This window comes from Phalacrocorax carbo, chromosome 11 (genome assembly GCF_963921805.1).
Source record: "Phalacrocorax carbo chromosome 11, bPhaCar2.1, whole genome shotgun sequence".
Lineage (NCBI taxonomy): Eukaryota > Metazoa > Chordata > Aves > Suliformes > Phalacrocoracidae > Phalacrocorax > Phalacrocorax carbo.
This window is the reverse complement of record NC_087523.1, coordinates 23,505,626-23,559,567: the sequence shown is the minus strand read 5'-3', so window position 1 is coordinate 23,559,567 and position 53,942 is coordinate 23,505,626. Positions and strand designations below refer to the sequence as shown.

Genomic DNA, 53,942 nt, shown 5'->3' with positions numbered 1-53,942 from the left:
TTCCATTTCGTTTCCCACATCACAACCTCCTCGGCTTGCAGAGGGCAAAGCTTTATCACTGGAGCAGCAGTCCAGTGAGAAAACCACCGTGGCTATGGGGTGCAGCATAGAACCAGCCCACCTTGGGCTGGAAAGGAGGCAGGAGAAGCCCTGAAGGTTGACAAGGGAGAGGAGCAGGAGGACACTTCTGCCACGTGCGGTCAGAGCTGCACTCACTAAATCATCCCTTAGCAGGGCACGAGGAGTTTGCTGCAGACGCTGCACTGCACGGTGGATGCAGAGGGTCTCTCCTGCTCACCCCTGGGCTTTCCCGCACCCCAGATCGTTTGCTGCGTGAGGCAAGGGCCCCCTTTCCTTCCTGCCCCCATCCAAAAGGGCTTCGAGCTGGTCCACCTCTGCCTGCGCCCATCTCCGAGTTGCTGAACTTTCCCTGGGCTCAGCCGTGCCGCTGCCAGAGATCCTCCCTCTCGTCAGCGCTCGCCGCTTCATTTATCTGCAGGATCAGTTGTAGCCGTATTGATTTTTCCTCTCTCCCTCTCCTCTCTGTGTTTGCTTTTTGAATTATGCAGCGGTGCAGTTTTTCCTCCTTGCGAGGAGCGAGTGAATTGCGGAGGATCAATTGAGCCCTGCCATAGTTTAGTCAGGAATCCCCAGTAGGGGCCAGAAGAGAGAAAGGAGAAGGGAAGATAATGAAGACAGGGTCGATCAATCCAATCGCGGTGCAAAGGAAAGAAAGGGAAAGAAGAGAGAAAGGGGTTTGAATAATCAGTCAGTTTTCCTCATGCAACCCTCAGATCCCCCAGTCTCAATCAATAATCAACTTTGACACTCATTGCTTCAGAAACAAACACAAAAAATCCCTCTAAACTCAAATAATGTTGTGCTTTATAGCATGAGAATAGCCAATGATGCCCTGGTAAAGATGAGGATAGGGATAAGATTTCTTCCCCTTCTTCCTCTCCCCTTTTAAAAGTAGATATTATGAAGGCTGGCTAGATCTTGGCTGAGCCGAGATGAAAGGAGTGCAAACAGGGCTTTTAGTAGTTTTGTTGTTGCAATTATTTTGCCAATAGTAATGATTTCAAGACAGGACAGAGGATCTTTGATGCTGTGCTGGTGACGTGGAGGGGTGGACAGAGAGTTGGCTGGGTTTGTTCCAGCAACCGCATGCAAATCTAGAAGGCGACGAAAGCTGGCGGATGTAGCCAGACATCAGCTTTGCTTGGCTTAGAGTATGCAAACGAAACACAAGAAAGCCCCTGACCGAGGCACCGGGACCGTCAGCAGGCTGGGACAGCGCACAGCAAGGGACGTCCTTAACCATCTCTCTCAACGCCGGAAAGCTTCACCAGACTTCCCTGCCCACCAGGGGTTTCTGTGCTAAGCCTCCACAAGCAGGAAAAGAATTTCACAAGGTCTTTGGAGATTCTGCTCCATCCCTGTCATCCCTTATTCCAAGACTCTGCCCCGCAGCCGGCAGTTACCCCCGCCGTGGGCAGCCAGCCCTGGGGCCAGGCTGTGCCCTCCACACTTCCCTGGGGCTTGGGGGACCAAACCTCTGAGTTCTCCAGGCTGTGGAAATCAAACCTCCCCCAAGCCCTGCTAGGTGACCTGTGGGAGAGCTTACCTGCCTCGGGGCTCTCTTCTTTCCAGGCTGGTTCTGGTACTTCATTTCAAACAGCGCAGGTCAGGTCAAGTTCAGTTCCTAAAGAAAGCGTTATTTAGATCTGGAAACTCAAGACCTGGAGCTTCCAGCCCATCATCTGTTGTAAAACTGTGGGAAAACTTTGGAGGGCCACCAACATGCAGGTGTGGGACAGAAATCTCTGCAGCTCCACTCCTGAGTTTTCAGTCCCATTGAGAGCAGCTCCCAGTTTGAATCCATATGTGCAGTTACCTTAAGCTCACAGTGGCACCAAAAAACCAGGTAAGCATGGCAGGCATGGATGGGGAGCCTGAATTATTGACCATGGATGCTCGGTGTCTATATCAGGGACTCATGTCAGAAGACAACTGAATTTCCCACGCTCCAGTGCTTGAAATCAGGACAAGCTTTTCTTTCCCCAAAATAATTTTAGCCAAACAGAATCTCTCTTTTTTCTTTTTCTTTTCCTTTTTTTATTTTTAAAAAAAAAAAATGCTGGGAGAAGACCTTTTGCAATTTTTAGAAGAAACTTTGATAGGGATAATTATTTCTTCCCTTTTCATCCATACCGGGCTTGACAACCAAGTTATATTACCCATCCCATTCAGGGTTACCCATGATGCCAAAGCTCATTTAGTCCCTCTCTTCTATTTTCACCTATAGCCTGTAGGAACATTATAATCCTTGAGACTCCTAACCCCAACAGCCTGACTTCAGCCAACAGGTCCTGAAGTTACTAATGAGAAAGGCAGAGCCTGGCAGACACAAGGTCAAAAGCTATTGATGGGAGGCCAGGAGTGGAAAGAGAGTGGAGCTAGCAGAAAAATAGTTCAAATTCAGTGGCTTCTGTGATTAGACTCAGTTTAATCTCAAAAATAAAAAGTAATTCCTAAGGTCTTTGCTTCCACCACCGTTTGCCCCATAATTTTACCGAAGGATCAGCACAAGGATCAGTCAGCTGTAACAAATTAACCCTTAAGTTAATAGGAACGGGGGTTCAGCTCAGCCTGGTAGGGATGGAGAGCAGCTCAATGCTCCCTGGCCCCCTCACGACGCAGGGGAGGGCTGAGCCTGTCTGCAGCCCCTGCAAGAGGACACTGACCACAAGGACAGGACCAGGAATGCCCGTGGAGCACGTACCCGCCGCAGCATCCCCAACAACCCTGCTCCGTGTCCTGCAACCCAAGCAAAGTGACTGCTCACCCTGGTGTCTATAAGGTCGTACCGTGTATCGTGTATCGTATGGCTCCGCTGGTCCGTGCCACCCTGGCCACAGCTGACCAGATGGATATCACACATAAACTAAAGACGGGAAGGACATACTTTATGCTGCCTCCAAATACAAGTGGGTAATGAGGCCGTTGAATCAATCACCAGCGGTTTGCACAGGCGTGTCCGCGTGGGGAGGCTGCGCCCATGAAATCATGTGCCTTTGCCCCTGCTGCCCACCGCATCCTTGCTCTCCCGTAGTGCCAGAGCTGAGGTGCAGGCAGGGAAGACCGAACCCTTCCCTTTCACCAGGTTAGGCACAGGGACCTTTCCTCGGACATCTCCTGTCACGTTTGGCTGGTGCTTTCCCTGCTGGTCACGGTCTTTGGAATTTAAGATGGTTCAGTCTAAGTTGCTACATAGCTGCAGCAGGACTTTCCAAGTCAACCTTCCTTCTTAGCTAATTGTCCGGTCCCTCCACTAAGGGAAGGTCACCTCCAACCCATCCTGGGAGTGTTAATCCCTGGATTACGGATGCCTGCGGAAGGCAGGAGGCCAGGCTGGTCCTTGCGCAATGTTACGGAAGTAGCTCCTTCCTCGCCTCCTCCCAGAAGTTGTTCCACATTTTCTGCTAATAAGGGCATGGGGAGAGAGAGAGACAGAGAGAGAAGAGGAGAAAAACTGCTCTAAATTATTCATCGACAATATCATTATGTGTCATAACAGTGTGTCTGTGATGGGAAAGAATGAGTGTGGCAGGGGCTGGGGTAGCACAGTCCAGGCTGCACAATAGCGAGATCTGATTAAATATTGATGTGCACTAATTGGCTACAGGGTTTCAGGACAGCTTGGGCTTTGTTGGGATCATTTGTATTCTTGCTTTGGAAATGGACCCCCCCCACACACATAAACTCAACATTTTCGTGTGCAAGTCTTCTCCCTCCTCCTCCTCCTCCTCCTCCTCCTCTTTTCATCCACCCTCCCTGTCTCCCTCCCCTGCTTCCAGTCCTCCCGATCCCCCTGTGTGTGTACAAATTAACATGATCTTAACCTCTCCTGATTTTCTACAGCACTGACATGCTGCCAACACCTCTGTGCAATTAGGCTAAGCTTGCAGAACTGCTTTTTGGTGCAGAAAACAGGCCTTGTCCTCATGGACTCCCCTCTCTTTGCACTTGTGACTGGCCTCTTCTCTGAGCCCTTTTCCTGCTTTTGCCCCAGAGCAGGTGGAAAGTCCTTCCCAGGCACTTTTTCCTTCTGTAAATGCTCCAGTCCTGGATGTAGAGCCTCCCAGGGCTTACGCTCATAATCTGAGTGCAAGCCTGGCAGATGCGAGCAGCGTGAGGGGAGGCAGCTCGAAGCTTATAGGCCAGGTCATTTCATGGTTTAACTTACACATCACAAAGTCTCCAGTGTTTGGGCTGCTCTGCCCACAGCTCCAGCTGTTCCCAGTGTCTCCAGGTGATCCAGCAGCCGGTGGTACAACACTAGGCTCCCTCTGCCTCTCCTCGTGCATCTAACAAGTTGCCACCACCTCACTCCTCTGCCCACGGGCTGTTCCACGCCAAAAGCTCCTCCCAAAACATCACCTTTTCAGCCACAAGGACCACCCCTTCAGGATGCCCCACAGAGCCTCGTGACTAACCCGAGGTCCTTTCACCCTCTGATACCGCGATAAGCGGCAGGTTGAGTTGTCTGGAGACAGTAGCTGCTCCCAGCAGAACAGACTCAGAGCAAGGGATGCTTCCTGCGATGCTTCATGCTCTGCTAAATACCTTTATCCAGTCTTTTTGGCATTTTAACAATGCTGTTTGCAAAGAACATCCAAGTGAACATCCCGAGTATCGGAGCAGATGAGCCAGAGACCTGGCTAAGGAATTAACTGGAGCTGATGACTTTATTTTTTTAGTTCTCTAAGCTCCTGTTTTTTGATAGTTATGATTAAAATTTTAAAGAAATAATGACACGCATGATCTACACTATCTTTCAGCTGAATGGCTGAGAGGTATAGTTTGGGGAAAGGTATTTGTTGAAGATATTTCCCAAGCTGCTTTTAAATAAATCCGGTGGCTCAGAGTGAGGTGAGGACTGGACAAAGCACGCTGTGGGCTTTGGGGTGTGCTTTGCTGAACGCGTCCGGGAGCACCCTGCTGAGATCTCACTCCAGCGGATGGACACGGGACTTTCCAGAGGGGTCTGGTTAACCCAGCACAGCAAGAACAAGACATATGTTAACAGGAGGATGGCGTATCAGTCTAAATCAATTTGTAGGACCAGATCTTGGAGTCCACGGTCATTTTCACTGAGGGCTTGCTTCCACCAAGGAGAAGGAGCTGGCTCACTTTGATAAAGCACACTGAAATAGGATTCAGGCCATGTGGGCTCAGCTCTTAGCTTTGTCACTGATTTGCTGGGTGACCTGGACATATGCCTGAATTCCGTAGTTTCCCTAGGATTTATCTACCTTGCAGAACCTGGAATACCTACAGGCCAAAGCTATCCTGTACCTGATGGCCTGAGGAGTAATAGTCTGAACCAGCCAGACGCAGTAATCTACTAGGGGGAATTTCCCCACACATGTTATTACCCGTTTCTCATGCTTCCCAAGGAGAGCAGCGCTACGGAAATGTCTCTATATTCCACAGAAACCTTCACACAAAAATCATATTAATATTGATACCACTTACCCCTGGACCTGTGCGGTTTCCTGTGCGGGAGACATACCAAAAGCTGAGATGCGCACCCCAAAACAGCCGCTCGCTCTGCCTGTTTCAGCCCCTGCCCGGAAAGCAGCGGGCTGCAGTTTCAAATCCTGCTTGCTGGAATATGCAAGAGACCCATACATCGCCCAGACGAACCACAAAGGGAAGGAGTTGCTAATTCGTTAACACCCTCTCAGTGCCTTGGCGACTGCCAGGCACTAAATGAAGGACTTTAATGTTGCCTGCAAATCTGAACAAGGACCCAGAAATTATCTCCTCTCCAGTAAGAGCTAATTAAGGATTCTCTGAGAGATGTATTTTGCACAGGCAGCCTGAGATTATCTTGAGGAAATGAGTAGTGAGTACGTGGGTCTGAAAAACGCCTGTTGTGCTTTGCAAACCTCATCCTTTCCATCAAAAGCGCATATTGTTGATTTTAAGGCCACCCTCTGCAAAGCGTTTGACCCTTCCAAGGCCACGCATGGTTCTGAAGGAGAGCGATGCAGTTTTTCAGACCAACACAGACAAAATAAAAAAGCCTCCTGAGCGATAACTCTGGTAAAGTTTTCCCCTCTGGTTTTCCTATAGAAAACAGAAGATTGGAGAAAAGGGAAGTCTCATTGGAATAAAGAGAAAACACAAAAAGAAAGACCTAATGAAATAAAAAAAAGAACACTAGCCTAAAACACTGAAAAACAATGAAAAATTCTGAACAATTTTACTGGGAATCTGGAGAAGAGGAAGCCAGTCAAAGTACTTGCGTCGTAAGGCATTTTTTCTACTACTTAAAGAAATGAGATAAACTGCTAAAAAGCCACGATAACGCTGGCTGATTTTTTCAGTCCTGATTCCCACCGTTGTACCCTCACCCAGTACATCCAACGAGAGGACACGAGTTTAAGCAGGTCTCTGTGGAAGGAGAGGTTAGTGCAAGCTGGCCTGGTGGAGAAGTTGGTGTTTCCACCCTTCCCTCACGCCGCAGGCAGAACAAAGCCCTGGTCTTTCTGGTCAGAAGCCACTTTTTATTCTGCCCTAACCCAAGAAGTCTCATTCATTAAGAAGCGTCTTACCAGGAGATAAAGTCACTTACCGCTGTCTTGAGCGGCTCGTTCACCCCAGAGCCTGAAGTGACTCCAGCTCCAAAGAGGCGAGTTTCAAAGGTATCGAAACAGTCGTGGGAAGCGGTAGATTCTCCATCGCCCGAGGTCTCCAAATCTGCCATAGTGCTCTGAGGAAAGATATGTCAGATCCCGGTCAATGGTCAGGCCTTAAAGGGCAGCTCCTTTGGTCCTGCCAGACCCAGGACTGGAGCCGGGACCTGGGGAGGTACCAGGGGAGGCGGGCAGAGATGCCTCCCCACGGCACTATCCCTGCCTGCAGCAGCGTTTGGCTTGGGCGCCTTCTCAGGAAGAAGTGTTGTCTTTATATTTAATTCTCCCCGGTGGATCTCTATTGACTGATTTGGCTGATCACCTTCCGAACCCGTGCAAACCTTTACCATGAGCGCTGCGGCTTCGCTCTGCCACGTGAGTTACCATGTCCTCTTGTCTTCAACCTGCCACCTGCATGTGAAGGGTCACAGATTTCTCTTAGGAGGGGTGGTGAGCAGCCATTCCCACGTCCAGCCGGTCACTCTGACGGTTCACATGGAAAAGGAGAGGTCAGGTGCTGTGTCCGCGGGGGACTTGGCCAGCCACCGGCTCACCTGGGCGGTTCCTGAAGCGCCTCTGCTTTCAGGATGAAGCTTGGACTGTTTGTTCTCTTTGCTATAATGATCCTTCCCCCTCTTCTTTGAAACCCTTTGCATTATTCCTTACAGGAATAAAACAAAAAAAGAGTTTAGTAAGGGTTTTTGTTTATTTATTTAGGACTAACCCTTCCCTTCCTTCCCACGTTGAGTAGCGCCCGCTTCAAAAGGGGCCACGAGCAAGAGTCTCTGGTGGATCCCACAATGTGGGAGAGATGGAGAAAATGCCTCATTGATCATCAGAAAGGAGCTAAGTGAGATGAAAACTAGAGTGATGGGATTCATTTTAAAGGGGAACAGGCCTATCTCAGAGACTAAAATGTCATCAATTTTTTATTAAACAGAATCTTTTCAATAGACAAAATGAGCTCTTCTATCCTTACTCATTCACTTGTGTTTTCTCTTTCTTTCCCCCATTTCTGCTTGCCAGTGGTGCCTCCCACACGGGGAGGTTCTGCTTTTCCTCTTTCTTTCATGCTGTGGAGCTTGGTAAGAGGTGCGGGGTTAAACTCCAGATGTCTAAACATGTGTTTAAGGCTATTAGTGGTCCACCAAGCTTTGAAATGTGCCTAAAGCTACGGTGATGGCTTCTCATCAAAAGCCCTCTACTCTTTTCCTCTGGAAATGCTTTCCCGGATTGACACAAAGAGCCACTGGCAAGGCTAGGGCTGGGGAAGGCAAGGTGTGCACTCCACATCTTCTGAAGAGCTCCTGGGTGACCATTAGCCACTCTTTCCTGCTCCTGCTGGTGGCGAATGAGATTTTCTGTCTCTCATCTCCTACATCTCTTGCCCACTAATTTAACAAGACCAAGGCCGCTAAGAGAAATTTGGGATTTAAAAAACTTTTGAGACGTAATTGTTTCTTCCTCTGTGTATCTTGCTACCTCGCACAGTAGAGCTCTGGGGCACTGAAGGCTCCTTTATTATAAATACCTGGATGTGAGGTTATCCCATTCCCTTGCTCTGGAGCAAGCTCGTCACCTGGAGGATGGCAGGGAGGATGTGCCGCTTGATGCTGCTTCTGAGAAGGCGGGGGATACTGGGCTGGCACTGGTACTGCTGTGGCTGACGGGGGAGTGTAGGAGCAGCAGGAGCTGCTGCTGCACTGGAAAGCACTCGAGAAAAGCCACAGGAATGATCAGAAAACATAAGGACTGGATGCCCGGTGTTCAGTGTGGATTATCAAAGAGACATTGCAGAGATGAGCTGATCAGGTACCATGAGTGCCCACAGCAGAAAATAAATGCCTTGGTGGAGAGGTGTAAGTTACAGCTGAGAGCAGGGAGGGAAACGAAGGCTGATGCAGAGATTAGTCAAAATATCCTGTCACCAGCGTGAGCGACAGCTGGCATCCTAGCACACATCACCAGGTCGTATTGTGTGCCCCAGCGTTGGTATAAATGTCAGAGGAGTAAGAACAAATGCAAAGTCCTGCCCCAGTAAGGACGAAACCCCTGCGGCAACACAGGCTGGGAGGGACTGGCTCTGCTGGAAATGTCCTGGGGTGCTGGTGGATGGCAAGGCGGGCGGGCGCCATCAGGGCGGGCAGCAGATCCAGGGAAGCGCTTCTCCCTCGCTGCGCAGCACTCATTAGACCCTCCAGGGCAGGAAAGACAACAAGCTGGGCCGAGTACAGTGAAGGACCACCGAGATGTTCGGGAGCTGGAGCACTTGCTCTCCGAGGCGACGCTAAGTGAGCTGGTCGTGTTGAGGCTGGAGAAGAGGCGGCTTCGGCCGTCTCAGCAGCTGCCCTCCTGCTGATGGCAGCTTCCTCTTACCTACAGGGAGGTCACCACAAAGGTGGAGCCACGGTGGTGCATGGTGGGAGGACGGGAGGCTGCGGTGTAAGATGAAACAAGAGAAGTTCAGACTGGATATAAGTTAAAAAAAAACCCCAAAATATCACCGTAAGGTTCCGCAGCGAAGTTGGGCCAACACTCAACACCTGAGTGGATCAAGCCCTGAGGGTCATAGCTGACCCTAATTCAAGTAAGAGTTTGGACTAGAGACTTCGTGAGGTTCCTTCCAGTGTGAATTATTCTGTGACCCTGTGAAGGAAAGCTACCAAGCGCCTGCGGCTGCCGCAGGGACGGAGGTCGTGCTTCGCCAGGCCAGCTGTCGGTCAGCGTGGCGGTGATCAGAGCTCCCGGGGGAGGATCTGCCCTGAGGAAAAGGAGGGGAAGGAAGAGGCTGGTGTTTGGTCTGGGGTGTAGTTAGGTAGGGGAGACATGAGTTGTGGCGTTAGCGTGGAGGGGGAAGGAGTGGTGGGGCAAGCTTTCAAGACGGGGGAGGATCAGGGGACCTTTCCTCCGTTGAGAATAATTTGGAGGCTTGCAGCTAAATCTTGCTGAAGGGTTCCTTGTGCCTCAAGGCAGCCGTTCCTGGGAAGCCGGGAGCTGCAGGGCCATGGCCAGAGCAGTACGGCTGGCTGCGGCTTCCCGAGCCACAGGGAGGCAGCGAGCGCGGTGTGCTTGTGTCGGGGGTGCAGAGAAAGCGCAGCGGCCGGGCACAAGATCCAGCAGGTGGGAGCAGCAGGAGAGATGACCCTGCAAAGCAAAGCCGAAGGCTGGAAGGAAAGAGGCAGCAAACAGAGGTGGCAGAGGCATGGGGGGCAAAGAGAGGTGGGGATGGAGAAATCTGGGCGAGGCAGGCAGAATAAACCAGTTTACTTCTAAACAACCCAAGAGAAGACTGAGATTCAGAGCAGCTTTGGGCTCAGCTGTCATCGCATCACTGGAGATGCTTTAAAAGTCACTTTCCGTGTAGTGTAAAATATACATATAGTGCAGCTCCCCCACCTTCCTTGGCACCACGTTACAACCCGTGCAACAGCTCCTGCCTCTCTCCTAACCTCTGCCTCACTCCCCAGCGGGATTTCTTTATCTGCAGGTTTGGAAGCAGGTCCCATCACCTGGGCAGCCCGAGCCTCGCCCAGCGCCTGTGCTAAAAGGTTAGCAGAGTGCCAACAACCTCCACCACCGGTACAGGCTAAGAGGGGCTTTTATAATCCCCCCCACCGAGGCATGTCAGAAGAGCTCGACACTTCTCCGTTCGTCTGCAGAGACAGCTGTCCGTCTGCAGCAGGCTGGCATCTCAACGCACGGCTGCGTCCCGGCTGGCGCCCCTCGGTCTGTCCTACGCGGGTGGGCAGAAGACGACTGATTCAGTAAAAAGGCCTGTGTGCGTGACCACGATTTATTCTAACCCTTGCTTAAGTTTATAAACCACCCCACTGGTTTTTCTGACGCCCGTGGGTGACAAGGAGCCACCCAGCCTCTGAGTCGGGTCTGCCTCTGCAGCCACCAGTGCAGCCTTTGCTGCGGGTTGCATGGATCGACGCTGCATTTATATGCTTGGTTCGTTACTAATTGCTACTTCGCAAGGAATTTAATGAGCGAGTGTCGTCCATTTGTGTTAGAATCACCAAAGCAGGAGGAAAGCGGCTTGGTGGCAGGTGTACGTATATGCATACGTGCTGAGCTGGAGTGTTTGCACTTGCGGCTGAGGAAAGCCTCTGTGCACGTGCGTGAATACAGGTTTGTGGCCCTTTAGCCACGTGTGCTGGCGCGTTGAGGGGATGTGTTTGTGTGAAGGTGCTCGTGTGCACGTGGTTGTGCCTTTGAGCGCTGCTTCTCAAGCCGCGGGGAGACGGGGACGCGGCCGATTTCAGCTGCGCGCTATGTATTACGTGTGTGTGCAAGTGCTCCGTGTGTGTGTTGTGGGTATTTGTGCACGTGCAAGAGACGTGATGTATAAGGAGGCTGGTGTTTCTCACAGGGGCTGCCTCTCGTTTGCTACAGTACAGTTTTATCCGTGAGCTCCTGGCGTGGAAACCTTGCTACGACTCCAGAATGTACCAGGGGAAAAAAAAAATACCCCACCGACAACAATGCGTGTTTAGGATCCATTTACCAGGGGGATTTTTCCCCCCCCCACCCCCTTCTCTTAATCCCTCTTGAGCTGAGCGAACGTGAGCAAAAGAATAAAAAAACACACACAAAAAAGAAAGGGCGAGAGTGAGGGAGAAAGAGGATTTCCTTCAAATCTGCTCTTTCTGCCCATGATGGAGTCTCATTCCCATAATCATTTTGACAGGTGTGCAATGGTTGAAAAGTTAGGGGGTACGAGGGCGAGGCGGGGAGGGGGAGCACCAGAAACCCGCTTTCTTGGCGCGGGCGGCCCAGTGCGCCCAGCGCGCTGATTAGACATGACAAGCACACCTGCCGTCTCCGCGGCCCTGCAATTAAAGCCTCTTTGAGGTCCCAGGAAGTGACCGCATTAGAAAAGCCCCTCGCAGCCAGCTCCTTAGCATATTTCCAGTGTCATTAGCAAAGCGGCAAAGGCAAGGCACATCGGCGGAGGGCTCTGACATGACCCATGCTCCCTTCCCGCTCGGGGAGGGGATGCAAAGTGACTTTTAAAGAGGAGCCTTTTTTTTTTCTTCTTCTTTTCCTTTTTTTTTTTCTTTAAATTTTATTTCCAAGCCCCTCTCGCTGCTCCCTCCCTCCTGCTCTTGGAAATGTTCCATCTTCTTCGGGGTCGGCAGGGGGAAGGGAGCCAGAATTCATTAAAGACAGAAAAGGACTTTGCTAAAACTGGGCAGCTTCTGGGAGGAAAAACCAATTCTGGATTCCAGTGTGCATTCTCACTCTGCTCCCTGCTTTCTCTTCTTCCTCCTCTTTTCTGCAGCCTCTCCCTCTCCTCCGTCGCCGCCCTGTCCCCATCTCCTCTCCCACAGCCTGCTCTCGGCGTTCCGCCCCCGGGTGCCCCTTGCCTGGCTGCTTGCGGCCACCGTGAGCGGTGGGGAGCAGGTGGCGAGTGCCCGGCGCACAGCGCGGAGACCCCGGCGGGACCCCCGGCAGGACTTTTCCTGAATGTCAGAGAGTCACAGAGTCACAGACTGGCAGGGGCTGGAAGGGACCTCTGGAGATCATATCCAACCCCCTGCTTGAGCAGGGACACCCAGAGCAGGGGCACAGGACCGTGTCCAGGCATGGGTTCACATGTCCCATGGGTTCACATCACTGTGCAGATCTGAAGGAGGTCTGGGAGCTTGTTGTGGCCCCAAGCCCTATTCCCACATGAGCTGGGAGGTCCCCAGAAGGAGTTTGCCCTTGGTCCTCAATGTTCGTAGGACCTCCTGGGGAGGGAGGCTGTACCCCTCAAAATTCCTCAGTCTTCATCACAAGTCAAGTCCTAAACCCATCTCCTTTCTTACTCAATTCACCCTCTCTCCTTGCACCTCCTAAGCTCATTCTAAAGACAGGAATTCCTCCCTGGCCTTCAGACGCAGCACTTCTGCCATGCTGTGGAAGATGCTTAGAAGAAGATGCTTTCTCTTCCCTCCGCAAGCCCTCCTCACTGTCCCCCTTCAGCGTCTGGCCTCGCTGAGCACGTTCCTTCACTCCCCTCCTAAAGGAGCTCTAACTGTATCCCCCCTCGCTTGTGTAGGCACCCGGACCTTCTCGTTGGCCAAGACCTCGGTCCCCCACGACCTTGCCAGGCTCATACTAACCCCTCCACCACTGCAGGACGGGGCCGTGCCCCAGCAGCACGGGAGCTGCGAAGGCACCGTATCACCCTGCGGCGCGCAGCGGGCAGGTGAGTGTGACTATTAAGTGTAACAACCCTGACAATAATAAATAATGCACACAGAGCTTTCCTGCGAACGCGTTCAGGGTTGTTAGACTCGGCTAAGAAGCCCAGGCCTTGACAGCAGAACAAAAGGGTCCCTCAGGGACCGTTGCTGATTCCTTCGTGAACAGTGGGGATTAGCAAAGCCGCTTTAGCAAGGTACCGATAGGTCCTTCAGCTCCAGAGTATGCGGAGGCTTGAATGGATTCAGGCACGCAGCTCTGCAGAGGTGGGGCAGGGGCTGCCTCCGTTTTGCGCAGGCCAAGAGGAAGCACGTGGCAGGTTAAATAACTTCAAGAGCAGAGCCCCAGGGCCGTATCCTGGCGTGACTCAGGGCCAAAGCAGCAGCTGGTACCACTCTACCCAAGGATGCTTCTTCAGGGGGTGGTGCTCACGGTGGAGGAGCATCCAAGCCAGCTCCACCTCGGAGATACCGGTCCTCTGATGATTCACACCAACCCAGATATTCCTCCTGGCGATCTTGGTGGCACCTGAGCAGTAAGACAGGGCTGCCCAGCGCTGTGGCGTGTCCCCAGCGCCACCAATTCCTCAGCCGGAATTAAGCACAAGGGTGTCTGGGGGGAATTATTTTGGTAAATGATGTGCCTGGCTCTGCCTAACAGCCGCTTCGGGGCACTGCGCTGCTTCCAGTGACACCGGCTGTCCTTCTGAGCCCTTCTCCTCCAAGAGTGAAGGTAGGCTCGGAGCAAACTGGCCCATTGGTGGGGTGGGAATGAGGGGCAAGGAGACTCCCTGGGCTCTTGTCTGATCTGGGGATCATAACAGGAAAAAAGAAACAGAAATATTGATTAGTTGAAAATCTTCAAGTTCAAATATTCTTCCTTATTTTTCTTTTTCCCCTCAATTCCTTCCAAGTATCTTTGCAGAAATCTCAAAAATAAAATACTTCAAGCACCTCCCTTGAGGCTTTCCCTTTGTGCCACCATGGCATTGAGGACAGCAAGCTCTGGCTCCAAGACTAACAGACCCAAACCGTGCTGAGCTAAAGGAGAGGAGGGAGAGCAATAGCTGTGGAAAGGAACATGGCCATGGACCTAAAATAATGGCACCAGACGGCTGGTCTTCAGCAGTTTTGGCTGTCCGACAGGCCTGTGCATCAAACCCTCTGTATCCACTTTGGGTGCAGAGGTCTGGATTACGTCCTTTATAATGCTCATGACAACCCCACCAGCCAGCTAGTACGCCTCCTACTCCTCCACCTCTGGCCTACAGGCTGCCTGGAGGGGTGTTTTACAGGTACAAGGATAGCAGAAGAGAGGAAGGTCCCCCTGCAAATGGATATAACTCTGCAAACACCCCATGCGATGACACTCAAGTCCTGAGAGCTTCTCCCGACCCATGGTGTGTGGATTCCAGCCTTATAATGGTATCTGATTCCCAGCCCAGGCTCCTCCGAGAGCAGGCCAGTGCCCGGGTGCTCCATATGCCACTGCCTGCAAGTGTGAGTGGAAGCCAGCACAGCAGGTCCCCCAGAGCAGCTTCAGCTTAGCTGCTTCCAGTGGTTAATAGTCTAAATCTAAGTTGGCCATAAGTTGGTTAATAATCTAAATCTAAGTCTCCCTTCTTATCCAGGGAGAAACAGCTGCAGGGACTTCCCTGGGGAACCCCCTTAGGACGTCCCTGCAGTGACTGCTCTCTCCTTAGGTGATGCAAAAAAACCCAAAAAAAGCAGGTTTAGCTGCTCACACACACGCCTTTGGAGGCAAATCCCACCCTGCAGGTCCACGGCCACCTCTTGTCACCACCACCGCTGTGCGCTGAAAGCTTCGGCGAGGAAGCTCCCTTAGGAGCACCCCTCGCGCCGGTGCAGAAGGGCTGCAGGGATGCTCGGCGAGCGGTGCCCGCCAGCGTGCCGCCGGTCGCAAGCGGCGTTACTCCACGCTGCTGCCCTGCCTGCGGAGCACGAGGCCGGGGCGGCAGACGTGCCTGTCCTTCGCCGGCTGCCCAGAGCACGGGGCAGCAGCGACGGGGGCGGAAAGCTGCACGGGAGCGGGAGGGGGAGCATGAGACGAGCGGAGAGTAAAGAGGAGGATGAGGAAAGAAAGAGGTGAAGGGAGAACGAGGAGCTAGAGGAGGGGCAAATACTGCAGGAGGAGTGAAGCAGAGCCTGAGGATGAGCTCTGAGCCCACTTCGTCACTCCAGGCTCCCCCAGGGGACAGGTATCCAGTCTGCGGAGCAGGCGAGCGCTGTTCCAAAGTAATGGTTAAATCAATGTGTTTACGGATGATGACACTAGAGTGACACACAGTGGAGAAGCCTCATGAAAAAATAAACAGGTAATAATCACACTGCGATGTGCACACTCCACTTCTCATTATTACAGAAAAAAAAGCCCACCAGGGTTCAATGCTTGAGGAGATTAACCATTCCCTCCCTGGATGGGACCCTGCCCAGGGGGTGCTTGCTCTCGGGGGGTTCCCCAGCTCCTGCCTCCCCCATCACAGAGCAAAGGGGTGCAGCAGTACTTGCAGGCGGGGAGATCTCTCTTAGCACAAGTTGAGGCATGTGTCTTATGGGGAAGTGTGGGGAAGAGGCGCTCACAGCCTGGGTAAGCAGGAGAAAGGCTCCAGCTCTAGGAGAAGGTGGCAGCTCCAGTAAGAGCTTGCTGGCCTCACACAAGAGAAGCTTCCACTGCTATTTCTGCACAAACCGGCTGCTGCTGTGGGCATTGATGACCTCCACATCTCCCCCAAAGCCCGTTTCTGTACCCAAGGCTTCCCACGCACACACGGGCAGGCCCTGGGGACCTGCTCGCAGGCGGCTCAGTGCAAGTACAGACCCTCTGAGCCAAGTTGTCTCCTCAGATCCTGCCCTCTGCCTTCCTGCCACAGCTGCCCCCGAGGTCACAGGGGAGCTCTGGGCAAGTAAAACCGAAGGGGATCAACTTTTCAGATGTGTTATTTAATATGCTCATTTGCAGACAACTTCAGGAGAAACATTTCATGAGCAAATGGTGAATAACGCCACTTGGCTGGGTCAGCACAAGCAGTGACTCATCTGCGAGACCCTGGGGAGAGCTGGTGGGTCACGCAGGGCTCTGCAGGACCTCCAACACCAGTGACAGGCTCTCGCCATAAAGCAGTGGTCAATCCAGGCCACCTCCTCACCCAGACCTGCCAGACCACGGCTGTCTGTGGCCATGGAGAGAAGCAGGAGTGTCGGCTTGAGGTTGCGATCACCCATAGAAAAGGGCTTGACCTGTTGGACTGTGCTGCCTTTCATTGACACTAATGGGGACCCAGAGCCTCTGGGTGTCTGGGTGACTTGCTGCACCAGCCACAGCCCTCACTGTCACGACCCCAGTGGGGAATTTACAGCAACAAATATGTCCTACGCTCTCCTAAAATGGATTCACAGCCAAGTGGTTGCTGCCGCTGCCCTGGGCTGCTCATTCATTCAAACTTTGACTGATCTATAGAGAAAAGGTGGGAAGGGAGCACCTGTACCTGTGTGTGCCTCAGTGTCCTTCACATGCCCCTTCGCTGGGGCACGATGGCAGGAGAAGAGACTTGCTTTGATTCCCTCACTCTTCAAATCTCCACAAGAGACAGGAAAACCCCTACAAGTGTGTGTTTCATGAGTTCTGGGGAAGACTCCACCCTTCCTAAATCTGTTCCAAGAGCAACCAAACTCTTCTTTGCTGTGCACTTTCATTGCCTACCCTTTCTGTGTTTGACTACCTGATCTATGCCCCCTGTACAGGAGTACCTCCCAGTAGTGTCAGTAGTGGATAGGTAAAGTAACGGAAAATCCCTAGAGGGATCTAGGAAGTGGATTCAATACTGGGAAAATATTCCTGGGAAGACTGAACTGATCTCTTCCCTCTCTTGCAATAGGAAAGTTTGAAAAGAACCTTGCCTCCTCATAGGAGCAAGAGATTGTCTTCATCCCTTCCTGCTGCACGTCTCCTAATCTGTTTTCTAGCACCTCCTTACCTCCTCTGCCAGATGTATTCAGGAGGGGAAAAGTGCACAGAGGTGATGGAAGCTGGTGTTGCATCAAGCGGGCAGAACCACCCCTAACTTGAGCTGGAGAAGAAACCAGCACCCAGTAGCTGGGAGAGCGATTTGCTGTGGCTGTGCTCCACCCTTGCCCACCACCGTTCAGAGGTGAGGTCTCTGAAAACAGCTCAACACCCTGCCGGGGTGGGAATTGCAGCCCAGAAGTTATCAGGGAGGAGAGGACAGAATACTTGTCCTCGTCACTGTGCCTGTCAAAGAGCTGGCTGCAGATGTGAGGGCTATAAATCCATTCCTGGTGTGGCTGGAAGGAGCAGGAAATCGCCATCTCCTACTTTACAGGATGCAAACAATGGACACTTGATAAAGTTATTATCAGATAGTTTAAGAAAAACAGTTGTTTTCATGCAAGAGGGGAACTCACTGCTGCAGGATCCCGGCGAGGCTAGACGCATAAATGACTTCGAAGATGTTGTTGGTGTGTTGGAGAGAACCGGTGCCACAGGGTAGAGTTTGTCCATCCACCTAGGGCGACAGCCAGCTTGGGGTTGCGGTTCACCATTTGCACGCTGAGAAAGTGGGGTATGGAAGCAAGGCTGGGAAGGGACACCCAGCTTGGTTCAGCCTTGCTTAGCTGCACGCAGTCATGTAACCGGTCCTGCAACCATCAGAAAAGAGCACATCTCCTCATCCACAACAAAACCCACCTGTTCCGCAGGCTTCCCGGCGCTGTCCCGCCCTCCAACAAGCTTAAAACTTGCATAAAATAGTTCAAGTCCCCGAATCTTTGTGTTCCAGGAGGAGAGCAACGGAAACTGAGAGCATCACAGTTACCCTGGGGCGAGACAAACGCTGACGCTTCTTACACCGCCCCTCCACCTCTCTGCCTGCTGTGATTTCAGGGTACGAGATCTTTACTGTGCCAGGTACCTTTAGATCTTAAATGTTTAGAGGAAAACATGGAATAGCCACCCAGAAGCCAAGCTACATGGTGAGAAAGGGAAAAATCCCTCCTGCCCTCAGAAAAGATGAAGAGGAACACTGAAACACGGCATTAATGCAGCAGAAACGGGATGTGAAGAGGCGGCAGTCTCCCCTTCATTTCGCCATAGTGCCTTTGCCGCCGTTACAAGCTTTCCCGCAAGGGGCTGAGGTTTGGACAGCAGAAGAGGGAGCTCCCGTCCCTCCCTCCTCCATCTCCTGCCTTGGCAGGGCAGGAGCTCGGTGGGGTGGCTGGGGCAGAGGGGCGGGGGGCAGAGGGTGACAGCAGCACGGTGACAGTGCAAGCAGACACAGGACGGAGGGAGGGAAGGGGCTCTCTCTGAGGCACTTGGTCTGCCCAGGCATTTGCCCTTCAGCCTTTCGAGAAAGAGCAGTGAGGACTCCAAGGTGGTGGGTGCTGCTTCTCAACCGCTGTCTCCAGAGGGCCTTCAAGCACCAGATGTGTCCCCTGCCCACACGGCAGCTTTTCAGACAGGCGTGTTGAGTTAGGGGAGGGCATCACCCCAGCCTCAGGAAAGCCTGTCTCCTGTACAACCCATAGGCAAGGTCCGGACGGCGTGGGACGGGGGCAGGAACCACCACCTCCATTACCTGCAGTTCCCTCTTTGCCTCCAGCCAGAGAAAGCCCTGCTGTGGACACAAGCAAGGGCACAAAGCCATCTCGTCCCCTGCCCGCAGCCGGCAAGCTGTGTGCCCGTCTCCTTCCACTAGTCTCGTTTCTTGAATCTGTTGACTCTGGAACAGCTTCAAAGTGTCAATGCTGGCCATCTCCCAGGGAGAAGGAGCGCTTTGTAAAATGTTAGCCGTGTCCCTATTCATTACGAAGACGTGAAAGGCCGGCAGCACAGACCAGTCGCTTCGCTGCTGCGCGATGGGAACAGCTTCTCGGCTTGGGCAGCCGAGACGGGCAGCTTGGCCTGATCCAAGGGGCATGCAGCCCCTTCCCTCCAGCATGCACAGCACCCTGGGCATTGCCCCCAGCCCCTCGGCACCCCTGGGGTGGCCCTCAGCGTGGAAGGATGGATGGAGAAAGCAGCTGAGCCACCGCTCCTCCACCCGGCAGCGTGTGGGTGGTGAGGGAAAGGAGGGGGAACCAAGGAGGAGGATAAACTACAGCTCCTTGTTAGTTTATCCAAGATAACCAATATTAGACACAATATTAGTTCACTGTGCAAACTGGCAGCCCTGAACTAAGACGTCCAAACGCCATCATGGTGTGCGAGGGCTTGGGCTGCATCCGTAAGTCCATGCACAGGCTACACTTAAACTTCTACCTGCCACCAAACATGTATATGTGGAAGCATGCCCTCTGCTTGCTCGGCTCCGAGCTCTGCTCACACCCCCAACAGGCACACAAACAGGTTGGCTTCGTGCGAATTCTCAAGACAGGCACGTTTTGCCCCAAATCATTGTTAGTTTCCACTTCCAGGCAGCAGAGCTGGCTCAGTTTTGGCCGCAACAGAAAAGCATTTTGCATGAGGAACTTGGATCTTGCCCTAAATCTGCTCAGGAGGCGGCTCAGATCCAAGCACAGGGTTGCGCTCCCGTATGGGTGCAGCCTAGGCTGCGTGATGCCCTGGAGGATGCAGACTATTGCCCTCTCCTGATCTTCCTGAAGGGTTGATCTCGTTGCCTGAGGTCCCCTCTGCTCACTGCATGGGATCCTTTGACTCCAGCCCCACGCTTAGATACGGTGGGGGAACCCAGAAGCCAACGGAGGGGTCTATGAGCCACTGAAAAGCAACTGAATTCCAACCCCACCCTGCCCTGAAGCATCTATGTAAGCTCCTTTTGGGAAGGATTTTGTTAATGCAGGGGGGATTACATCAACAGCTCCCTTCCGTGGCACTACTTTGTTTGGGATGTTGGACAAGCAAATCAATCAGCCTCAATCCAACCCTGAGGAGCGGATAAATGTTTCTCGCCTTTACTGTGAAGGCTGGGAAACTGAGGCACATAGGGATTTAAGTGGCTTTAAACAAAAGAAAGGAAAAAAAGAGAAGATAATCACAGAGCAAGTCAGCCACAGAGAGGGGGATTGAACGCAAACCTCCCGGGTGCCAGCCATCAGCTCAAACATCTTCCGTCTGACGGACGAGGCTCCCCGTTCCTGCCACAGCTGCAGAGCGCTGCTCGAACCGGGGCCGCGCACGGGGTCCGGCCTCTGCACCTCCTTGAGAGATGGGCTGGGTCACGGGCAGGCGGGCAGAGGGCTCCTGGACAAGGACACAGGGACGGGCAACACAGACGGACAGGAGAGCGAAACTCCAGCTCTGCCCAGGCGGGAAGGGGAGGTGGGGGGAAGAAGACAAGCTTTTGTTAAGAAAGTGGCTGGACCCTCAGGACCGAGAGCTCATCCATATTTCAAATACCAGTTAGACAAACAAAACAAGAACCAGAGAGGCAAGCAAGGAGCCCGTTTGTCATATCAAAAGGGGTTTCAGTGGTACCTTCCTTGCCCTCCTGTCCCCTTGAAGTTTGTAGCTGGGGGGGAGAAGGGACAGCTCCCTCTCCAGCTGAATGGCTCCCTGCCACAGCTGGAGACGGCCTGTGTGTAATTAACCTCCAAGCCAATCCCCCAGCGGTGGCTGCCAGGCAGATCAAAGGACTCACACATCTTTGTCTGAAACCGGCAGCCAAGGGGAGCTGGGAGGAAAGCAGAGTAGGGGTGGGAGAGAGAGCGAGAGCGCGCGTGTGTGCTCCTAATTGATAAAAAGGGAAGAGCGTCTTCCTCCGAGAGATCTCAAGCCCCATCAAAATGCAGGAGAAGAAGAAGAAGGGGAAAGAAAAAAAGATTTCCTTTCCCTTACAGGAACATGCCAAAATCCAGCTGCTTTCAACAGAAGAGGTGGTCACTGCTATGGGGGGGCCAGGCCAGCCCCCAGCCAGGGCTGGAAGGAGAGGGCATCGCTGGCTGTGGCATTGCTCGGTGGGCGTGTGAGCCAGGGTGCTGGCTTCCACCTTCGCCCAGGGTGGGGAGGATGGAGGGGCTATTCGAGGTTTGCTGTGGGGCTCCTTTGCACGGCGAGGATCTGCAGCAGCACTCAAAAGGATGAGGTCAGCCGCCTGCCTCATCTCCTGCACCACCAGTAAAAAGAAGGATGGAAACCAGCATGGTTTACACGTAACCTTGCATCTTCTGGCATGGGGCTTGGCCAATTTGTTCACCACCTAACTGCTTCTTTTGGAGAGTGGCCCAGGCAAATGACTAGGCCAATGACGAGCTCCGGGCTGGAGCTCAAACTAGTGGTCTTGACGAAGGAACCACCAGATGTGACAGATGCCAGTGTCAGAAGAGGACAGAATAAAAACATCGTTGTGAAGGATAGATGGATTTTGCAGGTGGTTAAAGGGGATTGACTTGAGAAAGGGTTGGACATAACAGATAACTGGAGGGACTATTGAGGGACCTCTGGGTCTGACTTAGGACAACAACCCAAACCTCTTGCTCTGGCCACAGCACAGGTGTCTAATCATAGAGTCATCAAGGTTGGAAAAGACCTCTGGGATCATCAAGTCCAACCCCCAACCCAACACCCCCAGGCCTCCTAAACCATGGCCCCAAGGGCCACGTCTACATGTCTTTTGAACCTCCCTAGGGATGGTGACTCCCCCACCTCTCTGGGCAGCCTGTGCCAGGGCCTGACCCCTCTGGCAGGGAAGGCATTTTCCCTCACACCCAACCCAAACCTCCCCTGACGCAGCCTGAGGCCGTTCCCTCTCATCCCATCACTGGTGCCTTGGGAGCAGAGACCAGCCCCCCCCTCACTCCAGCCCCTCTCAGGCAGCTGCAGAGAGCGAGAAGGGCTCCCCTCAGCCCCCTCTTCTCCAGGCTAAACCCCCCCAGCCCCCTCAGCCGCCCCCCAGCACACTTGTGCTCCAGACCCTGCCCCAGCCCCGCTGCCCTTCTCTGGACACGCTCCAGCCCCTCCAGGCCCTTCTTGTCCCGAGGGGCCCGATCCTGAGCCCAGCACTCGAGGAGGGGCCTCCCCAGTGCCGAGCACAGGGGCCCCATCCCTGCCCGGCTCCTGCTGGCCACCCCAGTGCTGACACAAGGTGCTCCTCGGTCAGGATGACCAGGAGGGAGCAGGTTGCCTTCCCTGCTGCTGGTAGCACACCTGATGGGACAGACTAAGCATCCTGGTGTCACCAGGCATCTTCCTGATCAGTTCTAACCCTGAGGCTGCAGGACAGAGGTCTTTCCTAGAGCCTCACGGAGGAAATACACCTCACACAGCTTCACCCATCCCAAAATGAGGCATCTGAGTCTAAGCATCCCTTTGCAACTAGTGGAGAGGGACGGCAGCGCTGCCCAAAGCTGATCCACTCATCCTGAATTTGAAGTGTGAGGTGGAGGGAAAAACCCACCTGCCAAAGGGACTGGCTGTTTCCCATCAACTGCAACAAAAACCTGGGCTCTGAGCAACTGGAAGGTACATCAGACTTTTCTGCACCACAGTCCAAGGGGCTTCATCGGGTTGCTCCTGAACTGTGTCCAGCAGTTTGTGTTTGGCTGAAGCACAGTTTTAATAAATAGCATATTTCTTGATCCACAGGCTTCAGTGAGGTTGGCCTTTTCTTGACCAAATGCCAAAGGCTACGTCCACACCGGAGCGTAGAGATGAACATACAGACATCTCCGTACGGCACGTCCTCAAGGGCAGGGCAGTTCTGTAGCCAGGGGCATCCTTGAATAGTGCATATATTTACCCCAATAACTGCTCACACTGTTGTTTACACTGCGTTGTTTTGCTGTATGCAAAGTCTCACTTGGGAATAAAGCAACCTGATTCGGTTAATTTTTAAGTCGTATTTTTAAAAATGCACTAAATAAAAGGGTTGGAGGAAAAATTTCAATTATTTACTGTAATGCAAATCGGGGTGAGCACCATCACAGCATCAACCCGTTTCAGGCAAGTGAAAGTCAGTTCATGAAGAAGGCGAGGCCAGATTTATCGTTTTGGCTGGCTACGGTTTCCAGTCTCATTGCGGAAGCCTCCCGTCTTGCTTTGTTTTGCTTTTAACTCAGGAAGAGAGAAGTCAAAAGAGAAACTTGCTGGTGATCAGGCGATGTAGTATTTAGACTGTCAACATGGGCATAAGTGACTGAGAAGGGAGGAAGCGGGAGTTGTTTGTTGATATTTTGCTCTGGAAATATGCAAAGAACCTTCAAAGGGACTGCAGGACCTGATAAAAGAGTCTATTAAAACTGGGCAATATGTCAGGTTATGTGCACAACGTGTTCATCAGAAGCCTTCCACGCCTGGACCGGTGCAGCCAATATGGAAGAAGGGGATGCCAACACTCTTTAAAACAAAAGCAGTGGTCTGAAGGCAACGCAGCCCTTACCACTTGGATCTGAAAAGAAACAGAGCCTGAAACGAAAAGATGCTGCTTACAGAAATGCACGGCTGAGTCCTCAGCACGCCCCTGTGGGTGCACAGGGTTATGGGGCACAGCTCACGTACGGGGTCCCTTCCTCCAGTGCTTCGCTTTTCAGCTGGAGACACCCACAGGTCCATTCTGCGCCTTGTGGAGAGCAAACATGCCATCGATGAAACCCCAACGTGCAGGGCAGATGCGGGGTTGATGGCACACTTCAGCTGTTGATATCTGATGAGATCCAAACTCCCAACTTGATCTGGAAGAAAAGGCATTTCCCAGCTCGGTGCTCTCCAAGGTGCGGCAGCTGGGCTTGGGTGTAGTGCAGCTAATCCAGTGTGATAGCCACGTCCCAGCCCAGGGAAAAGCAGGAAACTATATCCACTTCTTGGTAAAAAGAAGAGTTTTATTGCTCATAGTTTTAGGACAGAAATAATTGGGGTAATAAAAGCAGAAAGAGGTTGGTTGGGGTTTTTTTTATTCCCCAAGCGAAACTGCCGTAAGAGATCCCCATCGGGGGCTGGCTCAGTCCTGGAACACCCAGACTACAAGGAGGAAAAGGCAGCCCAAGTCCTGAGGGCTCCAAAATATTGCATCTGTGCCCGGGAACGTAGCAACTCCCCAAACTTACCATGTCTCAGGAGGGAAGCTGAGGTTGCTCTGTGCTGATCGGGGGAGAAGAGCCGCCCTCAGAGCTTTGGGCAGCACGGGATGCTTGGCTTCGCCCCTGCAGAGCTGTCCTCATTGTGCCCGGCGCCTGGGGGCTACGGGATGCACCCGGGAACCGCCTTGCTCAGACCATGGACCAAGGTGAAGCTCACGGGTGGGACAAGGCATTCGGGACCCGGAGCCTGGTGTTCATTTCCAGCACCTGCAGGACCCACCAAGGGAAAGGAGCTGGATAACAGACATAATCAGTGGGAACTGCTTTTAGCCGTAAGATTTCCACAGACTGTGCTTTTGCTGTCAAAAAATCTTTCTTGACCTACTCAGGTTTGAGTTAAGCTAATACTCTTGTTCCTTCAAGTCCAGAGCAGCTAATGAGGCCGTGTTCTTGCTGCTGTTTTTTCCTCCAGTGCTCATCCTGCCAGTATCTCAGCCCCTGTTCAGTTATATTGCAATAATATATACCGTAAGGCTTTCCTAACCCTGAGATTCCCCCAGGCAGATTTTGTAGAGTATCCATTTAAAATGGTATTAATGAAACAACTTTTACTTAATTAAAGCCAATTATTGACCAACCCATACGCCCAGCGATGCTCACTTGCTGACCAGTATGAAATGATTGGATTTCCCATCTCACCGCCTGACTCTGAGCAAGGATTTTAGATATTAGCCGGCTTTCTGAAAATCAGTGTGCTGTTAAATGGCAAGCAGCCAGGCTTGTGGCAGGCCAGTAGCTCATGGCTGTTTTTACTGGGTGAGTTTTTACTGGGCACTTCAATGGAGGTACCGGGGTCAGGTAAGGGCAGGTTTTTGCAGAGCCGAGAATTTAGGGCTGCAGTTTTTCTACTTTATGGTAAATTTGCAGTAACGTCGTTACGAAGCTTCGTCATGAACTTCAGTAAAGCTTATTTTTGGTCTGAAGACATGTCTGTGGAGGACAAGAAGACCTGGAGGCAAGCAGTCTGCAGGTTATTGTAGCAGATAAGATTTTGGGTTTTGGAGTGGGCTTTCTTGTTCCGTTGTGATTTCCGGAACTAATTTTTATGCCCTAAACCAGCAAATTCCAGGGGTTCCTTCCCATTCGCACCATGGAGTTATTTGGCTATTCATTTAATCACATTTCTTCCCCTGAACGGGACTCATACTACCGCAACGTCTCACTTCAGCGTTTCTGTTAAAAAAAAAGAGGGTTCCTATTTCTGGGGCACCCCGTCCAAGCAGCCTGAGCATCACCTCCCTCGCCCAGCCTGAGGGCTCAGCACCCATCCGCGCAGCCGCGTCCCAGACGTCGCCCCTGCTGGTTTCCAGTGGGGCTGTCAGATGAAAGAGGACCCTTGTTCCCACCATTTTGTAGCAGCACCCTAAACCCTGTCATGAATCCAGCCCTTTGTTTCCGCAGCTCGTGCCTGCAAAGAGATGAAAGGTGCTCCAAGAAAACAAGTTACTCCGCAAGCAGAAGAACTAATGAAGCCCAATTCCCCGCAGGTTTGCCTCTTGTAGTTGGATTCTCTGATGTCTGGAGCGGTGTGAACTCAGACTAGAAGATGCCCCCCACCCAGGGCCTTCCAAGCGTCTTTCTTCTCCCAGGTGGATTCTCCAGTGTCTCATTAAGGTTGAACACATGCTGCAGGCTTGCCCTCTCTCAGGCTGTTAGTAGGGTTTTGGTGTTACATCCAATTGCTTTATTTCATCGTATCTTTTCAGACCGAATTTATCAACCAGAGCTAAATGTGGTTAAAGCTGGCCAATGAGTTCAGGTGTCACCGGGTGGAAAGACAGGTAGTAGATGCACAGACAAAACTGTGTGATTGCATACAGCTTTCTTCTTTGGAAAAGAGATTAGAAGTAGGTGTTCTACTTCTAGGTGCCTCAAACTTGCAAACGATCCCTGTTTCAGGATGGCCCAAAACCAAATGGACACAAATTTTCAGCTCAGTCCATGAATATAAGACTTCCTTATCATGAACAAGCTCAAAGCATGCTCCACTCCCTCCCTTCAGCCCCACGGGGGATTGCAGCTCAAGCGGGACATGAAGGTAACGGTCCAGAGCCCCGTCTCAGCACCGGCAAGGCACAGACATGGGCTCAGGAGAGCAGAGTAGATGAAGATCAGTGAAGGAAAGACGTGTATGTGTGAGGGTGCTTGCATGACCCAGCTTGCACGCACGCAGTATATCAGAGCCGATATTCACCCATACCCCTTGTGTCGCGGACGATGCAAAGTCAGCAATGGTCTAGACTGGTTGACCGTGCTCAAGAGACGTGACCTGTCTCGTGAGAAACCAGTGCTGAATTGCAAAGCTGGCTGAATCTTCTGGTGAGAAAACAGAAGCGCACGCAGCTTTCAGTGGCAGCCTCAGCTGTAGTGGTGGGCTGCCTCTCTTGCTGGGGCAGAGCAACCTGGCTGATGCATACGGTGCGTGCAGATCAGGAGAGAGCTCGCTGTCACAGGCAGCGATGGTGGGGTGTAGCCCTTCCACTGGGGAGGAAGGAATCAGTATCAAAATCAATAGCTCTTCTTCTCAGGCAGGAGAATTATCTAAGCAGGGAGAAGTGGTTCCCTTGCAGCTGGTTGATTTTGGTAATCCATTATTAATGCTTGAGTTACAGGCCTGGCACTCTCAAAGGTCATGTTGGTATAAGAGCACATCAATTGTTTCCAAACATTTCACCCTGCAGCACCTTTGCCGTGGCCAGGGGAGCTAACGTGGCAATTCTTGTTAGCCTTTGCCTGTGGTTTCTCTCTATCGAGGTCTCCAGAAAGCCTCCTTCAATATAGCACGATAAAATCTTGATACAAGGGCAAATACCAGGACACACCTCATCCCTTTGGGGCTGCTTTTCATCCCTGTCAGAGAGGGGAACTGCTGAGCAGGCTATTGCCTTCCTTGCCACTCTGGGGTGCTGGTTACTGAACAGTCTCAGAGGGGATCAATGGCATTATAGACAGGAGACCTGAATGAAAAACCGAAGGATGCCATCAGAAAGAAGGATGTTGACTTTGGGTGAGGTCGTGGTTTAGTTCAGGAGTTGTGATACTGTTTAGATCCAGGCTCAACAGTCTTGACATCTAGTGTTCGTGTGGCTTTGAAGCAGATGGGTGAAGCTACCTTACATAATTTCCTCCCATAAGATTTCCACCACTTTGACAGTTTATCTCCCAAGAACATCTCGAATTTTCTGAGAACAGCTGTATCACAGCATGGAATAGCCTTGAGCCAAAATCCCAAAGCCAGATCCAACTTCAGACACGAGCCTGCAGCTGAAACCTATTTTCACTATTGGCCAGCCCCAAAGAGCCTGAGCTCTAAGAAAGGTTATCTGATGTTTAGTTTAGAAAGAGATTATAGGCCCTCAAAGAAGCTCTTGACTAATAAATAAATAAATGAAATCAGTCAATTGTCTAAGGAACTCTTTAGAATTACGCCTGAAGCCACAATGGGATACTAGAGAAGTTCCTTCACTACGTTTTACAGTAGTAAAAATTTGCCCTAAGCTGTAAGACTCAAGATAGGACAGAAAACATTTGGTTTTGTACCCACCATCACAACCAAATGTTCTCCTCCAGTCAGGCACCTTCTCCGTGGCGAGCACAGGGCAAGGCTCACTTTAGTGCTCAAGCTTCACGCAGGGCAAGAGCTTCACCCAGGAAGGACACTAAAGAGAGGGCGGTGACGTCTTCAGAGTGAGCAAACGCTCCTCTGAGCCACCAGATAAATGAAGACTGCTCTCCGATGGATGCGCCCTGTGTGACTGGAGGCTCCAGTATCTAATTAACTAGAAGGAAAGCATTTTGGGTGTTCAGCGTCGCTGCTGGGCAGACAGTCAGGTGTCTCACGAGGGCTGAACTCAGTAGGTTAGTTCGTGAGACCTTTTTCTCCGCACGGCTGCGAGTTTCCTTGAAAGCTGCAGGAACACAGCCTTGTGAGATCCCCATGCGTCTGCCAAACCTGTGAATTTGGCATGTAATAGCTGCTATTCTGGCGGGGCAGACAGCCGTGCTTGCACAGGCACAGAGATGGCGTCGTGACGCAGGCAGCGCTCTCACAAAACCAGGATTAACAACTAGCACACTTCTTGCAGGAGGGTTTGCGAGAACGCAAACGGCGCGCTCCGAAGCACGCTTACAAAGCACGTATTCCTGTGGCGAGCCTTCAACGCAGCCGGGGCGCACGCGTATTTCTCTGCAGGAGGACCTTCTCAGGGCGTGGGCTTGTGCCCCTCACCCTGTTCCAGCTGAAAAGGGCAGTGTGAAGGCCATGTCCCGGTGAAGGATTCATTTCAGACCAAGTCGGGTTTAGCCATTGTATTTCAGAAGGGCACAGGCTGGCATCTGAGAGCCCCCTTGCACACACCTGAAGATGCTGGAAGGCAGGTCTAGAGAGCAGGGATGCAATAAAGGCTTGCAGCACTGCAGAGCTTCCAGGACTTAGTCCACCTATAGGTCAGACTGAAACTCTCTCCTGGCTTAAACTGCACCTCCCCACACCTCCTGCACAACTGTTTCCGCTATGCTAGAAGCCCCCTCCCTCCCTCCTTAGCCCAGGAAGGCGAAGTCTGTTTAGTACAGCGTTTTATGTACAGCGTTTTATGTTGGTATCATCAAGCTGGCCATTAAGCAAAGGGCAAATCAGCCAGCACCGAACTAGGCTGGGCACAGATGGTGGGCAAGGTCACCTGTGGGAGATGCTGAAGAACAGGCAAGACAGACATTTAGCTGGGTATGATTTAGGCTTGATCCACCTTCATAACAAAGGACTAACTTTCTGAGGTCTCCACCCAGCATCATTTACCAGAATTTTCTTGAGTTACTAAGTTCTCCCCCTACAAAAGCTGTGGACAAATTCCATCTCCATCACTGTTCCATGCTTTACGCTGAAACCCTTTATTTCACAAGTCCATTTGCTTCAGGAGAAGCTGCGTGGACTCTGCCTATGGAATCCATCTGGGATGGGGAGACAATCTGAAGACACAGCAACAAACCCCCCCTTTTTCCATGGAGAAATAGAGAACGTAGCTGAGAGTAAATCCCAGCAAACTATACGAGCAAGGGGGCCCGTCTCCATTTTACCAGAGGAGCTGGTCACTTCACCAATAGCTACGCTCAGAAATACGCTTTTATCAATAGCTGAATACACTCAAGCCAGCATTTAAATGACTCGCATTAGTGTCTCTATTGCCCCTGTACCATGTCATGAGGTCACCTATTGCACATGTTAATGACCCCTAGGGTGAGAGAGTGGTTTCTGGTGTCTAGCCCACACTCCTCTTTATTCAGTCCCTGTGCATGCCCTAGGTTTTCGCCCTTGTCACTTATTTTATTCTGAATCCAAACACTGCCACACAATGCACTTGACCTTTGCCCTGGAGGGAACACACTTGGGATGAAGGAAGAATTCACTCTTTATTCCTTTCTAATTCTAGTTGTTACTATACCATCACGGACAAATCCCCACTTACACAATAGAAATCAAGTCGTCTGTTCTCGCTAGTTCTGGGACTTTGGACAGGGGTTCCTCCTCCTGCCACAGACGGTCCAGCTTCTGCCCGCATCCGGTTTTCACATTCTACATCTGTCCCGATTAACCCTTGTCACGATGTGGCAGCAGCTGCAGCAGGGGTGAGCGGGATGGGTTTCCTGCCCCTGCCACCCTGGTTGCATGTGACACGAATCTGGCAGAGGCAGGTAGCTGCCTCGCACTGCGTGTGTGGCACATTTCACAGCCCAGCACACGTTTCCTTGCTTTTTTGGGGGTTTCCTGGGACTATTCATCTGTTGTGGATGTGTGGCCAGTGTAGGGTGAGCTCTGGGCTGCCAACGTGGGGTGAGGGACATCCAGCTTTCAAAACAGGCACCCAACTGCACAAGGCATCCATCTAGCCAAACCGTGTGGGACCTAAGGAGAAATGGCAGGTCCAGAGGTCCAGACTGCCAGCAAATGGCCATCTCAGCCTATTTCCTCAACAGTCCTGACTCCTCCTGCTTTAAATTATACACTTCCCAGAGCAGCCACTCTGCCTGAGGCTTGCTTTCTGGTTGGAAGTCGATTCTGTCCCTCTAAGATACGAACCACCCTCGGAAAGTGCTCCCATTTTCCGGATCTGGCAGGATCTCCAGGGCATCCTTTGTGCTCTTCTTTGGGCCACATGCTGAAAAGCAGACTGGAAGAAGTCGGCCATTTCGCTGAAGCCAGCAGAGCTCCTCCAGGGTGATGCTGCTCTGAAACAGAGTAAAGGCAATGGGCTGGATGCTGCTGATTATTTGAGTTAAACACCTGAAAACTGGCCAGGAACTGCAGCCAAGCACAATGTTTCAAGCTGGTTTTTCAATGAAAATGAGTTCCCAACATTTGAAATATAGAGTGAGATGTGGGGGGGGGGGGGGGGGGGGAAGAAAAGAGATTTTCCTCACACCCTCATTTAGTTTTAATCAGCTTTTAAAAGTGCACTGAAACCTCCAGGTTTCCTTATTAGCGGGACCCTCCCTCCCTGATTTCATGGTCAGAGCTGGGTTAGACCAGCTTTCCCGCAACACACCTTGCTCTCAAACCAGCAGTAATTTGTATGGAGTCCACACGCTGATCCCATGACAGACTCGTATTTACTCACTGTGGCTGGGACACGGATCTGCTCTCAGAAATCTCAGCCGTACAGATGCAGAAGGCTGAGGTCAGGCTTGGCTCATCCTTCCTAGTCTCCGGTGTACCTTCAGACGTTCGACTGCTCCGGGTCATTTTTGTATCGGCGATTCCAATGGGTAACTGGGCCCCACATCTTCTTGTTATCTATTTGTGTCGATTTACTGCCTTGAAGTTGCATAAGTGGACAAAAACCTACCCAGAGCATCTCAAATCCTGAGTGCAGCGATGACTCCTAGACCAAAGAGCATCTACCCAAATGCATAACAAAAGGCAGCAGATGCAAGGAGACTGGTTTGTAGAAAGCTCAACCCATGGAGACTGTAGTCAGTCTGGTGAGCACAGTAACAGCACAACCACTGTCACAGCTCCTGGGAAGATGCCCAAGCTCAGGGTCTGCAAGAGGAGGGAGCCTTGGGGGTGTTTACGGAGAGCTCCTCCAGGCTGCTGGGACTCTTCTATCTCCACATTGAATGGAGCGGGGTGGGAATGTCCCAGATATCAGCCCACAGCCTGGGCCATTCCACCTGCAGCAAGGCAGCTGACGAAGAGCCTCATGCACTCCTTGACTTCTTAGCTGTCCATCATCTACATGGGACACCCCAAGGGAGACTCAGCTGGAGCCAAAACACTTAACCCCCTGAAAGACCAGTCCCTGTTTTCCCAGAGAACCAGAGAACAGCCTTCTTCGGCTACGAGCATTTATTCATCCTTTATTTTTCTTCTTTTTTTTTTTTCTTCCTGTTGTGTTAACAGAGCATCTAATGTGACTAAATAGGACAACCTGCTCTCCCATCCCCATGAAAAATAAATGATGTGCTTTCTCTTGACTACCTTCCCCCCCCCCCCGCCCCCGGCACTTTTCCCACCAGGCAACTCTTGGGCCTGTCCTCCCTTGGGCAGAGCTCACGGAGGGGCCTGGGAACCAACCCAACCACACGACCGCAGTGGGAGCCATTGGCTTGAGCCAGCGAAGCACGGTGGTGGCAGGAGTTTGGGGGAGTCAGAGGCGGGTGGGGGGAAGGACAAAGGGGGTGGGTGTGTGTATGTGGGGGTGGAATCTATGTGCAGAAAGCAGCCAAGTGGCAGCTTACCCTGTTAAATATTAATCACCTCTGCTTCTGCAATTTCGGCAATGCGTCTAGGCCCACCACTGCTGAATATTTCATTAACACCACTCACTTCCAACTGCACTTCTCCCACTTTTCTTTCTCCCATAGACCCCTCTCCCATCCCTGCCCCCCCTCCGTCCCCTGCCATTGCCAGTGCCAGCCACGCCGTGACGTCCATCCCCTAACCCCACATCCTTAACTCCCCAGAGGAGAACACCAGCCCAGCCCTGCTCTGTCCACAGTCCACCAGTCGTGGTGTCTGTGCAGGGAGACGGCGGCAAGGCCATTCGGGGGAAAGAAGATCATCAACTCCACTGGGAGAAAAATATAAGTGCGCATCAACAAGTCCCGTGCTAAATAATACATGAGGCAGGTCAGGGCAGAAATGCTGACTCTGGGCTGGGAGCTTTTTAAACCACGTAGTCTATGTTTCTTCATCACTGGCTTGCTCTGTGCGAGGACTTCGGGAGTGCAGTCAAATGTGCTAGGGTGAGCTTTGTTGGTCCTGAGCAATTTTCACCTCAAGCTCCTAATGGCAGCTTCCCCCTGCCTGCTTCTAGCCACCGATGGAGACGAGCCCACGTGGTGTGCAGCACGTTGGGGGGCCGCAACCAGCCAGGGCAGGGGCAGGAACTGGGACCAGAGAAAGGACCTTGCAGGAGATAGGAGGGTCCACCAGGGAACCCAAAGCAAGACAATGTGCTCATGCTCTAATCCAGACTTAATGGTCACTGTGCAAGTTTACCCCTCTAGTCTCCCCAGATGTAGGTGCCTCTTATTAACACCAGCTGCAAATCTCTGCCCCTCCCTCCTCCAAGCCCTTTCTTTTCCATCCATTCTTTCCTTCTGTTCCACTCTTTCTCTTTTCTCCATTCCCAAGCCTTACTTTTTTTTCCCCTGTATATTATTAAATTACTTTTAAATCTTAAAAAGTTATTAGAAAGTTCAGGTTGACCTTTGAACATTGCACTTCGGAACAATTACCTCCTCCCACTGAATTCAGGTTTAAAAGTTCATATGATTCCAGTGTGATTATGTGGAGGTGGGGGGAACCAAAACAAGCGAATCTGGGTCCAGACTATCTCTCCCCACGGCACACGCCAGCACCCACTTCACTGGTGGAGACTTGTTATGCTGAGGGGGAGATGCGCAATACGGATGGACTTACAGCCTCTTGCTCTAAGAGGAGGTGGCCGTGGTGGGATAGAATCGTAGGGTTTGGGTTGGAAGAGACCTTTAAAGGTCACCTAGTCCAGTCCCCCTGCCATGAGCAGGGACATCTTCAATAGATCAGGTTGCTCAGAGCCCCGTCCCACCAGGATACCTCTGTCCTCACTGAAACGCCTGGCTGCGAAGCGTTTAAGTCGGAGCTGGTCCTCTCTCCTTCCCTGCCACCCTTTGTAATGAGTAGAGAGAAAAACGCGACTTGCAGCTCGTGACCTTCGCAGGTTCTGCGAGTCCCGTTTCTCTCCACTGGCCTGGGATGTCTAGCTTGGATTTGTACGTCTAATTTTCACGATAAACCACCCCGAGACCATTAGCCGGAGTGAAAAGAGGCAAAAGGGAGCAGACAATTATTGTATCTGAGGTAAATGAAAGGCTCTCTGCCTGCCATTGCCTCTGTGCGATCAGCTGGAAACAAAGCTAAGTTAGCCACCGCGGTATGTGTCCCGACGTCATCGCTGATGCTATGTGACAGAGTTAACGACTCACTTGGAGGAAGACACTCAGGCATCGGCTGGAATTAGTTGTTCCTCTTCCAGCTACAGAAAGTGCAAATCCCAGGCAGGTTTTAATGTTGTTATCTGTCAAGAACAAAAATATAAGATTTTGATCAATAGCCGAGGGAATGCCTCAAGCCAACGGTACGTTTGTTGCAAGGGAGGGTTTCCTATGCAAATCTCATCGGGGGATCAAGATATTCCTTTTGTGTAATATATTAAATAAAATGTGCACTAAAGGAATCACTTGAAAATATTGAACGCGATAACTTCATCTGATTAACGCAGCGTGCTTTCTTTCCCCCTTTTTATTAAAAATTCACAAGTCTTCCCGTCCCTTATCTCAATTAAGCAACTTGTTTGTCAGGATTATTTGTTACGCGTTTTCATAAACATTTGATGAATTATATGCAAACATCTCACTAATGTATTAACAAGACTGAGGTTTTAATTACACAACACTCAAGGAAAGCGGGCTTAAGGCTCCTCCAGTGAAGTTAATTGTGCTTTCCTTGTGTCTCTGTGCATTGCAACGGGAATTTCCCTCTGGGGGAAATCACATTGCCGTCTGCAGCGGCAACAGACCCGCCTAGAGCCTCCGCTAGCACCAGCTGGCTGAGCATCATTCGATGCTACCGCTCCAAGAGCTTCGCTAGCCTTTGCTAAAAGGCTGCCGCTTCAGCTCAAAGTTTGGTAGCAAGAAGAGGAGCTGGGAGACGACACCATCCGTTTTACATGAGTTCTTATTCGTTATTTGCCACAGGGAGGTGGCATTTTCAAGGGACGTCCAGTACAACAGCAGAAGGGTCGCGCTTGGTCCACTCCCTTGAGCTTCTTGGTTTATGAGGACGAGGAAAGTTTCAGGTCATCTGCTGTCCTGGTCGGCTGCGTAGTCAGTGCAGAGATTCAGGCACCACACCAAAGGCCATCGCCTTCTGCAGATGGTCAGCCTTCAGCCCTAAGGCCTCCCCCGTGCCTACGCAGGGAGCTGGGATGTTTTGATGTCAGGATAACTCACGACCTGCCTGAACTGGGCTACTGGTGTCGGTGCCTGGGTGTTTCACAGCAAGCCTAGCTGGCAGCCTGGGTGAGGTTCACAGGCGGGCAGGCAGGGAAAAAGTGGTTGTCCAGGTCTGACGTGCCAAGGAGTGAACAAGAGAAGCCAGGTCTTCAGGTCAACAGATTGACCATGGCATCACAGGTCATGTATCTTAGAGCATTCAGACCCGGTGCTGATGCTATAATATTCTTTACTTTGCCCGTCTGCACACCGAGATTGATTTAACAACTGTGACTGGAAAACTGGACCTGTTTCAGTCAGTGTTAGCTGCTGCTTTAACCTATGTTGAACTCAACTGCTTCGAACCCACTCTAACCCTGATTTTCTTCATTTTTTTGAGACTTGATGACCAGCACCTTCCAGAGCTCCCCCGCAAGGGACACCCATTGTGCGGCTGTCCAGCTTATATCCACTCAGCCAAGAAGTACTGGCATCTCCAGGGGTTCCTCCGTCCTACATCTGCCACCAGAATGAGGTGAATTTGCAGTTCCTGAGACAGGTCTAAGAGCTGTTCCTACCCCTGAGAGCGTGGAAGGTCAGAGGCACGACAGCCCCGTCCCCTCCCTCCGCCCCCATTACCACCGCCTGATTCAGCACCCGCCCCACGATGCTGGGCAAGGCGAGGCCGAGCAAAGCACTGTCCTGCTCCCGCCGCAGCTTCACCCAGCCACGGTCTTCCACAGCGTAGGTCAGGGCTTGCACCATCACTTGCAAACAGCTGGATTTTCTCATGATCTTTCTCCTGAGGCAGGATTTGTCTCCATCCATTCCTCCTGGCCTGAACAGGCAACGTAGAGGGCCATCTGCACGGAGGACCTGTGCTGCTGTACAACCACGGGGTCCCAGAGCCCCGTAAACCCCTCACTCCTTGGCGTTGTCGTGAGCATCGTGGAGGTGCCCGGAGCAATAACTCACCAGTGTTCAGGTTCCAGCTCTTGAGCAGAGGCAAAGAGCGTTTGGTTCAAGCCAAAGCACTGTCAGAGGTTAAGGAACCCCCCGTTACCGCTGCACACTTCGATCAGTCTGGGGCAGAGGAGAGAGCCGCGCTCTTGGTCGTAGGCACTCTACGGAAGGTTTAACAGACCTTGTGTCAAGGAGCGACCACCATGGCCCCTGCTATACGGTCATCAAGCTCTCACTTTACATTTTCCCTTAGAGATGGTAACTTGAGCGAGGAGGAGGAAGGGGAGGATGCTGGAAGGAAGGGAAGCCACGGAGCAAGCCAGGGCTGAGCAACGGCTGGGGGGGTTCCCAACACATGCGCAGAAGAGAGGATTTCCCCCCTAGCTCCTCTCTTAGTCAAACTCTTCTTTCCTCAGCCCGGCCTTAAGAGAAACTCCTGCACAAACCTTTCCTTGCTTCGCCTCACCTCCTTTCTGTGTCTGGACAGCACTTCTTGCTTCGATGGATGTCTCTAAATAGCTCATCATTGCCTACGCTGCAGCTATTCATTAAAGGTTTCAATAGCCGTTCAGCTCTCTGCTGGGATCTGGGCTCCTAGAAAACCTCAGCACTGAGGTTTTCCTTCCTCAAAAGCCCCAGTCAGACCTGAAACATTTTTGCAAAATCATTGGATTTTGATTTCCACTGGGTTTAGAATATTTCACATCCTAAAAACAATTTAGAAATCCCTGAAAATCCACTCGAAAATTAAATATTAACTTTGTTCTGATACTTGTGAGAGCATTATTTGCTCAATATCGTTTCTTTATGTGTCTGTTGGAGCTGTGCGTACCTCATGACTTGTTAGCATTAACGGCATGTCATGACATATTACGACACGATAGGATGGCCGACTATACTATTCCTTCTACTTTTAACATTACTTTAAAACTTCTGATTTTATTTTCCGTTCTTTTCATTTTGCAAATTGGACCATTTGCAGTGTTTGATATCCTTATTTCAGCCAGGCAACAATTTCAGGCTATTTTTTTTTCCTAAAATCAGCTGCTACCCTAATTAATACTGAGCCCTTCTCTCTTTCGGAAGTATTAAAACATCAAACTGTTTCATTAGGCCAGTGAACGTTACTGCCTTTGATTAATAAAATAAAGTGAGCATGTAATGCTAATTAGAGTATTAGCCGTTCATTACCGTGTCATTTATTTTGTGACATGTAACCAATAACGGGTCTTACAGGACCTGTTCTAGGCATCACTCATTTCTCCCGCAGGCTTCCCACGGTGGCACACGCTCTCAATTCAGTTACAACATTAAGCCTAAGGAGTAAAATTTGAACGGCTCTTTAGGCAAAATTAAAAAGAAATAAATCGTTTCAAGACTCGCCTTCCATGGACGAGGAACTCCCCTCTCCGAGCACAGCAAAACCAGGTTTTGAACCGCCTGGGCTTCCCTGCCAAAGGATATCGAGCCCTGCCAGCACGCGGTGCCTGTGAATGCCCCATCCCGCCGGCGGCTGGGATCGCGGGAGGGACGCGAGGGGCAGAATCGGTCCCTCCCGCGCCCCTTCCCGCTCCCCACCGAGGGCGACAGCCTCCGCCTAGGCGTGAGCTGGTTCTTCTTTCCCACTCCCAAAGTGTACCCGGGGTAGCCAGTGAATACAAATCAAGGCAGTAGCGTTAATATTCTCATTACATTTAAATCTAATGGGCTTTTTTAGTATTCAGAATCAAAGGCACTTCACCAGCAGTAGATTTTTTTATACTTTTTTTTTTTTAAAAAAGGGAGCCCTGCATCTCATTCCACTCTTCCTCCTCCTCGCCTTTTCTTTTTTAAATTTTTTTTTTTAATATTTTTTTTATTTTAAGCCGGGCTAATCCACCAGGGAAGGGCCGTGCCTATAAACAGATGCCACTCACAGAGGGTCTGGGAGGCCTTCACATCATTAGATGATGGTGAACTTTGAACTTGTGATTTGGAGGCTGTGTTTGCGGAGGAGGAGGAGGCGGCGGCGGCAGCAGGGATGAGGCCGGGGCGGAGGGTGGAGGGAGCTTGACGGGGCCTCTCTGGTGAATTGCTGGCCTACCCAGCACAGGAACGCTCAGGACTTCAAATCGGCTCCAGTCACTTTGAAGCTCCTCTCTCTTAATCTCTCTCTCTTTCTCTCCCTCTCCCTCTCTCTGTCTTTTCCCCCCTTGCATCTATGAATCATTCATGCCTTTTTTTTTTTTTCCCTCAGAGGTTCCTTTAGGAAAAAAAAATAATAAAAGAAGAAAAAGAAGGGAAAAAAAGGGAGAAAAAAAAAAAATATACACACACGCTCACACAAAGCCCTGCCTGTGTTTATGTCCTTATTGCTCTGTGTAGCTTATTATCGCCAATGTTGAACAAATTACTTACATGGTGTTTGCAATGTGCTGCCATCCCTCAGAGCGATGCTCGTGATGGGGCTGACTATTTTATTTTAAATGTTAATGGGGGCACCAGGTTCAATGTAAATACACGGTGAATAGTATTTACACGGTGCGGGAGAAAGAGCCTGGCCCCGGCGCTGGAGCTGCCAAAAGCAAAGGTGAATTTGCACAGGCGTTTGCCAGAGCCCGGGAGTCAGGGACTAGGGCGAGCACAGCGACCGCAGTGGGGTGGGAGAAATGCTTCTGGATTTATGTAGGTCCATACGTACCCGCGGGAAGGGTTTGATAGCCTTTGGGAAAGTACACGAGTTTCAGCGCAAGCACACAAACCTAGTCCTGGAAATTAGATGCTTTGACTCTGAGAACATACCTCTGCTCCCAGGCAAACCCAGGAAGGGCTTGGTCCCACGTCTGTGGTTGCACCCGCGTTTGCTCTTGGGCTTTGCTGAAGAGAAGGGTTGAACCTGCCTTGCCCGCGGGAGCAGCCCCTGGCCTGGGCCACCCCAGGTGCTCCTTGGATCTTGTCTTGGAGAGCCCCGGCACACACGAGGCCGAGCAGGCCGGCAGAGCAAGCTCACACGTGTGCAGTCTGACCGGCTACAAGGCGGAACAAGCGAGACTTCACCGCGTCTTCACCGGGACGGGGGTCCACGCGTGCATCCTATGGGGACTGCTTCCCCCCGAGAGCCAAGCGGAGCCCAGGACTGGCGCCCGCACGGAGGCCGGGGTCGGGCACAATGGGAAACGAGGAACAGCAACGGCTGTTTGCAGAGGGACGGTCACCGGGAGGGGCGGAAAGCCCATCATGTGAGGGAGAAGGGTTGGTAGATGGGATCGGGGAGGGGACCCATCGCCCCCGAGTAGGTGAGCAGTGGCGTTACTATAGCAGCAGGGGAGCTTTAAGGAACCAGCATCGGTTTTCAGAAAGATCCCTTGGGTCTTGACCACCCCAGCATCCGTGGATTTCATTTGCCACCTCTTGCGGTTGCAACCGATCTGCTCCTGGCGACCGGCACGAACGCTCCCACCACAGCAAGCCTGAGCTCGGGAGCTCGCGGAGCTGCAGCAGAGGCAGACCTGGCCCAGCCACCCTGAAGAACACAAACATCTTGGATTTACTGGAAATAGCTCCCTTTCGGAAGCCCCACCGCCTGGCTGAAGTCATCAGACTAGTCGCACCGGCTCACCGCCACCCTGCAAGACTGGTTCAGACCCCGCCACGGCGCTCGCATCGCACACGCTCCCCTCCTCCGCTCTCGCGCGTGTCGAACGCTTGCAAAAGCTGCTGTTGCAACACCATGTTTGACTCCTGGAGCGCATCTCAAGCCCTCAGAGCAAAAGGACACCCCGGGGTGGGGGGTGGGGGGGAAGCGGGGGAAACCGAGGCGTGAAGGGTGGGTGTGGGTTGCTCGACGCCCCCCAGCTGGTTAGTGGGGGTGGGAAGAGAGCCAGCGCTGGAGCCTGCTGTTGCGCCTCGCACTGCTGTGAGGTTAGGAGTAGGGGCTTCGCCGCATTTGGAAGGAAATTCAAGGAGGATACCCAGCCTTTCTTAGCTCCTGGAAGGCCTAAGTAGATTGATGTGGGGTTAATGCCATTAGATGGGGATTTTAAAATGCAGGGGGCTTTGTACAAGGCTTGTTTCCCCCCGACACCTGGACTTGGCAGCAGATAGGTCCTGCTGCACTTAAGCATCCAGCTAACTTCAAGATTTCAGCCTCTGCAGCTCAGGAAGCTTCGTAGATATTTGCTTAATGATGTCTCTGAAGGGGGAAAAGAGCATTTGCTGTCACCACGTGGCTCCCAGTCACTCCTAGGATCCCAACGGGCTGGTCGGTACAATCCCATTTCCAGACTGAAGCCCAGTCTAGGGTAAATGGTTTATCCATCCTGACACAGAGAACCCCTGGATGTGCTGAGACCTGAACCCGCGTTCCCTGCTCTGAGCACACCTCCTGGTCACATTTCTAGACCACATCTTGGGAGATGCCAGGAGAGGCCACACAGTTATACACGGAGGAGTATAACTCTTTCAGCTCTCCTGCAAATCTCGCCGAAGGCTATAATTTTTGCATACCACAGTTAGCCCAGCCCTAGCAGGAGCTCCTGTGTTCCTACTCTCTGCTCAGACCTCCAAAGCAAAACCCTTCTCCAGCCCAGCACAGCCAGCACCATGCACAGAGGTTTTATTAGATGAGATATATGACCTATTTAATATGTAAAAAATAAACATCTTTGGTATTAATAATAAATAATTAGGGCTCGTTCCAGCTGTAGCTCTGCAATATACTGTTTACCATTGATTTTGTTTCCGAGGAAAATACTTCTACTGGTGCAATGCTTTGTACATCTCCAATGCCTTTAGTCTGTCTTTTATTTTTTTTACAGATAACAAATTTTCTAAGAATTTTAGGGTAATAAGTGTTATCAGGAAAAATGTGAGAGGCCGCCCACCTCACCGTCCAGGTGTGCGTGCATCATTTTTCTCCATTTCTGATTTAAACCCTGAATCCCAAGCGCGAGATCCAGGCTCACCAGCCAACAGAGTCCAGAGAAGCCCACGTAGGGGGGCTGATTCATCTGGCAGCAGATTGAATTAAACCGAAGGCGGTGCTTTCCCACAGCACGAGCACGCCCTCGGGGGGACGCCGCCACGGGATGCGACGCCGCCACGGGATGCGAGAGGACACGCACGTTTGGGGCAGAGACCGGCACGGGACACCCTGAACTCTGTTGCTGGAAGCTAGGAAAACATCAGAGGGTTGCCTCTGAATACACATTTTCCTTTTACCCCTCTCTGTGTAGCTGTGACCCATGGCAGGCACGGGGGGACCTAGGCGGGGATGCACACACCAGGGGCACGGCGGGAAAGGGGACGGGCGAGGAGAGCTTTGCTGAGCAGGCACTGGCTGGCCTGTGCTTCTAGACCAGGGAACAGCTCCTGTCCTGTGCAGGTGAGGCTCTGAGAAGAGACAAGGAGGCGCCTGGAGACACAGGACAGTCATTTTAAGTTAACTCTGAGCCTGCACTAGCTATCGGCATGTCCCCAGTCCCCCCGGTGCTGTCGCCAGCAACCCGCCTGCTGCCTCCAGCCTGCAGCGCAGCATCCAGAGCTTTCCTCTCATCCCTTTCCTCTCCTCCAGCACCTTCTCGGTGGGGCGGCTGCGGGGCCACCGACGGTCAGCCTCGAGCTGTATGACCCCTCGTGCTGCCGCCGTAGAGCCTGGGGGCCATTTCCCACCTCTCTCCAAAGCAGAGGCAGCTCCTCCCGACCTGCCGGTCCTCGGGAGAGGGCGCGAGCATCCTGCACAAGGGCCGGGCTGCAATCCTAGCCGGGAGCCCCACGGCAGGGCTCACCGTGGTAGAAGGTGCTACACCTACATCTCACCGTTTAATTCCCCAGCCGAGCTCAGCAGACCGCTGGGAGCAACAAACAGCCCTCCCTCAGCCTGCAGAGCATCGCTCGAGTGCTTTTAATCACAGCTTCTGAAGAGAAAGCCCTGCTCTCCCCATGCTTGCAGGGGTGGGCAGCTACCCCCAGCCCCAGCCATCTGCTCTGACTGCTGGGCATGGCGAGGGAGGGAGGGACGGACGGACGCCTCCCGCCGAGCCGCTTTGGGCAGGGCTGCCTGCGAGGCCCCGGCAGAGCAGAGGGCACCAGCTGCGGAGCCGGCTCTAAAGCCGAGTGGGGGTAGGGAGAACAAAAGTGCTGTTTGTCCTCGCCCCAAAAAATCAATAGAAAAAGGGTTTTCCCAAGAGCTGTCAAGGAAAGGTATTCGGGTGCTGGACCTGAAAACCAGTGCCTTCAGCAGTAGGGAGTTACTGCCTTCCCCAGCCCCTCGCCCTCCCAGTTACTTTAATCTAGAAGGAAATTTTGGCACAACAGGAGGTGTCACTAGGTTAAAAAAAAACCCCTGATTTTCTTAGACTTACCTGTTTAGACGGGAGCCAGGCACATACCTCCACAGCATGCCTTTTCGGGAGGAAATGTGATGCTCTGGGAGGGTGCACGCTGCAGGAACCGCACCCGCGCCTCGGGAGAGCAAACTGGACTGGGGGAGAGAAGACACAAGGGTTAAACACCAGACTTTAGGGGAGGCTCCTAAAACTTCCCCGCTCTCTGCACAGAGTCGGTAAATACAGGAACGGCACGTGGAAAAACATCAGATCTTCCCAGGCTATTGATTTTTGACTTTCATTCTCCCGGACGTCGCCCAACTCGTTAGCTTCGGATCAGGCAGACTAATCTGACCTGGTTCTTAGATCTTAGGCTGACCAGTCGGAATAGAAGTCGCCTGCCCAGCCCTAATGCACCGTCTAATGGGCCATCTGCCCGCCTCCAGGGACCGGGGGATTGCCGGCAGCTCCGCAGGGCCTTGGGAAGGATATCGGTATCTGAGGGCTTCCAGCGCTGCGGAACAGGTTTCCCCCACGCATTTGCAGCAAGGCACGAGTTTGAGTCAAGGTTAAAAACAGGCTTTGGAAACGAAGCTTCGGGTTCAAGTGCAGAAGGGACTCTGCAGGCATACACTGGCTTCCAGAAGCCAAAGGCTGGTGCCAAACCCCGCTAACACCCGCCGTCGCTGGGGGAGCTGGGCTCGGGCACCCAGCTAGAGAAAGAAGCGTGAGCAATCAGCCGGAGGCTTATTTCTTGCCACAAACCTGCAGCGTTCAGTTGCACTTATTTTTAGGTAGAACCAGAGCAGACTGGTAGAATTTTTTGGCAGTTTGATCAAAAAAAAACAAGAAAAAGAAAAAAAATAAGGAAATAGGCTGAAAGGAGCTTTGGTGTATGAAAGCAGAACAGCATTGGTTTAGACCAAGCCTAAGCTCCACACCCCAGTTTGCTGAACTTTCAAGGCAAGCAACATTCAGACCACCTGCCCCTTTTCCAAGCAATTAATTTCTAGCCTTTGTGCCTCAGTTTCCCCACCCACCAAACAGAGGTTGCCCCATGGGGTCTCCTTTTGCTTTGCGATCTTGAGAAACAACTCTGTGAGGCTCTTACTACAAGTTTTTCTCAGCAAGCCATGCCCTCTGTGTCTCTCTGAGCCCTGCACAGGCTCGTGGACAGCACTCTGGCCCCTTTGCCCTGTTGATAGCGGCTGCGGGGGGGGGTTTGCCAGCCAGCGGGTGCTGTCGGCGAGATTGCCTGAAAATTGGGACCAAGGCTGGAAAATTGGCTATATTGCTTAAAGCGAGCCCGAAGCAGAGAGCTGGGGGAGGCAGCAAGCGGGAAAGGCAGAGGAAGGAGGGGAGGGAAGGGCAGTCTGATGTGGCCAAGGCAATCACATCCCACCAAGACATTAGGGCCGGAGGGCAAAGGAGCCCCTGTCCTACTTGAGCCACACCTTTTGCCTTCGTCGGTCAGCTGTGCTGAGCATCAGCCATCCCCGGAGGAGCCTCTTGGTGCGCCCATCTCAGCCCACCCCTGGCCCCATCCCTGGGGCATGCTCTGACCCTGCGTGGGCACGAGGAGGATTTTCCTTGAGTCTTGGGTTATAAGTCTGCATCTGCGCAACCAGTGCAGGTGAGCCGAAACACTTCTGGATCATGAGAAACTCTTGTCCTCTCCCTCTATCCAGGGCTCTCTCCTTCCCTTCCCCACTAGCTTTCAATTATTTAATTTCCCTTCCCCCCCGCCCAGCATCTGAAAGCCAAGCGTCTTAAATACAAATCACCTCCAAATCATTACGTGCAGGACCTTTCGGCCCTCTTCAGAGCAATGGGCCGTGAGTAATGAGCTCTGCTGAGAGTTTGCTGGATTTCACATACAACAGATGTAAAAGATGGGGCTGGAGAAGGGGGAGGAAAGGGGGAAGGAAGCCAGATCCAGCTGGGGAGATGAAATATTTGCCACTCACCTTTTCCTTCATCTGCAGCAGGGCAGAGGACCAGGTCCTCCTGCAATTCTGCTGTGCAGCTCCCGAGCTGGGACCAGGAGGACAAACAGGCAGGGTGCAGCTTGAAATTCAAGCCCCGAGCCCTCCAGGTGCTCAGGCATCCTTCCAGGGTGGGGGTGTCACCCCGGACCTGGCCCCCAGCAGACCATGAGTCTTCCAGGAGTTGTCCTCTGCTTCCTGCTGCTGCAGCAGGAGATGCTGAGGCGCAGGGCGTGGGATTGTCCGAGACGCCACGACCTGGGCTTGGGTCCAGCTCCTCTTGCTCTGGCCAGGTGATGCCCAGGGTGGCAGAGCCTGCACAGAAACCTCACCGCTGAGACACCGTGGGCAGGGAGAAGAAAAGGCCACAGGCCAGACAAAGCTCAGTGCAGAGTTGGATTATCCCTGAGCTCACCCAAATCAGCCAACTCCACCTTTGAGGGGACTCTCACGGACACCCCAACGGCTGGGTGCCTCTCACACGTCTCCGTCCCCAGTTCCTTTGGTGCAGAGCCAGCTATTTTGGGGTGGAAAAAGCCTGGTGGAAGCGATTCACAACATACCATCCTGCCCTCCCAGGCTGCATCTGCGCCTCCCTTGCCACGCATTTTGCAGGTGAGCGTTATTCCACGCAGCACGTGTGCTACCACCCACAGCACCCCACAGACCCGGGGGGCAGGATGCCATGTGGCTCGGGGTCACCGAGGCCAAGAGAAGCTTTGCACCCCGATCTAGGATGCTACAGGCTCAGGTCCTGAAGAGATCAGACGATGCATGGGGTGGTTTCACCTCCGTGCACCAGCTTCCAGGAGAGAGCAGAGCACAGGATAACCAGCAGGGACCCCCGTCACGAAAGCAGCTGCCTCTGTGCCATGCCCCTCAGCTCCTGGGGGCTCTCAGGACACCAGCAGTACCAGGCAGGAACCTGCTGTCCCCATGGAGGAGGAGGAGCGCAGCTCCACTGCCATCCCAGCCCCTTTTAGCACCCATGCCCAGAGCACAGCGTTTGCTCCCTCCAAGCGCTCTCCTGGCCCCTGCCACCAGCCACCATGGGTTTTGCTCCTGCTCCAGCAGCAGTGAGCACCAGCAAGCTCCCACACACAGAGCAAACCACCCTTCAGCATCTCAAGCAAAGACCCCAGCCCCTGGCGCTGGGAGAGCCAGGCCTGGCCAGGGCTCACCCTCCCCTTCCTGCCTGGGGAAAGTTGGGGATGGGGGGGAGGAGAAAACGAGAGCAAACCCTTTCACCGCAGACTTCAAAGTCATCGTCAGCAGGAGCCTTCGGAACAGTTTAAGTACAAAATGAATTGTTTTAATATTTAATCAGTCTATAATAGGCCTGGGGATCCCAGTGGAGATGGTTTGCAGTTGAAAGGATGTCCAAACTGAGTATCCCCCCCTCCAGAAGGGACAATGGTCCTGTAGGAGCCTCTGCCCCCAAGACACATGTAAGGACAATCTCCTCTCCACCAGCTCCCCTTGATGCAGCCCAGCACCTGGGACCACCTCCCACCCACCCACCTGACACATGCTGTGGGCTTTGAGAGCCATAACCATAAATCCTCATCCTGGAGGATAATGATTTCCTTCTCTGATGAGCTCAGAATAAATTCCAGCACGGTCCCCTCCCACCCTCTAACACCCTCGCAGAGGAGCCAGACCCCCTCAGCCCACTCACTCCCCCTTCCCTGCGGATTTGTGGATCCACGCAGCCATTCAAAGGGCAGGGCCCCAAATGCTGGCGTTACTCAGGCTCCGAAGCCCTTTGCTTTTCCATGAATTGGGGTTCTTGGATGTGCAGGGAATATAAACCAGATTCTGCTCAGCTCGGCCTCTCTCCTCCAGGCTCAAGCGGCGGCCACTGCTGGGCTGCTGCTGCAGCAAGGCCAGGTCACACAAGCGGGGCTCAGCTCCGGTCCTGCTGCACGACCCCCAGTAGCCTCACCTGAAGGGATGCCAAGGGACAGGCAGCACTGGAGAGGTCCTTTCACTGCCAGCAGGAGCACCCAGACCGTGTACTGGTCCCCTCTCCCTTGCTGGAGTTAGAGCAACACCTTCTGGCCCTAGAGCTGAGGGCTCGCTGTGCATGGGATGGCCTTATCGCATGCGAGCCTTGCGGGGGTCCAGGAACAGAGCATCACTGCTCCGTTTTGCAGGTTGGGAGCTAGAGGCATGGAGCCCCGGTCCCAAGCACACCCCTTCCCCAGTGATGTGCGCAGGAGTCCCCAGGCACAGGGTGCTTCTGCCACTTCAGCTGCCTCCTTCTTCTGTGGGAAGAGGGAAAAGCTTCTGTTCCGACCAGGAGGCACAAGTAATTTGCTCAGTGCCAAGCCCCTGATCCACCATCACGCTCACTGCCAGAGGCTCCTTCATTCCCAGTTAGCACCCAAGTGTGATCCTAAAGCAGCTTCCTCCTGGTACTGGGATTCAGCCACGTGCTCCAGCAAACTGGAAGTCTCACTCCTAACTTTCTGGAAATCTCCTATTTAAATTGTCCCAGCTTGGAAGACTGGAATAACAGACCCAGCACAGAAATCAGCTGCTGTGCAGCAGCTCTCAACACACAGCTCCAAATACAGCAAGCTCTGCTCTTGATAGGGGCCGCTAGATATTCACAGAAAAGCCACTAGCGGGCTGAGGGTGTGATAGAGCAGCACCGTACGCGGACTAAAGCAGAGCTCTGCTCGTGGCTCTGAATACAGCTGTTTGGATGTTGCAAGGACTTTGGCAGCGAGAAACGCGTCCCATCTACAGCAGGGTTAAGGGCTGCGCGCTGGCATCTGGGAGGGAAGTGCGGGAAAGGGTGCTTTTTCCATCCCAAGCAACATTCAGGAGCGCATCTCCAAACGTCAGCAGTATCATAGGCTCAGCCCCTGCAGTCCTGCTGCCCGGTTGCTTCGGGCCATAGGGGGTTGCCACCGGCTCAGGCTCCCAGCAAGCCCACGTAGGAGCATCGATGGGCAGAGGAAAGGAGCCTTCCCTGCTTCTTACCCTGGCGCAGGAGCAGGTTATCCGCCCTGCAACGGGAGCTGGCATCCCTGCAGTCACTGCCAGCAGGCAGGAGGGTCAGAGCAGCCACGGTTTGAGCAGCAGCAGCTGGAGGGACCAGAGATGCCGATGTGGCTCCAGAGCCTGATGCAGAGGTGACTTGCCCCCCGAAGGGCAGTGCAGCACAGGCGTGCCCAACGCTGCAGCAGAAACAAACAATTCCTGCCTTTTCACAGCCTTCACGAGAGGAACACCTCCACCCCACAAAAGAAGACCTTCCCCAGGATGGGGTTCCCCCCCAATTTGCTACTTTTTGGGGGAATCCCCAGAGCTACCCCACCATGGGGCAGCCTGGCCTGGCCCAACCATTCAGGATGATGTTATGAGAAGGATGCTGGGGAAAAATAAATAAGTCTAAAACCATTATCAATCAGGGTTACGCTTCCATTAGTTGCCCAGAGAGTCCTTTGCCCAGAAGCAGCCTTTGCCTCACAGGTTTCGAGCTACTGCAGTTTGGCTGTCAGTAACTTGCTGCATGTAATGAAAAACTCTGTGGGCCCCGCACGGTAGATCTGGGACCATTAAACATGTTGAGTTATTTTTACAGCGTTTCTTATAGGAAGGAGGGGTGGGTTGGGGGGTGGGCGTGAGTGTGGGTGTGAATCTAAATTCTCCTCTACCGCCAGGAGTGGAGCAAGGTCTTCAATCACTTTCCTACCAGCACCATCTTCTGGCCAACAGCAGCCCGTTGCCCTGAGGCTGGAGTGCAGGCAGCAGCCCAGGGCCCTGCCAGATGCGGGCAGTTGAAGGGTCAGGCTGGAAGGGCTGTGTTGGCTCCTGGTGCTCTGGTAGCACACGGGATCGCAAGTCATCTCCCTCTGGGTTGGGGACCTGGGGCAGGGTCCCAGCAATCCGCACGGGTGCAAAGGAGGGCCTCCCACCGTAGTTGCTCCAAGCTACTGTTGGGTTTGTAACACAGTGGTCCAGTCGCTCCACCCCGGTAACACTGACGGGAGCCCTGGTGAAGCCATCGGGGGTGCCCAGAGGAGATTCCCAGCTGTGCTTACCTCCACACGCCTGGGCAAGGAAGGTCTCCTCACCAGCGGGAGCCGAGCACCAGTGCCAGGGGCAGCCCAGGCTGCCAGGGCCGCCCATGGGGAGAGCTCTGCCATCCCACGGGGACCTGCTCTGCCTCTGACCCACAACCCCACTCCCGCTGTTTGCAAACGTGGCTTTCAGACGAGACAGCCCAGGCAGCTGGCCCTGCAAGGCGGCTGTGCAGTACCCCTAACCCTTCCCTAGACAGCCCTTCACTCAGGGACGGATGCTTTTATCTCACCGTCACTCCTGTAAGGGAACAGGCTATGAAGCAGAGCTGTTTGGGTCCAGCAGCAAACGGCATCTTCCCTCCTGCTAGGTGAGAGCTTCTAGTCTCCTCTCTTGGATGACTTCAGGGTGCAGCAGCCCCAGGAAAGGACCCACATGGCCACTGAGCCAGTCCCCGGGAGATGGCAGCAGCCAGCAAGGGAGCCACCCCCAGCCAGAGATTCCCCCTGCTAGGGGCCAGGAGACAGACCAAGAGCTCTGGGAAGACCCTGCATCCCCATCCCCGGAGCTGCGCAGCCTCCGGGAACCCTTGAGCCGAGCATTTTGTGCTGTAGCATTTCACAGGCCAGTTGCAGGAGCTGGAAAACTCCAAAGCTGAGAGCTCAGCAGTACCGTTATGCAATGAAGACACATGGCTGGAGCAAGAACTTTCTCAACATCCAAAATAAACCCGTCTCAAAAAGCACGGTTGTGCCGGGTCTCCCTCCTCCCCTGCCCAGGGCAGTCAGCTGTCTCTGGTCAGGCTTTCCTTTCATACCGACAGATGGGCCAGTTACCAAGGCCTTGTACTTCGTTATCTTCACGCCACGTTTGAGGTCTACTACACCTTGCTTAGGGTGGGAGAATAAGCATTTCATTCTGAACTACAGTCCTCACTGGATTTTCAAACCCTGGTCCTGTTAGCGTTGGACTGGAGTCTCCAGCTTTTTCCTCAGCTAGAAACACCGTCAAAGAAATAGAATTCAAAGCCTACAAATGCTGACTTTCTTCCTAGAAATAGTATGTTAACATTCACGCCCATTTCCATCTCTCGGCGGCTCCATACAGGCACCAGGAAGGCAACCAGCCCCTTCCTGAGCAAGCCCTAGGGCCGGGGCTTCAAGGGAGCCCCAGTGGGCTAAGTCCAGCCCATTCTCCCCAACCAAGGCACTGCAGAGGTCACCAGCAAGTGCGATTGCACTCCTGCTGCCCTGGCTCATGGGGCAAGGACACCCTCTGTCCACCTCCTCCTGCCCATGCTCCCGGTCACCGCTGCCCCTGGGAAAAGCCAAGAAGAACCCAGCGATCTCTTTCTTTGAGGCTCAGGAACACAAAGTCTCCTTTCCCTCCTACATCCATTTTCCCTTCAGGAAGTCAGTTCCTGACAAGACCAGAGGTAACCACCTGAGTGAGGTGATGACCAAAGCAGTCAAGCCAGCGCCAAAGCAAGCAGCAATGGTCTCAAAATAGCTCCGGCAGCATCCTGCTTTCTAAGGGGGAGGGAAGGGCTCCACTTCCCACCATGGCAATCACAGAGCAGCTCTTCCAGCTTCATGGGAAAGGGAGAGGAGGAGTCTTCCCACGTGCTCCACTTTGGCTTAGCGCTTGGTACCCCTGGCACACCAGCTGGTCCCTCGGGGACCCCATCAGTCACTGCACACCCTCCAGACCAGCTGTCCTTGAGTTTGAGACTGGGTCTAGAAGGTGCCATCTTCAGCCCTGTGTCCTGGCCTCACTGTCCTGCCAAGGGCGTAGGTACAAGGGGGTCTTTGCCAGCTCCTTGGTGGGCCCTCAGCAGAGGTGCCCAAGGTTGGTGTAGCTGCCCGGACGACACCAGGCAACAGCAGCGGCCAGCCTCAGCTTCTCGCCATCCCCACACAGGGGACACCACGCCTGAACCAAGCAGCTCTGTCACTTTGGAGCAGCAGCCATCGGCAGGTGCAGAAGGCTCCAGACACACACAATACCAAGCTGGTGCCAGGGACATTTTTCCAAGCCCTGGGAAGCGGCACAGCCAGATCAACACAGCTAGACCGTCTCCACAGCAAGGTCCGTATCTAAGCTGCATGTTGAGACCCTCCTGGACCCCACCAGCTCACAAAGCAGACCTGGAAATTGTTTGGATGCTGTTATTTAATCCAGGCTGAAACCAGGCCAAGGGCCATCTCATCAACGTAACAGTTGCCTTCTAGGACCTAGAAATATTCATTAGCACCATGATTTGTTAGTACAGACACAGCCAAAGCCTGCGGCTGTGGAGCATAGAGAAGACCATGGATTCATCCCAGCATCTGAAGTATCTCTAAATTTTGACAGGTCCAATAGCAAAGGGAGTTTGCACTCAAACGTTTCAGTTTAGCTTTGTTTTGCCTGGGAACACAAATGCTGCGGTCCATCAGTTTGATCCTGGTAGGGCACTGGCTCTTCTCTTTGGAGACCTGCTCTGGTTTTGGTACAAAACCCGCAATGTTTCTTTCCCCACAGCCCACTTCGGTCATGCCTGGCCCTGGTCTGGGGTCTGGGGAGCCCTCTCCGCACTCCGACAGAAATGAATGAACGGATGTGATTCGTCTCACTTGAGGCAGACTCCAGGGCACAGGGACAAGAAAAAAAAAATCACACCAGCTAATAGAAGGGAAAAAAATGGGCACAAGTTACATACAAAACCCCGCGGTTGTGTGTTTGGGACAGACTCTACACCCACCTCCCTGAAAGTCAAAGCCAGGTGGCTGTTAGAAACTCCAGCGGCCTCCTCGCTTGGCTACCACACGCTGTCATTTCGGAGGATAAAGCAGCTTTTGAGTCGTACACAGGCTGTGGTTAGCCTTTGCAGCCCAGCTCTGAGAGGAGCCCGAGCCACAGGGTTGCAGCCCAGCCCGGTGTCCACCAGTAAGTCCTTACCAGCAGCCTCTAACCATCGGGCGGACACGGTCCTCCATCCCCTCGGAGGCAGTCGTGGTAGGCAGCCCTCCAGCGAGCCCCCAGCTGCAGAGCTGAGGACAGAAGGACTCCACTGGTGCCAGAGGATGTCCAGGCATAACGGGCCACACTGAGAACAGAGCAGTGTCTTACACCGCAGCAGGGCTGTCGCACCCCGCCACAGACCTGTGCTCCCAGTGTAGCACCTCCTGATGCGCCGGTATCACATCCTGAAGTTAGCCGGATGCAAGGATGAGGGGAAAGGCAGGGCACTCATAGCTGGCTGGACACAAAAGACAGCTAAACCCTCTCGGGACACAAAAAAAGCACCATCAGAAATCACGCTGTGCTGCATAATCCTGCTGGCGTCCTCCCCTGCCACCAGATACATGGAGGGAGGCGGGGGGATGTGGGGCTGGGAGCCCACCAGCTCACGTTCGGTGCAGCGTGCCAGAACCTCGTTGGTTTGCTGCCACTGCCACCACCCCTCCACCCCAAGCAGCTGGCCCTAGGAATCATTTTCTCCTTGTTCGGTAGCAACAACATCAATAGTTTCAAGGAAGGGAGGGAGAAGGAAGGCACAAGGAGTTGTTGCACCACCCTTCTCGTGCGCGCCGTGTGCGGGCTCCATCCACCCAACACACACGCACGAACATACCGCAGAGACACGGGGACTTGCAGCGGTCTGGGTCAGTCTATGTCGATGACCCCATATCTTTCCATACAGACAGGCAGGATATGAGCAAACCGGCGGCTTGGAAAGAAGTTAAACTCTGGGCAAATGTTCTGGAGAAAGAATTCCAAAAAGTCCTTTCTTCTCTGCAGTTCATTGACACATCTAAAGGCAAGACTCATGTATTGCCAATAAAGCTGAGATAAGCCTTGCAGACCATTGCACTTTCAAGGAGGGCTTGGGGTGACATTATTTCACTTGAGTTTCGGCTTCTGCATTTTTCTCCCATCACGCGCCTGCGGCCCACTGAGGTGCTTCTGCCCCTGCTCGTTCTCTCTCTCCACTGCCCATATTTTGCCCCAAAGTTTCCATGGCTGCCCAGCTGCTCCTAGGAGAGCTAATGGGAACCAAGGTGTTCAACAGTCCCGCTGGAGACCGTGGTCACAGGGTCATACGCTCTGTCTGTACTTGGCACTCGTTGACTCATCCCAGGCTGGGGTACCAAGGGAAAACCCTGTAATCCCTGTAACAAAAGCCAAAAAGACACCGTTTGGTGGCTCAGCTTTCTCACAGGGGACATAACCTTCACCCCTGAGAGGAAGGGCCAGACCCCACCAAGGAACGGCAGCTCCCAACAGCTCCGTTGGACGCGTGGGACTCTGCGCCTTGCCCACAATTTGCAATGCCCACGCAGTCTGCGCTTGGTTGCCGTTCACCTTGACCGTCATGGGAAAACAGATACCAGAGACCTTTCTGACGGCAGCGACTCCCACGGGGATCACCCTGCGGAGCCACCACCTCACGCTGAAGCCGATCTCCTCCCCGGTCCCACGCAGTGGGAGCAGCAGGAGGTCGTATTAACGCCCCCACGTATTTCTGGTTACAGATTGGATGCTGTTTGTGGGCACAGCTAATATCACGCTAGCGTCCGACGAACTGACTGACATGGGGCACACAAATTAGCTAAATGACACCCCAAACAGTTGTGGCTACAGGTTGGATCCCCAAAGGCATGAGCTGGGGGAGAATCCGCCAAAATGATGCTTGCAAGCCCAATGCCCCGCAGCGGGCATGGAGGAGGTGAAATCAAGGACTGCCTCCTCGATTTCACCTGCAGGCAACATTTGAGGTAAGAAGGGAAACAAAAGCTGATCCAGCAAAAACAATGGGTAATATTTTTTTGCTCTGTTAAGCAGGACAACGGGCAGCTGTTCCCTTACAAGACAATCCCAGGCATCTGGGGCGATAGCTGCTACCACTGCCCACGGAGAGGGTCATTGCCAGGCAGAGCAGACACTGCCTCCGCTCCTCCCCATGACTGTGGGTGCAGGGGGGCAGCTCTCCAGGTCTCTACCCTCCCTAGACAATCTCTCTGACCCTCATCCAGCCCTTACCTCTGCCATGAGCATCCTTACCATGACAAATCGCGGTCCTGCCTGTTCCGGCGGCAGCCTGGTGCCGGGCTCTCGCACTGGGAGCCACGCTGCTCCCGTCTCAGCATCTGGGATGCTGGGCAAACAGACTGCCCTGCAGCCAACACCGCTAGGCATCGCGCGATGCCACGAAGCCGTCCCAACACAGAGAGACCCAAACCACTACCCTCCTCTGTTTAATGGGCATCATTCAGAAGCCATGCAGGGATTTGAGCCTGGCAAGGCTGGAGATGTCTCCTTCAACCCTGGGGGTGGGTGGTAGAAGGGGCTCCTGGGCAGGGAGGTTCTTTTTTAGTCTGTGTTTCATTTCAGGGCAGAAGGTTAATTAGGTAGCAGGGTAATGAGGAGTCATTAAATCCGCCTGCATCATGCTGTTAGCATAACAAGGGCAGACAAAGAAGGTTAAAGCTGGGATTCTTGTTTACCCATTGCCTTCAATTAACCTTTCCATGTTTTTGCAGCACTCTGGGCCCCAGAGAGAGGTTCTGGGTGCCTCTCAGAGGCTGTTAATTAGAAGAACAGAGAAACAAACTTTTCTTTTGAGTTACTAAGCACGATCATTTTGGCTTTCAGCTTAAAATAAACAGGCAGGACCCAGCTTACCCTTTGAGCAATGCCACTGTCCCATCAAAGTTTAAGAGGGTGAATAAGGTTCCTGGGGTTTATTTCAAATTGTTACTCCATTCTTGCTTTCACCTCCCGAAGTGGAAAGTGCTGGGGGCTCATCTCAGACCCTCCACCAGCGAGAGCTCTTTACTCTGCCCCCTGCAGCACTGGGTATGCCAGGCACAGCTAAGGCAGCGTCCCCTAAAACTGGAGGGTGGGCTGTTGGGAGGAAGGTGTTCCCACCACCTTATTCAACACACCTGAAGTGGTCGGTCCATCAACCTCCAAGAGCCTGTGGGGTGCCCACAGGGCAGTGTGCATCTGTGGGACGTACATGAACAGCAGGCGCGTCCCCGGGAGTCGCGATATGACAGGTCTAATCCAGCACCTGTGGATGATTACCCTGACTGGGACAACGCAGCAGGCACACCACACTGCACAGGATGGGGGACAGGCACCTGGCTGCAGGGTTCCGTTCCTCTGTGTTGGCTTTTGCCTAAGCTTACGCAGAGAGTATCTCCCTCTGGGATCTTCAGAGACTTC

The 53,942-nt window shown here is 52.8% G+C and overlaps 1 long non-coding RNA gene across 7 annotated transcripts; it reads right to left on the bottom strand.

Moving 5' to 3' along the window:
- Positions 1 to 26,042: 26,042 nt before the first annotated feature.
- LOC135315400 (uncharacterized) lies at positions 26,043 to 53,130 on the bottom strand. 7 transcript variants are annotated; one of them, XR_010374870.1, is made up of 6 exons: positions 52,776 to 53,130; positions 51,346 to 51,883; positions 43,677 to 44,028; positions 41,746 to 41,864; positions 30,580 to 33,525; positions 26,044 to 30,190 (listed from the first exon to the last, which is right to left on the bottom strand). It is a non-coding gene; the product is annotated as an uncharacterized LOC135315400 (long non-coding RNA). The 7 variants fall into 7 exon arrangements; XR_010374866.1 differs by having other exon boundaries at positions 26,044 to 31,196; positions 33,434 to 33,525; positions 52,776 to 53,122; XR_010374865.1 differs by having other exon boundaries at positions 26,044 to 33,525; positions 51,346 to 51,473; positions 52,776 to 53,122.
- Positions 53,131 to 53,942: the final 812 nt, after the last annotated feature.